The sequence below is a fragment of the Triticum dicoccoides genome, chromosome 4A, assembly GCF_002162155.2.
Source record: "Triticum dicoccoides isolate Atlit2015 ecotype Zavitan chromosome 4A, WEW_v2.0, whole genome shotgun sequence".
In the NCBI taxonomy this organism is placed as follows: Eukaryota; Viridiplantae; Streptophyta; class Magnoliopsida; order Poales; family Poaceae; genus Triticum; species Triticum dicoccoides.
The window spans coordinates 315482771-315553843 of record NC_041386.1 but is presented as its reverse complement, the minus strand read 5'-3'; the positions used below and the strand labels follow the sequence as shown (position 1 = coordinate 315553843).

Below are 71073 nucleotides of genomic sequence, written 5' to 3'. Positions count from 1 at the left end.
CCGCCGCCTCCACGCGCCACCGTCGCCGCCTCCACGCGCCGCCGCCGCCGCATCCACGCCGCCCGGAGCCGCCCCGGCTTCTCCTCCCCTCGGCGGCCACCATCTCCGGCGAACAGGTCTTCTCCGGCGAGCTCGGATCTCGCCTCGGTTCGCGCGCCCGCGAGGAACCCTAGATCTGGGTTGACTTTTCCCCCTCTCCCTTATAATTTTGTGCATACTTTGACCTGCCGTAACTTTGCATCTGTAGCTTCGATTTGGACATATAGTATATCAAAATGTTCGCCTCAACGAGTACATCATTTCATTCCATTGCATCATTTTCATTTGAGCTCATCTTGACGCCCGAAATGTTGTTAGAAGGAGGCTTTGTGAGTTAATTGTCAGATCTGCTAGTTCATCTTAGACTTTTGTCATTTTTGCCATGATTGTTGTGTGCATGCTATGCCTGTGAGTCCTTCATATGTTTTGTTAAGCATTTTGTTATCTTTCCAGAGGTGCAACCCATGCATTTTTAGGATGTGTGTGGTGACTTGTGCAAGCTTGCAAAGCGAGGCACCCGGTAAATCTGTTTTCAGGGACTTAGTAGTTTTCACTAAGTCTGGGATTATTTGGTTCATGATGCCATATGTTCAGCTTGTTTTCTAGTGATCCGTGCCTCTTTTGAGGATGATCAGTAAAGGAGTTTTGTTAATCATGTTATTCTCTATCCATCCATGTTTTTGTTTGCAATTATGGAGCACCCTAGCTTGAGTCAATCGGGCTCTACTTTTGCTTCGTGGTGAATCTGGGCAGATCGTCAACTCGTTTGCGATTTTGCCGATACTATTGTAGTTGATCCGTGCATGCTATGCCATTGTTCTTGCCATGTCTAGCTAGCATTTTGTTCCTTCTTAATGGGTGTATGCTTGCCTTGCTATGACTTGCACCGTAGTGAGTGCATCGAGCTCGTTTACATGCCTTCGTGAGTTATGTTTCAGCATGTCCCAGTTTTCACTAAGTCTGAAAACTGATTGTGTTTTAGCTATGTTCGTGTGCCCGTTAGTATATTTTGTGAACCCTTTTGGCCCCAGGTCACTTTGGGTCTTTTGTTAAGCTTGTTGAGTAGCTTCATGTCATGTTCTTACTTATCTTAATCAGGTCATGTATCATGTTGTTTTGCTGCTCCGAAGAGGGCTTCGTGATCTGAAATTTCAGACAAGTGTTAATTTCACTAAGTCTGAAATCTGTTTTGCATTTGCGTTTTTGACATGCTTGTTTGAACCTCATAATGGATGAATTGGCCTTAGCTCAGTGCTAGACTTTTGTTAAGCATCTTGTGTACATCCCTGCCATGCATTTTTTTGTCATGCTTGGGTGTTGTAGCATGTTCATCTCATTGCATTTAGATGCCTACTTGCTGTAAACGCAGACCGGTGTCATTTTTGAAACGCTTGCCATTTCCAAATCGTAACTCCGATTCCGGCGTTCTTTATATCGTTTTCAAGCGATTTCATCTCATCTTTCCAGTGGCACCCTTGGAATTCTAAGTTGAGGCCAGGTTCATGCATTTCCTGTCATATCTTGCATTTTGCATCCCGCATCGCATCCCGCATAGCATATCATCATTGCATCGTATCGCTTGATCCTTGCACGTGGTTGATTGTATCCTTGTTGCTTGTTTGTCTTGTTTGGGTAGAGCCGGGAGACGAGTTCGCTAACAAGGAGCCCGTTGAGTTTGCTCTTGAGGATCCAGTCACCTCTGACAACTGTGCAGGCAAGATGATCATACCCTCGAAATCACTACTATCTTTGCTATGCTAGTTTGCTCGCTCTTTTGCTATGACACTGCTACGATACCTACCACTTGCTTTCAAGCCTCCCAAATTTCCATGTCAAACCTCTAACCCACCATTGTCCTAGCAAACCGTTGTTTGGCTATGTTACCGCTTTGCTCAGCCCCTCTTATAGCGTTACTAGTTGCAGGTGAAGATTGAAGGTCGTTCCTTGTTGGAACATTTATTTACTTGTTGGGATATCATTATATTGCTATGTTATCTTAATGCATCTATATACTTGGTAAAGGATGGAAGGCTCGGCCTCTCGCCTAGTGTTTTGTTCCACTCTTGCTGCCCTAGTTTCTGTCATATCGGTGTTATGTTCCCGGATTTTGCGTTCCTTACGCGGTTGGGTTATAATGGGAACCCCTTGATAGTTCGCCTTGATTAAAGCTTTTCCAACAATGCCCAACCTTGGTTTTACCATTTGCCACCTAGCCTTTTCTTTCCCTTGGGTTCTGCAGACTCAAGGGTCATCTTATTTTAACCCCCCCGGGCTAGTGCTCCTCTGAGTGTTGGTCCAACCGAGCGATGTCTGGGGCTACCAGGGGCAACTCTGGGCTGGCCTACCCGACGTCTGGCTCATCTGAGTGTGCCTTGAGAACGAGATATGTGCAGCTCCTATCGGGATTTGTCGGCACATTCGGGCGGTGTTGCTGGTCTTGTTTTAACCTGTCGAAGTGTCTTGAATTACCGAGATACCGAGTCTGATCGGAACATCTTGGGAGGAGGTCTATTCCTTCGTTGACCGTGAGAGCTTGTCATGGGCTAAGTTGGGACTCCCCTGCAGGGTTAAAACTTTCGAAAGCCGTGCCCGCGGTTATGGGCAGATGGGAATTTGTTAATGTCCGGTTGTAGATAACTTGAACCTTAATTAAATTAAAATGAATCAACTGAGTGGGTTACCGTGATGGCCTCTTCTCGGCAGAGTCCGGGAAGTGGACACGGTGTTGGAGTTATGCTTGCGCAGGTTGTTCCTTTAGACTCTCGCTCGCGCTTTTCTCCTCTTCTCGCTCTCTTTTGCGTATAAGTTAGCCACCATATATGCTAGTCGCTTGCTGCAGCTCCACATATATTTGCCTTACCCTTCCTATAAGCTTAAATAGTCTTGACCGCGAGGGTGCGAGATTGCTGAGTCCCTGTGGCTCACAGATACTATAACTCCAGATGCAGGTCCAGGTGATTCCGCTCCAGGTGATGAGTACGAGCTCAAGTGGGAGTTCGACGAAGACTCTCAACGATACTACGTTTCCTTTCCCGATGATCAGTAGTGGTGCCCAGTTGGGGGTGATTGGGACCGTTGTCGCATGTTGGGTTTTCTTCTATTTTGGCGCCGTAGTCGGGCCATGAGTGTTTTGGATGATGTAATGTTATTTATGTACTTTGATGTGACGTGGCGAGTGTAAGCCAACTATGTTCTCCCCTTTATTATTTACATTACATGGGATGTTTGTGAAGATTGCCTAACTTGCGACATATGCCTTCAATGCGATTATGTCTCTAAGTCGTGCCTCGACACGTGGGAGCTATAGTCGCGTCGAGGGTGTTACATTACTATCCTTTCCACGCTTGTGCTTTAAAGTAGCACCATGTTTTTCATGTAGAGAGTCTCCTATGCTTTATTTTCATATAACTGGTGGGAATTTTTCATTATAATGACTTGGCTTGTATATTCTAATGATGGACTTCCTCAAATGTCCGAGGTCTTCATGAGCAAGCAAGTTGGATGCACACCCACTTAGTTTTATTTTTGAGCTTTCATACACTTATACCTCTTAGTGCATTCATTGCATGGCAATCCCTACTCCTTGCATTGACATCAATTAATGGGCATCTACATAGCCCATTGATTAGCCTCGTCGATGTTAGACTTTCTTCTTTAATTTGTCTTCTCCATGCAACCTCCAACATCGTACTCTATTCCACCCATAATGCTATATCCATGGCTTGCGCTCATGCATTGCGTTAGAGTTGCAAAAGTTGAAGCACGTTAAAAAGTATGAACCAATTGCTCGGCTTGTCATCGGGGTTGTGTAGGATAAATACTTTGTGTTAAGAAGATGGAGCATGACAAGACTATATGATTTTGTATGGATAACTTTCTTCAGCGTTGATATTTTGAAAGACATGATTGTTTGTTAGTATGCCTAATTATTATTATTTTTATGTCAAACTATAGTCTATTGTTTTGAATCATTTGGACCTTAATATTCATGCCACAAAGAGAAATTACATGATGAACATGATAGGTAGCATTCCACATCAAAAATCCTGTTTTTATCACTTACCTACTCGAGGACGAGCATGACTTAAGCTTGGGGATGCTTGATACGTCTCCAACATATCTATAATTTTTGATTATTTCATGCTATTATAGTATCAATCTTGGATGTTTTATATGCAATTATATATCATTTTCTGGGACTAACCTATTAACCTAGTGCCAAGTGCTAGTTGCAGTTTTTTGCTTCTTTTTGGCTTTTTAGGAGATCAATATCAAACAGAGTCCAAACGGAGAAAAAACTTTGGATTAATTTTTTTCTGGGCCAGAAGAGACCCTAGAAGGTTCGGGAGAAGACGTGACGAGCCACGAGGGAGCAACAAGCTCGGGAGGCGCGCCCAGGAGGGTGCCCCCAGGCTTGTGGGCCCCTCGTGGCACCTCTTGAACTAATTCCGCCTTTATAAATTCTCAAATATTTCCCTGACATTAGAGAGCCACATGAAATACTTTTTCCATCGGTGCAAGTTTCTGTCCCACGAGATCCCATCAGGAGGCCTTCTCCAGTACTCTACCGGAGGGGGAATCGATGACGGAGGGGCTCTAAATCAACCTTGCTGCCCTTTTGATAATGTGTGAGTAGTTCACCATAGACCTACAGGTCCATAGCTAGTAGCTAGATGGCTTCTTCTCTCTTTTTGATCTTCAATACAATGTTCTGCTCAATGTTCTTGGAGATCTATTCGATGTAATGACTTTTTGCAATGTGTTTGTTGGGATCCGCTGAATTATGAGTTTATGATCAGATTATCCATGGATATTATTTGAGTTTTCTCCGAACTCTTTTATGCATGATTATTATAGCTTCGTATTTCTCTCCAATCTATTGATTTGGTTTGGCCAACTAGATTGAGTTTTCTTGCAATGGAAGATGTGGTTTATGATGGGTTCGATCTTGCGGTGCTCAGTCCCAGTGATAGAAATGGACATGACATGTATGTGTATCGTTGTCATTAAGGATAAAAAGATGGGGTTTGCTCATGCGTGGTTTACTTTTGTCTGCATCATGTCATCTTATTTAAGGCGTTACTCCGTTCTTTATGAACTTAATACTCTAGATGCATGCTGGATGTCGGTCGATGTGTGGAGTAATAATAGTAGATGCAGGCAGGAGTCGGTCTACTTGTCTCGGACGTGATGCCTATATACCTGATCATTGCCTTGGATATCGTCATGATTATTCACTTTTCTATCAGTTGCCCAACTGTAATTTGTTTACCCCCACCATATACTATTTTCAAGAGAGAAGACTCTAGTGAAAACTATGGCCCCGGCTCTACTTTTTATCATATATTAAAATAAAAAAATATCTTGCTGCATTTTTTCTTTTTTGTGTGTTTTAATTATCTATCTATCACTACGAGATTTGATCCTTGCAATTAACCGCCGAGGGATTGACAACCCCTTGTTCGTGCTGGGTGCAAGTATTTGTCATTTTGTGTGTATGTACTGATAACGACGTGTTGCGTGGTTCTTCTACTGGATTGAGAACCTTGGTTCTTAACTGAGGAAAATACTTATCTCTACTGTACTGCATCATCCTCTCTTCTTTAAGGAAATCGCAATGCAGCTCACAAGTAGCACATCACCATAGAAGGGAGAGTAGAAGGCGACTCCTTACACTCCTAGCCCGGCATCAACCACAACATCTGGGTCGACGCCTCTACGGTAGGAGGCGCCCACGCCTGCATCCCCAGCCAGTCTCGGTGGACCTGGGGAGACACAACACCATGGCTACCGACGGCCGCCGCCGAGCATGTTCACATGACGCCAAGCCTGTGGCCTTCTTCCCCGAGCTGCCCGACGGAGGAGCGATGTCTCGACCACCACCATTGACCATCGTACCCATGAGGAGAGGGACCTCAACACACCCGGGCACCACTTGGACTTTTCCCACCATTTCCTACGCAGAGCCAGAGCTCCTACCCGAACTGGGCCCCAAGTGATCCTTGCGAGCACGAACCCCATGTCGTGGTCACCTCCACTGCATGAGCCACCTGAGCCGCTCTTACCAACTAAACTTGCGACAAAAAATGTTCGCTTTTCAGCATCGATTTACGAGGGAGTAGTGCAGTGTCGTGAGAAAAATATACTACCTCCGTCCTGGTTTATTGGTCCCCTTAGTATTTTGTGTCAAATTTTGACCATGGATTTAGTTAACAAAATGTTAATGCATGTCACAAAAACTAGTATTATTGGAAACTACGGCAAATACGAATTCAACGATATAATTTTTTATGACATGCACTAACATTTTTCTGGTTAAATTTATGGTAAAATTTTGGCACAAAATACAAAGTGGACCAATAAACCAGGACAGATGTAGTACTCCATGTGGAAACGCTGCCAGCAAGCAAAAAATTATTTATTGGAAGCCAAAATTTGTATGTTTGATCGTATTTATACAATAATACATCAAAATTGATGACATCAAATTAGTATTATTAGGTTCATGATAAAATATTTTTTTGTCATATACTTATTTGGTTTTACAAACATTGATATATTTTTGCACAACTCAGTCAAACTTTGAGATATACTTTGACCCTCCAACAAAACTGAAAGTAGTGTTAAAAAAACAAAGTTGAAAGTACACACGGGACGGAGGGAGTACATCTTTACCTAATATTAAAGGACGGATTGTTCTTCCACTTTTTTTGGTCATAGGTGTTTTTCGTACGTGGAGCACAGCTATCGACCGCTGATCAATTTTCGTACGTGGTAAAAAATACGAAAATTTGACATTGCCAGGATTCAAAGCCTGGTCGTTGAGAAATATCCCATAGCTGTTAGCCAACTCATCGTGCTATAACTCCTTGCAATATTGAAGAAACTTATGCTACTATCGTATGACAGCTCATTGCCCCTCTGTGTTGGGCCTGGAAAAAGGAGGGCTCGACGCATCGTTTTTCTATACGTCACCAATGAACAGGGAAACAAATACAATTCAATCATTTGTGCGGGGATGGTGGCTATCGTATAGTTTTTTTTGCGGGAACTGACAATCTTGAGTTCATCAATCTTTGGGTGACAAGAGGAAGGAACGGCACCACGACATTCTCCGCTGGTTGTTTCGAGGAGGTCATGTCACTTCTGATCAGATCGAGATCGAGAGGCCTCGCTACTAGATCGAGATTGAGGCTGTTGCTCAAATCGAGAAAAAGATTAGATCGAGAGTGAGAGGCCACAAGAATGTCGAAAGAGTCGCCGCTCACTGGATGTGCTCTCAATCGCTGCCACCGATGGATAGAGCCAACGTGCACTGGTTAAGACCAAACATGCCGGAGGCCGTTGACTAAATTACCGCTAATCACGAACCCGTATGGCCCCCGCTGGGTCAGTAATTTGCCGCGGCGCTAGGAGCCAACAAGGCCACACCGCACACTGAACGGGGGCGCTGGTTGGGCTTGGATGTAACGCCCCGAGACCGATGTGCCAGATGTCTTCCAGTTATTCGTTGTTGTTGCCTTGTCATTTGCTTGCGTATCATGCATCTCATATCATGTCATCATGTGCATTTCATTTGCATACATGTTCATCTCATGCATCCGAGCATTTTCACCGTTGTCCGTTTTGCAATCCGGCGCTCCTATGTCCTCCGGTGTCCGTTTCTACATCTTTTCGTGTGCGGGTGTGAAACATTTTCGGTTTGAACCGAGACTTGTCATGCGGCCTTGGTTTACTACCGGTAGACCGCATGTCAAGTTTCGTGTTATTTGAACTTCGTTTGATACTCCAACGGTTAACCGAGGGACCGAAAAGGCCTCGTGTGTTGCAGCCCAACACCCCTCCAAAGTGGCCCAAAACCCACCTAAATCTCCTCCATCATCTAGATCGTTCGATCACGATCGCGTGGCCAAAAACCGCACCTCATTTGGACTCTCTTAGCTCTCTCTACCTATAAATATGTGTGCCTCCCCGCACTTTTCGCGGTTGAAACCCTAGCCATCTTCTCCACCGCGCCGCCGGACATGTCCGTCTCGTCGGCGGACGCGTCCACCCCGCCGCAACATCGTCCGACCAATGGGAGCGCAAAACCTCAGCTTCGCCGCCACCCACAGCCACTCAGACGCCGCCACCTGTCATCCCGCCGGCCTCCTCTCTTCCCCCCACCGACGTGGCCCGCCCGGCCCGCGGGAGGCCCGCCCCGGGCCGCAATGGGCTCCGACGCCTAGCGCGCCAGGTCCGCGCTCCGCCGCCCGGCTCATTGCTTCGCCGCCGCGCGCCCCACTCGCTGGCGCCCGCGCCATCGTCCGCCGCTCGCCGCCATTCCGCCCTACCGCCCGAGTTGCTCTCCTCCTCCGCTGCTGCCGCCTTGTCTTATGGTGCCGCGAGTCTTCGCCCCTCTCGCCGGACCGCCGCCGCCGCGCCTCGATCTGGCCGGAGTTGCCAGATCCGGCGAGGGCCGGAGCTCCTCTCCACCAGTCCGGCCATCTCCGTCGTCTCTGGCGAGGTCCCGTGGATCGGGACCAGATCCACCACTCCCTTCAACCAAACGCCGCCTTCTCGATCCGGATCCATCTCGTCCCGCACGCCTCCGTCCCGGGTTGACTTTTCCCGAGAGGTTCAAATTTCACTAAGTCCCCCAGATTTCAGTATTTTTTTGAGCATATTCATCATGCCATAACTTCATCACCGTTGCTCTGATTCGTGCAGGTAGCATATCGAAATGTTCGTCTCGATGAGTACATCATTTCATCTCATTGCATCATTTTCATTTGAGCTCATCTTGATGCCCGAAATGCTGTTGGAAGAGGGCTATATGATGATAGTTTCAGATATGTTTCAGCAATTGCACTTTTGTCATTTTTGCCATGATTAATGTGTGCATGATATGATCCTGAGCTCTACATATGTTTTGAAGAATGTCATGCCATCTTTACAGAGGTGTATGTCATGTATTTTTGTGATCTTTGTGGTGACTAGCACAAGCATGCAAAGTAGCTTACTCAATGATGCTGATTTCAGGGACTTAGAATTTCACTAAGTCCTTGCCCTGTCATTATTTTTATGCCATATGTTCATCTTGTTTCCTAGTGATCCGTGCCTCTTTTGAGCATGATTAGTAAGGATGTTTTGTAAACAATGTTGTGCTCTATGCATCCATGTCTTTGTTTGCAATTATGGAGCATCCTAGCTTGAGTCAATCGATCTCTACTTTTGCTATAAAATGTTCCTGGCAGATTGTTAACATGTTTAGCAATTTTGCCGAGCTTGTTATTGTTGATCCGTGCATGCTATATTGTTGTTCTTGCCATGTCTAGCTTCTATGCCATGTCTATTTGCTGGGTGTATGCTTAGTTTGTCATGCAATGCCTCGTAGTGAGTGCATCGAGCTCATAAACATGCCTACTCGTTATCTGTTTTGCCATGCTCCAGTTTTTCACTAAGTCTGAATCTGTTTATGTTTTTGTTATGTTCACATGCTTGCAATTGTATTTTCTGATCCCTTTTGGCTCATGGTCACTAAGGGAATTTTGTTATATGCTTTGTGTAGCTTCATGCCATGCCTTTCTTTGCCATGATATGTTCCTGTAGCATGTAGTTTTCATGCTCTAAAGATTGCTTCCTGATGATAAATTCCTGACATGTTGTTAATTTTACTAAGTGTGTAATCTGTTATCTTTTGCACTTTTGCCATGCTTGTTTGAACCTGTTAATGAGTGAATTAGTCGTAGCTCAGTGTTCATCTTTTGTCAAGCTTCATGAGTGGATCCCTGCCATGTATTTTATTGTTAAGTTTGAGTGCAGTAGCTTATTTATCTTGATGCTTTTAGATGGCCTCATGCTGTTTATCGCAGACCGGTGCCATATTTGTTTTGCTTGTCATTTCCAAACCGTGCATCCGATTCCGGTTATCTTTATATCGATTTCGACCGAAATCAACTCACCTTTCCTGTGGCATTCTTGGATTTCCAAGTTGAGGCTAGGTTGAATCATTCTTTTTCAAATCATGCATACGCACCGCATACCGCATTCCGCATATCATGCCATGTTCATGTGTTGATTGTTTACTATGTTGTGTGCTTCTTTCCGGTGTTGCTTCTTCGGGTTGGTTCCGATAACATCGCGTTTGTGAGGAACTGTTCGACTACGTCCGTTTGTCTTCTTCATGGACTCGTTCTTCTTCCTTGCGGGATTTCAGGCAAGATGACCATACCCTCGAAATCACTTCTATCTTTGCTTGCTAGTTGCTCGCTCTTTTGCTATGCCTATGCTACGATACCTACCACTTGCTTATCCTGCCTCCCATATTGTTAAGCCAAGCCTCTAACCCACCTTGTCCTAGCAAACCGTTGTTTGGCGATGTTACCGCTTTGCTCAGCCCCTCTTATAGCGTTGTTAGTTGCGGGTGAAGATTGGAGTTTGTTCCTTGTTGGAACATGGATATTTTGTTGGGATATCACAATATCTTTTATTTAATTAATGCATCTATATACTTGGTGAAGGGTGGTGATAGAGGCGGGGGTGTCCCGATCTTTCGATGAGATGGTAACTATCGATTTGGTGGAGACGACTTTGACGATCCGACTACAAACGTGCACGACGTTGCGCCTTAGCAATCGCTAAACCAATCTCCAGAGGTTATTGACCACGCCGGTGCACGATCAACCTGACCACGAAGGTCTATTCCTGCAAGCAATCGAAGAACGAGCAAGAATATAATAAAAGCAATCTGAATATTGCAAATATGTATGAAGTATTGATAAAGGTGGGGATCGGAAAGCGGTCTTGGTCTGGTCGTTGGACACAAACGAAGTACACGAAGTTGCGTTGGCTAACTTTTAACTAAACAAATCCCAAGGAAAAAGCTACTAGATGGATCTACTTATATAGGAGGAAGGGGTGGCGGCCAAGGAGGTGGGAGAATGTCCCAAGGCATCCTAAAACCAACCCTAGGTCGTACAAGGCCAATGGGCCCAAGTGGAGGTGATGCAACACCTTTGGACTTGTTGTTTGACTCGGATTCTGCTGCAGCGTCTGATTGTTTCGTCGATATCTCAACGCTCCGGACGAATTTGAAGGTGAATCTAATTGGGCTGGAAAGAGCACAAAATCTGGAATCCAACAAAAAAAATCACCCAATTCGGAGTCCGTATGAAAAAGTTGTTGGCGTTTTGAGTCAGGTATGTCTGTGCAGTCCGAATCTGAATCCAGAACGTGAGAGACTTGGACTCTATCTTCTCTTGGCCCAAAAGTGACGTGAGAGAACTTTTTGAACAGCACTTAAACATCTCTTTCTCCCTTATCTTCATATGTGAATTGTACAAATATACCATACACCTGCAATTAGACAAAACACAAAAGTGTGTGAAGTATTTTTGTTCTGGATAACCTAAATAGATTATTGAATAGTTTGCACTAGAAATCACCTGACAAATATGCATGTATGCAATATTTTTGGTCGTGTCCAAGGTAGTCATGTCCTCATCAGGTGGAAGGCTCGGCCTATGCCTGGTGTTTTGTTCCACTCTTGTCGCCCTAGTTTCCGTCATATCGGTGTTATGTTCCCGGATTTTGCGTTCCTTACACGGTTGGGTTATAATGGGAACCCCTTGACAGTTCGCTTTGAATAAAACTCCTCCAGCAAGGCCCAATCTTGGTTTTACCATTTGCCTCAGCACCACCTACTTTTCCCTTGGGAGTTGCGCTCCCAAGGGTCATCATTATTTTAACCCCCCCGGGCCAGTGCTCCTCTGAGTGTTGGTCCACCTTGTCAGCCGTCGGTGGCCACCAGGGGCAACTCTAAGCTGGTCTACCGGAAGTTTGGACAATCCGGTGTGCCCTGAGAACGAGATATGTGCAGCTCCTATCGGGATTTGTCGGCACATTCGGGGTGGCTTTGCTGATTTAGTTTTACCATTATCGAGATGTCTTGTAACCGGGATGCCGAGTCTGATTGGATTGTCTTGGGAGAAGGAATATCCTTCGTTGACCGTGAGAACCTGTGATGGGCTAAGTTGGGACACCCCTGCTGGGATTTGAACTTTCGAAAGCCATGCCCGCGGTTATGGGCAGATGGGAATTTGTTAATGTCCGGTTGTAGAAAACCTGAAGTTTATCTTAACTAAAATACATCAACCGCGTGTGTAGCCGCGATGGTCTCTTCTCGACGAGGTCCGGGAAGTGAACACGGTGTTGGAGTAATGTTTGACGTAGGTTGTTCTAGGATCACTTATTGATCATAGTTCATCGATCGTGCTTTTGCCTTCTCTTCTCGCTCTCATTTGCGTATGTTAGCCACCAAATATGCTAGTCGCTTGCTCCAGTTCCACCTCATACCTTTATCTTACCTATAAGCTTAAATAGTCTTGATCGCGAGGGTGTGAGATTACTGAGTCCCCGTGACTCACAGATACTTCCAAAACCAGCTTGCGGGTGCCGTTGAACCGTGCAGGTGACGCAACCAAGCTCAAGGAGGAGCTCGATGAAGATTGTGTTCGCTATATTGTTCCGTTTCCAGTTGATCAGTAGTGGAGCCTAGTTGGGACGATCGGGGATCTGTGTAGCATTTGGGGTAGTCTTCTTTTATTTTGGTTCCGTAGTCGGACCTTGTGTGTATCTGGATGATGTAATGCTTTATTCATGTATTGTGTGAAGTGGCGATTGTAAGCCAACTATGTATCTCTTTTCCCTTATGTATTACATGGGTTGTTGTGAAGATTACCTCACTTGCGACATTGCTTTCAATGCGGTTATACCTCTAAGTCGTGCTTCGACACGTGGGAGATATAGCCGCATCGAGGGCGTTACATTGAAGCTGGCAGAGCAGTAGCATGACGGGGGAATGCATTTTGAAGAAGAGATTGCTGGTGTTGTGTGAGTACTACTACTGCTAATATTCAGTGTTGTGCAACAAATGATGATGCATAGTATGCTCTCCCTCCCCCTCCCTCTAAATTCGTTTAGCGGGAATCACTAAATATTGTGTTTGATGAAATGTCCCAGCAAACTGTCAGAAAGAATTTAAACCTGTAAGATTGGGTATCAACTTTGGATGATTGGGTATCAAGTTGTTCCTTTTTTCAAGATTCTTATTTTGATGATTATGTGCATTAACAACAAGCCAGATCATGATTTTTTGTGTCATGTAGGCACAATATACCCATGTTACCGCAAATTGAGATTTTGGATGATTGAGAGTGGGATACACGTTTTTATACAAATTTGTTCCATACCATCTATCCATATGAGTAGAAATTTTTTCTAGTATTTTCATTTAAATTACATTTTCATGTCATTGTATTACATGTTGTTATTATATGCTGAAAGCTCGACGGCATGGATGATTTTTATACTGAACAGAACATGCTTCTTGATGTTTATTGCAATTATAGCAGTTGTTTGGTTATCTCAAAATTTTGTTTACTGCTCCCTCCATCTCATAATATAAAACATTTTTATAAACTTTAAAGTTCTAATTTCATAATTGTTGCTAATAATTTAAGAGTCAAACTATAATTTCATGTTATTTGTAAACCAAACCTATCAAAATCACATTGATTTCTCGAAACATTCACGTGCACGCGGAGACCTAGCGCAGATTTGCAGCCACAACGCTAGCGTATTCGCTGTCCTGTGGATCCCAGGCAGCCAGTGTTAGTAGAATAATTACTCTGCCTTTCGCAAAAAAAAGAACAATTACACTGTCATCTTATAAAAAATAGAGTAGTGTTTCCGTTACACTCTTTCTTTCGCCCGACCCAGGTACATCATCCTCGCTTCCATTTTTTATTTTTTATTATTGCACCCTTGCAATGCACGAACATTTTTGCTACTCGATCCAATATAAGCAAGTGAACACCGAACGGATCCAACGGTGGTCGAGCCGGCCACCCAAAAAAACTGGCAGAGAGATCTAAGGTAGGGAGCGAGAGAGGAAGGGAAGAGGAGAGAGGAAAGACGGAGCACCTCGTCGCCAAAAATACCATGGGGAGGGATTCGCACCTCGTCCTTCTCGCCGTCCTCCTCTTCTCCTCCCTCGTCGCCGCCGCAAAATCTGCCGACGAGGACGTCATATTTGGCCTCGCCAAGTTGTTGTCCAACCCGCCCTCGTCCTGGGGTGCCGGCGGCGACGTCTGCGTCTTCGACGGCATCACCTGCGAGCGCGGCGGCTCGGGCCGGGTCACCTCCATCGACCTCGGGGACATGGGACTCACCGGGACCCTGCCCACCTCCCTGTCTTCCCTCACTGCGCTCAAGGAGTTGCATCTCCAGGGCAACGCACTACACGGCGACTTCCCATCGCTCGCCGGCTGCACCGACCTCACCCGCCTTGTGCTCGACGGCAATTGGTTTACCTCCCTCCCAAGTGACTTCCTCAAAGACCTGCCCTCCCTGCAATACCTCAGCCTGGAGGACCTGCCACTCAAGCCGTGGTCCGTCCCTGACGCCATTGTCGGCTCCTCCTTACTCGAAACCTTCTCCGCCTCCAATGCCTCCATTGCGGGTGCCTTCCCGGCGGTTCTCGCCAACCTGTCATCGTTGAGGTCTCTGCGGCTGTCATATAATAACCTCACTGGTGGACTCCCTGCCGGGCTGGCTGAGCTGATTGCCCTAGAGAGTCTGCAGCTGAACAACCAGATGTCGGATGGGAAGCTGTCAGGGTCTATTGATGTTGTTGCTGCAATGAAGAACCTAAGGCTGCTGTGGATCCAGTCTAACAAATTCACGGGCCCGATTCCGGATTTTAGCAACTCACAGCTAGAGGCGTTGAATGTCAGGGACAACAGGCTTACTGGTGTGGTGCCAGCCTCACTCTATGAGATCAAGACACTGCGTAATGTGTCACTGACTAATAATCTTTTTCAGGGGCCGATGCCTGATTTTCGTGGTGTAAATGTAGACCTTGCTGCTGACACTGTGAGCAGGTTCTGTCAGTCAAGGCCTGGGCCATGTGATCCGCTGGTTACAACTCTGCTTGCGGTGGCCGCAGGGTTTGGATACCCAGCTGAACTTGCGGAAACGTGGAATGGGAACACACCATGTGGTAATTGGATTGGTATTGTATGCTCAAATGGGGATGTTAGCATTTTTGATTTGCACAATCGTGGTTTGTCAGGGACGATATCGCCGGCTATTGCAAACCTGACTAGTGTTGGAAAGCTAGATCTCTCAAATAATCACCTCACTGGGGTGATACCGGATACTTTGACGACAATGTCAAACCTGAAAATTTTCATTGTCTCAAATAATAGCCTCGATAGTGAACTGCCCAAGTTTAAGCCTTCAGTCAAGGTACTGGCCGACGGAAACCAGTTTGGGAAATCAGATAGTGGTTCCCAGAGTGTTTCTGCAGGTGCACTGAAATGGAAGTCGGATGCTGGCATGATTATTGGAATTCTTGTAGCTGTGGTTCTTCTTGTTATCATTGTTGGGCTTTTTGTACATCATCGGAGGAAGAAGAATGCAGAGAAGTTCAGGCCAGTCTCATCGAAGGGGTCTGCTGATGAATCTGAGATGATGAAAATTCAGGTGGTTGAAACAAATTGGAGTGCCAATGGAAATACCGCAGTTCCAGCTGATTACAGCCAGGTGAGTGCTGGTAGCGCAAACATTACTCATCTGTTTGAGTCCCACGGAATGCAATTGCCTATTGAAGTGCTGCTAAAGGCCACAGACAACTTTAATGAGGACTGTATTTTAGGTAAAGGGGGGTTTGGGGTGGTCTTCAAGGGGAACCTCAATGAGAGGTTGGTTGCTGTGAAGAGGTGTGACAGTGGCACTATGGGGACTAAAGGGCAGCAAGAGTTCATGGCTGAGATTGATGTGCTTACGAAAGTAAGGCATCGACACTTGGTTGGACTACTTGGGTACTGTACCCATGGCTACGAGAGGCTCCTGGTCTATGAGTATATGTCTGGTGGAACATTGCGTGAGCACCTATGTGATCTTCAGCGGAGTGGTTATACTCCTCTTACATGGACACAGAGAATGACAATAGCTTTGGATGTTGCGAGGGGGATAGAATATTTGCATGGCTTGGCACAGGAGACTTTCATCCATAGGGATCTGAAGCCTTCCAATATACTGCTGGACCAGGATTTAAGAGCCAAGGTATCAGACTTTGGGTTGGTCAAGCTTGCTAATGACACAGACAAATCAATGATGACAAGGGTGGCAGGGACATTTGGATACCTTGCGCCTGAATACGCCAGTATGTGCATTTCTCATTGCTTATCTTTCATTCTCAAGTACCAATCTGTATTTGTCTTGCACAAGTTTCTTGTATCACATCCATGTTACTCTTTTTCGGGAGTGACATCACTCTTTGCTTGTTTCTTGTTTGAATAACATTCTGTTCTCTTTGCTAGTCAGCACCATGTAATTATGGAATTAGGATTGTTACTTTGCACTGGACACTAATGCTTGGCACTTCCTACAAGGCGCCTTACCACTTAGAACTGTAATATAGGTGTCTTAATAGTCAGATATGTGTTTTTTCTTTGAGTGAAATACCAAACTCAAGTTGGAAGTGGATATGTCAGAAGAATATGGCCCCTTATCTTCCAAATTAGAAGAGGTTAGGTTGTTCTGGGCATAAGTTTTCACTACTGCCAGGGAGACAGAAGAAACTCTAATTACTTCAGGCCTAAATAGATAGTAATACACCGAATGCTGATGCTTTATTGATTGTGGGAGAAGCCCAATATATATGAGGAATAGCTTGGCTTATAAGCCAACTCAAGGAAATACAATCTGGACTCTGAAACAGATTCTAATATGGACGCTGTACCTAATACAAATCTGAACCTAATAAATAACTTGTAGCAGTAAAGGAATCCTAGTCAGTTTGGGCTGGACCCAGGGGGTGGTGCAGCCAGGGCTGGGGCCCTCCAACCATATGTGGTACCCTGCATAACATCTCTCACACGAGTCTATGTGCAACAGACCCAATGACTTCTATAACTTGGAAAGGCCCATAGAAGTGAGGAGACAACTTGCCATGCTTGTGACCTTGTATGCAGCCACACCATAGCGAAGGCGAAGCCACACCCAATCTCTGACGTCAAATGATGCACTGACGGTGTTTGCCATCATAATAATGCTTTGCCCTGTGTTGCACTTGATGGACACACTCACCAACCTCACAAACGAATATCGCACAATCCTGAAGGGACGTCTCCATGGCATTGAAGCATTGGTCTCACGCCATAGGTCATCGAAGATGGTGAAGAGTGCCAGTGAGAGAGGACAAAGCGTAGGTGCCGCATCACCATCACGACAAGAGAGAGTGTTAGCGATGCAACTGCACCAAGCAATAATGAAAAAGCATACAAACTAGTAAGTTAAGAGTTAATGCCATTATTAGAATCCAGTTATTAGGTCGATATTGAGGTGGCACAGGCAGAACTCGGCTGTGAAGTCGAACCCAAGCAACTTGCTCACCCATTGTTATTGAGGGATTGCTGATAGCCGTTGATCGAGGAGAAACTTTAGACTATAGTGGTTGGTGTGTGCAATGAAGGCACGACACCAAAGGTGCCATCCCTAGTGACGTTCAACTTGAACTAGTCTGATGAGTTCCCACTCGTAGGCAGTGAGCATGGCATGGCGTGGAGCGATGGGCCATCCGAAGAAGGCAAGAGCCCACGCCTTGGTGAAGAACGATGGCAGAGCCAATCCCGGAGGATCACGCGATCTCGAAGGAAGGTCTCCATGGCTGCCATCCTGGCATCGCCGGGAACATAGTTGCGAAGACGTGGTGGTGGCCGACCATAAACAACCTCCAATGGAGTGGCACGAAGAGCGGAGTGATAGGATGTGTTGTACCAATTCTCAGCTCAGGGCAACCATTCAATCCAGCGCCCGCCGGGGGCAATCAACTTCAGTCTGCCAGGGTTGAAACGCTGAGCTCATGTGAAATTGAATGCCGAACAACTTGAATAATTCACGCCAAAAATTGTTGGGAAGATAGGATCGCAATCACTGACGATGCGATCGGTAGTCCATGGAGGCATATTGTGCCATCAAAAACCGCCTTTGCCGTACAAGCAGTCGTGTATGGGTGGGACAATGGAATGAAGTGTGTATATTTGGAGAAGTTATCAACATATTTGGAAAAGTTATCAATGATAGAGAGCATCATAGACTTTCCATGCACCTTTGGCAGGGCCTTGATGAAATCCATGGAGATATCACTTCGCACGGACGCTGGGATCAGTAAGTAACTTGGCAGGGAGGAGTGTCTCCGTCTTGCTGCGCTGGCAGACCACACAACCACATACGAAGTCCTAAACCAATTGGCGATCGCTAGGGACATGGAAATCAGCTCGGAGTCGATGAAATTCGTTTTGGACCTCCTCGTGAGCGGCATGAGCGTGCTGCAAAATCATTGTTACGGATGGGAAGGTGGGTAGCACATGCTCCTGACACCCATGGAGAATCAAGTTATTGACACAACTCTATAAGCGGTCGTGATCATCAGCACGAATACCATAAAAAATGGAGGTTAACTCGGGAGATGCATTTGATCTCGTGCCGTAGGTCATAGAAGATGGTGAAGAGTGCCTGTGAGAGAGCACAAAGCGTAGGTGTTGCATCAGCATCATGATAGGAGAGGGCGTCAGCGATGCAACTGCACCAACCAATAATTAAAAAGCACAGAAAGTAGTAAGTAAAGAGTTAATTCCATTATTAGGAATCCAATAATTAGGTCGACGTTGAGGCGGCACTTGCGAAACTCGACTGTGAAATTGAACCCAAGCAACCCCATTGTTGTTGAGTGATTGTCGATAGCCGCTGGTCGAGGAGAAACTTTATACTACGGTGGTTGGTGCGTGCAGTGAAGGCACGACACCAATGATACGATTGCTAGTGACGTACAACTTGAACTAGTTTGATGAGTTCCCTCTCGTGGGCAACAAGCTCGGCATGGCGGCAAGCGATGGGCCATCTGAAGAAGGCCAAGGGCCCACGCCTTGGTGAAGAACGGCGTCGGAGCCAGTCCTGGAGCCATCACACTCAGTAATGGATAATGGAGTGGTTGTCAAAGTTTGGCATCTGGAGCACCGAGCCTTGACCGAGGGCACGTTTGAGCGCCTGGAAGGCATCCTCGGCTTTTGTGCACCATAGAAACCCCTTGCTGAGTACGCGCATGAGAGGAGTGGCGAGCATGTCGAAGTCCTTGACGAACTTGCGATAGTAGCCGGCGAGCCCCAAGAAACCACACAAGGCTCTGACCGAACGAGTAGGCTAGTCTGGACCGATGCACACCTTATCCTTATCCATGGCCACCCATCAACGTTGATGACATGATAGAGGTAGTGACGAGGATATGACACGCCGGTCCATGAGCAAACAAGGTACTCACCTCCCACGGGAACGTGGCATGCGACCCACCACTTGGGCCGAAGTGTTAGGCTCGGGAGGCCTATATTTATAAGACGTGGCATTGGGAATGCTGCCAAGGGCTCGATTGGACTAAGGGCGTGAGCCCATCAGCAATCCAGCTCAACTCATGTGACCCTAGCTCGACCAGGTATATAAAGCGAGCTAGGGACCTTCTGGGGAGGGAGGGTGTGGACATTTTATCTAGATCATCATAGTGCTAGGATTTCCACCTACCCCCATCTTCCTCTTCGCAGTCAGGCCAAGAGCTTGTAAACCAAGAAACAGATCTCCCCGATGAGGACTCGAGCAATACAACCACCAAAGGTAGGAGTAGGGTCTTGCCTCCTCTCGGAGGGCCCGAACCTGGGTAAACTCCTTGCCTCGTGCCTTACTATCTTGATTTGCCGCTCTCACACCCTTTTGACGGCACTGCTGATTACGAAACATCGACAGTTGGCGCACTAGGTAGGGGCTGTGCGCGTGGATCCTTCGGGTGGATCGGGATGGCTTTCTTAACCAAGATCGGCTGCGTTGCTTCAGGCTAAGATCTCTTCCTCGGCCCCTTCCTCCTCGTCTCCAACACAACAAAGGTACATATCTTCCTCGTCCTCTTCCCAAAGGGCCAAGTCTTCCGCTTCTGTGCCTTGAGCTTCGAGGTCAACGGCTTCGGGTGCCTGCATCCTTGTGAGGGATACCTCTGTGGCAGCTTGACCCCGTGCATCCTGCCCTATGGAGCCCGACCGCAACGGTGTTGGGTGCACCTGACGATAGCTGGACCGAAGCTCTCGCCAAAGGCGAGAAAAGGCCAGATCTCAAGGCGACGACACCTTCCCCAACCAACTAGCAGCCTGGATGTGCCCTGCACGGTCCATGATCCCGGCACAAGGCGGTGAAGTGTCGCCTCATCCGACGACATGCCATGAGAGGCACTACGTCGTGCTGGTTCAAGGGGAGGCACCAAACACACACCCCTTTCTCTCTTGAGGACCAATGCAACGCAAATACATCGCCACGCTATAGTCGGGCTCAGGCGATGGTGGCAATCAGCGTCATGACGAGCCCAAAAGACCTTTGCGTCGGGCCCTGTATCTCGGGTCGGCGGCACCATTCCCGGTTAGCCATAACTGGGACGTGCCCCTTCACGTCTGATACAAGGCGAAGGTGTGTCACCTCATCCGTCGATACACCACAAAGGGCGCTACCGTTGTGCCAATCCCAATAGGTGCTGATCACACCACCCTCCTAGAGCCTGACCTTTGTTAAGCCAAACGGCATAACCAAGAACTCATAGTGGCTGTCATTTGTGTGGAACGCTGTCTTAGCAAGGATTCATCCGTACCTGAAGATATCCCGAGCGCATGTGAAGCTTGGTGAAGAACATGATGACGGGAATGTGAAACGTGTCCTTCATGGTATGGTTGTTTAGTATCTAGTAGTCGACGCATAAGCGCCATGAGTCATCTCGTTTCTTGACGTGGACAGGCGAAGAGAAGGCCAAATTGCTTGGGAGGATGCTGCCTTGGGCCAACCATCTCAGTGGACTGGCGCTCGAGCTTGTCCTTCTGAAGTTGCCCATAGCTGTATGGCTGAATGGCAACGGGCACGGTGTCGGGTAGAAGCCGAATGCGGGGTTCGTGAGAGCGCACTAGAGGCAACATGGTCGGAGTGGCGAAGAGGTCCACAAACTCGTCAAGCATGTCACCCATTGGGCCAGAGTCCTTGCTTCTGATCATGCGGACAGGACATCAGGCTTGAACGGAGGGTGAACAAGGGGTTGGTGATAGGGTGGTGGTGGGCCAGTTTACTGCAGGAAGAACTAGGAGGTTGGAAAGTGGGGTAGTGACAGCAGTGTGGGAAGGTGCAGATCAGATCCTGCACTCACGAGGGTGGGGGTAGTGGTGGTAGTGGCGAGTGCGGTGGAGGCATGGGCCGGCGTGGAGGCGGCAACGGAGGAGCCGTTGGCTTCCAGCTGAAACGCCACGCGGGGGTCGGTTAAGCTGAGTGCCCATGCTGAGGGTCGACCTCGGTGGGAGGTGGTGGAGCGCTGGGGCGCTGCTCTAGGGCATCGAGGTGCAGGACGAGGCCCTCCATGAAGGCTTGATCGGTGGTCCGTTGCGCCACCACCTCCTTTTGTTGGGTCGCTAGCTCCTTGAGCACGAGGTTGATGTTGCCGCCGTCAACTTTGTCATCGTCCGCCATCGTAGATGAAACAAGCTCTAATTACTCTAGGCCTAATATTGATCGTGGGAGAAGCCCAACATATAGGAAGAATAGCCTGGCTGACAAGCCGACTCAAAGGAAATACAATCTGGACTCTGCACCTAATACAAATTTGAACCTAATAAATAACTTGTAGCAGTAAAGAATCCTAGCCACTTTGGGCTGGAGCAGGAGTGGTGCGGCCAGGGCTGGAGCCCTCCGACCATATGTGCTTCCCACATAAAAGGAGAAGATTAGGTTGGTTTGCAAGCTTGTTAAGGACTTTACTCGTGTACTTTGGAGGCTACGAAAGCCTCTACAATAGCAGCGATAGCCCTACCAATGAACTAATGAGGGTTAGCACCCCTTGGCCCTCAGACCCATACCTAACTATGCTCATAACCTGAACATACAATTGGTTTTAACATAAGAGTGATAAACATAACAATCTACATTGTTTTAGTCTTCTATTTGTTGGACAGGATGCCTGTTGGAGACCATCAACACCTTTTTGTTGTTAAAAGAAAGCAAAGCTGTAAGAGTTGATATATTATCCATATAGATTGTTGATTAATTGAAATGTTTCATTTAAATAAATGTTTCGCAAGTCACTCCTAAATATGAAAATTTGTTTTGACCATATAGTACTTACACTTAATTGAGCAGCTCCCAAGGAACTAAAGAATCAAAGTCCATAGCTGAACTACCGGCTCATGACCCAAATATCCTAGCTTGTTTCAGTAGTTCGAGATTGTAACTTAGACTGTTTTAGAGTTCAGGTTAGAAACTGAACTTTCTGAAAGTTTAGGGTTGAAAAAAAAAGCTTTTCTTCATAATGCTATAGTTTTCAAACTTTTCATGAATCTCCCGCCAAATGACAAAGGGAGCCAAGATAGGTGGTTATCAGGTTGACCTAATTTCTCTCTTTTTTTACGTCAAGTTTTCGTCCATTTTGGTATTTGGTTGATCTCCAATATAGTCATCTTTCTTATCTATGAAAGGTGTTAAAAGGAGTATTAGTATCTGTCTAGGTCTCCTTACACGCATTCATATTGGTCTAGATTTCCTTACTAGTACTCCAAGTCTGTTGTAATACATTTATATTCTCCCAGTGGGCTATGCAATACAGATAAGTTGTATCCATAATATGGTATCAGGGCCTAGCTTAGGTTTTCATCGTTATCCTCCTGAATGATTCCTGACACTGCAACTTGTCTCTTTCCAATCAGATTTTTCCGGTTTCTTCCAATTGAGTCTCCCACTCGGTGTCCATCCTTTTGCTTCTCCACCAAATTCGATCTTAGAGCGATTCCTTCCTGTTCTCCTAGAAATTGCTCAGTCTGAACAATTTTGATCTGCCCACAGCCGACGCAAGTGCTATTTCCGAATCAAAGCTCTCAACCATATTGAAGCACCAGATCTCCACCACTCATTGCACCTGCTGCCCGAGGTCCGCCCTTGACCTACTGCTCTCCGCCAAGTCGACACCCTCACCAGGTCGCTGTTGCTGCCTCCTATGACGCGTCACCAACTCCAGGTCACTGCCTTACCTCCTACTGCCCTTGTTCGGTTGTGCTCCTCGGGCTCTCACCCTTTGTGTTCCGCTTGAAACAACGGGGGCATCATTGCTTCTCTGGCCACGTGTTCAGTTAAGGAACAAAGAAAAAGGCACAATGTTGTCATCGGCTCTACTGACTCTGTCTTGCACATGTGCCTTCCCTTGGTTCTTCTGTGCCTGCTCCATTGTCTCCTTCGACGACTCCCGCGGGTGGTGGCGGCCGCTCTACATCGACTTACAATGCTTGTCTTCCATCAGACCAGACCAAGCCGCTACTACTTTTCCACTGGTTGTTGTTCTCCACCGTCACTCCTCGCTCGCATCTCACCTGCAAGGACTCCTCCGCAGCCTCCTCTGCAAACAAGATGGCCCTTGCATCTGCAAGCCCACTTCTCTTGGTAGCTTGCTCCACGTGCTGGCTGTGCTTCCTTGGCCTGCTTCTTGCTTGGCTCGGTCCGCCTGCAGAGCTCTAGCTCGTGATTCCTCTGTTCCGTGTGTTGGGTTTGGAACTCCAAACCAGCTTTACTAGTTTGGCTTCTGTCTCCTCCCATGACTGTGACATCCGACTTAGGAATGATAGACTACTCATATCAACAAGGTGCACCTTTATTTTCGGGAGCCCATCCGAAAGGAATCTCAAAGTTAAGCGTGCCTGGCTTGCAGCAATTTGAGAATGGGTGGCTGATTGGGAAGTTGATCTCGGTTGCGCACGAGTGGGGACAAAGTGCGCAGGAAAGACTAGGTGTTGGTCCGTGGGGCCATTCTAGATCCTAGGTGGTAGCCAGGTGCAACGACCACGGACCGGTGGACGTACCGGTGGTTTTGGCCGGGGCGTTATAATGACTAACCCCAAGCCAAGAGTTTCTTGAGGAGAGATTCCCACATTGTCTGGTGTGTGCTGGTTGTTCTCTATATGACTGCTTTGGCCTCCTTTTTCATTGTTGTGGACCTAAACTCGTTTTCTGGCCGCAGAGCTTCTTTTGCCATCGTTTTCTTGTGCAACGATCATTGAGACATGCTTCTTATATCCCTTTTGGCGTGATTCAACATGTTTCTGAAGACTCCATGCTACGACAACACTATGAGGACGTGTATTTTGGATTTTCACTATTTTTTTTGTTTTAGGCCCCAATCTAATGTCCTCCACAACCATGAAATCCTCAACTCTCGACTTTGGCTCCCAGTTCGGGCAATGATAATTGAGACATGCTTCTTATATCCCTTTTGGCTTGATTCAACATGTTTCTGAAGACTCCATGCTACGACAACACTATGAAGACGTGTATTTTGGACTTTTACTATTTTTTGTTGTAGGCCCCAATCTAATGTCCTCCACAACCATGAAATCCTCAACTCTCAACCTTAGTGTTATACTTCAAATGCAATGCTACTGTATACGCTTTTGCATTTGAGGTGTGTGTTCCTATTGGTCTAGATTTCCTTTGCTTTGTAAGTCCGTTGCATATATTCGCTCCTTGGTCCATGCAATATATACAAGCTGAACAACAAGTTGGCGTAGGCTAGAGCTGAAACCCATAAAATCTCGAAATCAACTCAGGTCACATAGATAGCTAACTTTCACGCACCCATGTCCATGACTAGTTCTTTGGTGACATTCCAGCCCTTGAGATCTCTCTTTACGGACTTCTTCCAAGTCAAGTTTGGTCTACCCCGACCTCTCTTGACATTACCAACACGCTTTAGACGTCCACTATGCACTGGAGCTTTTGGGGTCTGCGCTGAATATGCCCAAACCATCTCAGACGATGTTAGACAAGCCTCTCTTCAATCAGTGCTACCCAAACTCTGTCACGTATATCATCATTCTGGACCTGATCCTTTCCTGTGTGGTCACACATCCACCTCAACATGCGCATCTCCGCTATCCCTAACTTATGAACAATGTTGCCTTTTAGTCGGCCAACATTCAGCGCCATACAGCATTACGGGTCGAATGGCCATCCTATAGAACCTGCCTTTTAGCTTTTGTGGCACTCTCTTGTGATAGAGAACGCCAAAAGCTTGGCACCACTTCATCCATCCGGCTTTGATTCGATGGCTCACGTCTTCATTGATATCTCTATCCTTCTGCAGCATTGATCTGAAATATCGAAAGATGTCCTTTTGAGGTACCACCTGCTCATCAAGGCTAAGCCCTTCCTTTTCTCGTGCCTAGTAGTACTAAAACCACACCTCATATACTCACTTCTAGTTCCACCAAGCCTAAAACCTTTTGATTCGAAAGTTTTGCATCCATAACAAATGGAACAGTAAATATAAAAACCTCTTTGGTCTTCACCTGGATTGCTGGAAACCAGGCGGGTTATTAATTTAAAATAAGTAAAAACATGTCATGAAATTATTTTGCTCATGGTACAGTTTATATCTAACCAATCTAAATATCTCTTATTGCTTAGTGGACAAAAGGTAATTTGACTGCACGCTTTCTGAATGTCATCTATTTTGGTACAGATGTTCTATATCTGAATGTACTTTTCCTCCTTTTTTGCACTCCCCCAGTTCTTGTCTTCCGTTTTCATGTAGTAGTGATGAGCATGCAATTTATATGTTTACAGCTACAGGGAAAGTAACTACAAAAGTTGACGTTTATGCATATGGTGTCATACTAATGGAGATGATAACTGGAAGGAAAGTACTTGATGACTCATTACCTGATGATGAAACACATCTTGTAACAATCTTCCGAAGAAATATGCTTGACAAAGAGAAGTTCAGAAAGTTTGTGGATCCTACACTAGACCTCGGTCCTGAGGCTTGGAAGAGCCTGCTGGAGGTAGCTGATCTTGCCCGGCATTGCACAGCACGAGAGCAAAACCAGAGGCCCGACATGTGCCACTGTGTGAACCGACTTTCCAGTCTGCTTGATGAGTGGAAGCCTACAGAAGTTGATGATGATGACGAGTGCGAGACAAGTGAGATGCATCTCAACCAGCAACTTGAGAAATGGAGGTGTGATGATTTTACCATATCAGATTCAGATACGTTCAGCACATTCAATATGTAAGGAAGTAAAACTGACAGTTTGCAACCTACCCTATGATGTCATGTATAAATGGGGGAACACAGACTACCGCATCAAGCGGGCTACCATTAGCTCTTGCAATCGCCGACTGCAGCGGAGGTCAGACATGTCAGATGCTGTAATTAGCCCATTGAGCAGCTACCTGAGAACCCGGTAGCTTGATTATCAGCGTGTCACTCCGCCTGCTTTGGTGAGTGCTAAAGCCAAGCATAGCTTTGAAGTTTGGTACTTTTACGAGTTGTTGATGTGTCTATAGCTTGTTCACTCTATATGGCGCGTAGTGCTAGTAACATTGAACAGCCGATCCATTTGTTCTTGGATGGTCTAGAGAAGGAAACAAGAAAGAAAGATGAAGCAAGCATCCATAAGTCTATGGCAGAGGCGTTTTTTTTTTTGAGAGATGTAGAACAGTTGTTTTGTGAACTATCAAGCACGAGGAATTCTTTTTGCGTGCAAAAATGCCAAATGGAGGCCGAGCTCCATCTAGGTCATAATATTGAAAAATTCAAACTCATACTCTACATTTCACAAACTTTAAAAAAATTAACATGCCTAGAGGCACAATGCACATGTGTATAAATTTTCAAGATGAAATACGTTAAAATGAAAGCTACACAAAGAAAAAGCCAATTCTTTGGCTTTTTAGCACATGTATTGTTAATCCTTAAAGTTCATGATTATTTTTTGTGCAGCTCGCAATTTAAAGTATTTTTTTATCATGAAATTTATACACATATATATTACATCCTTATATATATGTGTATTTTTCCCTGAGTTTTTTGAAACTGAAAAGTTTGGATTTTGAATTTTTCAAAATTAAGACCTTAATGGAGCTTGGCCTCTAAAACGTACTCTTTTGCGTGGCATTTATAATTGGGTGTATGCGGCTGAAATTTGTGTGCTTCCATCATCCTGTGCAGTTTGTTTTGCTCCCCCCGCCACCCTGCCTTAGGTTTGATGAGTCGGTGGCTATTATATTGTTTCAATGAGTCGGTGGCTATCATATTGTTTTGTTAGGCGTTGGATCGCCTAGGGTTCTTGATCTTGTCGTGCCCATAGAGTCCCCACTAATATATAGAACATGAAGATAAACTCTACTTTGAAGCAATTTAGTGTACACTAATAAAAGATAACGATGTTGCTCCTTCTCTTGTCCTATTTTTCTTCTTTCGTTTTTACAGCTGTGTGGTAAGTCTTTTAGTTGATCTTTTTCTTTGGTAGGAGCAACACCGCACATGAATGACCAACACACTTTTGAATATATCCATAACTCTTTCTCAATACATGTAAGAAGATGCAACGACAAGACGAAGCTAGAAACATTGCATAACATGTGTAGAATAAACATATAATCATGTATTGTAAAACAATGATGATGGAATTTGCATCACAATATATCTCGAAATGACTATGAAAATACCATGATAGGTAGGTATGGCGGTTGTTTTTAGGAAGATAATGTAGGTGAACATGAGAAAGCCCTCCCACAAGATTCATATGTATTAGGGAAATATTCGCTACGTCTTGAGGAGAGAGTGGGCAATGCTCGATAACGAAGAAGCCAACAATTTTAAGATGAAATGGAAGTGCACAAGGTTTTCAAACTCGCGTTAGTCATAAAGAACTCAACCATCACACTCATGCATTGCAACATTAACATAGAACTGTGCAATATAGTACTCCACGGGTGTATTTGGTTGAAGTTAACCGCCTTGCATCCCGATGTAAACTAAAACCTGGTTACTTACCACATCAAGTCCTCATTTTATTCTACTCCAATCTTTATAGAAGTGTGGGGTATGATATCAACCAAGGGGAGGTGAATGGGAGATTCGACAGTTTATTCCAAAAGCGAGTTCTTCAAAGAAAAATAGAGCAAATAATATTAAGGCAGAACTGAATAAAGGCAAATCCAAACATACACAATGACTTAGAGGAAATATACGCTAGATCGACTGAGTCAAATGTAACAACAGGCTATATAGAGGTATAACAAGGCCGAATATGAAATTAAACATATTTCATTTGGTGGAATAGAATGGTGTCACACCCTGATGAGGACATCAATACAATTGTTACACCCACAGCCCCTGCTGCTATACATACTGGACCAATTACTAGAGCTCGTGCACGCCAACTAAATTACCAGGTACTTTCGTTTCTTGGTAATGATTCTAATGTTCATGAGAATATGATGCTGCCTAAATTGGATACATTTGTTTTGCTTACAAATGAAGGGCCTAGCTTGGAGAAGGATGAACATTGGATTAAGAACAAGCATGGAGATGATGGCATGCGCAAGGGGAACAAGAACGGAGTTACAAGTGATGATTTCAGGACTTTGAAGCCACCATAATGGGTGCATGAAGCCTTGGACGAAATATACAAGATGCCACTTCATAAATTTCGTCCCGAGGCTATTATAGGTGCTGCGTCACCTTATTATTGGGCCAGGCCCATGTAATTTCGAAATACATAAGTATAGGCTATTTTTAGAGTCCGTATGTGTGGGGAAACAAGAGATAGGGTTGATTTCGGACTCCTCCACCAAGGGTCACGAAATTCCCCCCTCTTCCTCCATATATACAGCCCTTAGGGCATCGTTTAGACTTTGGGTTTTATTTAGTTAAAAGTTAGCCATCGCTGCAACTTCGTGTACTTGGTTTGTGTCCAACGACCAGACCAAGACCGCTTATGAAACCCCACTTTAATCAATACTTCATCCATATTCGCAATATTCAAATTGCTTAATCATATTCTTGCTTGTTCTTCGATTGCTTGCAGGAATAGACCTTCATGGTCAGGTTGATCGTGCTCCTGCGTGGTCAATAACCTCTCGGGGTTGGTTTAGCGATTGCTAAGGCGCAACGTCGTGCACGTTTGTAGTCGGATCGTCAAAGTCGTCTCCACCAAATCGATAGTTATCATCTCATCGAAAGATCGGGACCCTCGCCTCTATCAAGTGGTATCAAATTTCCAGGTTGCTCGGTGAGATTTTACAGTTTTTCGTAGTTTAGATCGAGTCTGTTCTTCATACCTACAGTCCACGAAAAAGCCAAAAAAAAAATTAGGGTTAGTTCATCATATCCGAACCAATCTGAGCCTTTGCATAATCTTTTTAGGGTTTTGCTTTGTTGAATTTGCGGTTGCATCGTCGTGTCTAGTTGCTGGTCTTAGCGTTAGTCTTTTAGAGTTTCGAGTTCTGGTCATAAGTTGTCACGCCGCCACCGCACCATCATCATCGCCCCTGTCACCTACCACCACCGCTCCGAATCCGTATCCATATACCACCACCAATCCGTATCCATATACCACCACCGATCCATATCCATATATTACCACCGCTGCCATATACCACCACCGCTGCCATATACCACCACCATATATCCACCACCAATCCGAGTTCCTTGCATATTAGGTGTGTTTTTGAGATCCATCTAGATTCCGATTCGTGTTTCCTTGCCGGAGTAGGTTTCGGAAAAAAGAAGAAGGGTCCGGAAACCACCCTCCGTTTAGGCCCAAAATTTTTCGAAAACGCATTTTTCGAAAAAAATTCTGGCTATCCTATTTTTAGGTGTTTCTGAGTGTTTTGAGACAGGTGCCATTATAGGAAGTTTTTTTTGACCCGTTTCCAGTTTTTGGGTCCGGGCAGTCGAAAAAACGAAAAAAGAAATTTTGGTCGAAAAAATTTCGTGCCCATCCTGTCAGTTTGACCTAGGAAGAGTTTTGAGACACTCGCCATTATAGTGATTTTTCGCAAAAAAAAAGCAGCGCAAAAAAAAAGAGCGCAAAAAAAAAGAGCGAATTTTTTTTTCCAGTGTGTGCTTTTTCCTTGTTTACGTGCAGCGCCGTGATTTTGTTAGTGTTCTAGGCTCGCGTCTCTAGCACGGTCTAGCCTAGGACCAGCACAGTACCGTCGTTGAGCGTTTATTCAACTTTGCATCTCTGAATTGATTATTGCTGACCCTTTTTGCTACCATATTATAAGCCTTCCCAGCTCCACATACATCTACGTCGTGCGTTTGACTCTCCCTGGTAATCGCTCTATCCAAGCTTTGAGAGTTTTGACTACAACGATTGCCGATCACCGCCTGCTGTTGGGTAAGAACTGGTAAGAATTTGAGATTTGCTTGACGGATTTGTGACACCCACCACCACTTCTTAGTAGTCTGTAGGATCATATTCTTGTGTGTTTCTATTTGCTGCTAACCATGGTAGGATCACAAGCCGATGAGACTGATTGGGAGAACCTGACGAACAAACAACTACATGATAAATTTCAGCAAATGATGAGTGGACAGGTGCAAGATGTGCTAAACAGATTTGAAGAGGCCATGGAGAAGATAGATGGCATGGAGAAGACGTTCGAAACAAAGCTCGATAACAAGTTTAATGAATTGCTCACGCATCTTCCACCACCACCACCCGCTGCACCTAACGCACCTCTCCAACAACAACAACAACGCATCCTTCCGAATCAGTATGGACGAGCAAAGCGTGTTCCTATTGAGGATGGCCAAACTTCTGGTGATGCTGTTCATGTTGTTGATGCTTCTTTGACTCTTGCTATTGCTGCTGCTGGTACCCAGGAGGATGATGAGTATGCGGGCGATTATGAGGATGAGGTTGATCAAAATCAGCACTGCGTGCAGCCACCTGCACCACCACCAGCAGGTCGACCTCAGGTATATATTCGTAATGGTAGGCCTGCACCTCCACCTCAGGTACGAGATGATGTCCATATTCCTAAACTGAAATTGAATATTCCACCATTTGAGGGTAGATATGTTCCTGATATATATCTTACTTGGGAGTTAGAAACTGAACAACGTTTTACATGTTTACAATATCCCGAGGAGAGACGGGTTGCTGCTGCTGTTTGTGCTTTCACTAGTTTTGCATGTGTATGGTGGTCTGAACATTGTATATTATATCCTATTCCAACTACTTGGGCTGCTTTGAAAACTGCTATGCGTACTCGTTGGGTTCCACCATATTATCAACGTGAATTGCTTCAAAAATTACAGCGCTTAAGACAAGGAAAAAATTCTGTAGAAGAATATTATCAGGAATTACAAACTGGCATGATTAGATATGGTATTGTTGAGGAGAATGAAGCTATGCTTGCACGTTTTCTAGGTGGATTAAATAGAGAGATTCAGACCATTCTAGACTATAAGGAGTATATTAATATCACTCGTTTATTCCATCTTGCTTGTAAAGCTGAACGTGAAGTGCAGGATCGACAAGCATTGGCACGAACTAACTTTTCTACAGGCCGACCTTCATCATGGACACCGCGTGCATCTTCTACTTCAACTGCACCAGCACCTCAATCAAGTGCCTCCTCTAGTCATGGTACAAGAAAACAGGCACAACCACCATTATCAGCCAAGAGCGCACCTGCTGGGCCTGCACAGCGTTCTTCTTCTTCCATGGCATCAACAGGGCACACAAGTGATATTATTTGTCGTCGTTGTAAGGGAGGAGGTCATTATGCGAGAGAATGCAAATCTCTGCGTGTGATGATTGCTACCGCGGATGGTGGATATGAGTCCGCTAGTGACTATGATGAGGAGACTTTGGCTCTTATTACACATGAAGAACATGGTGGAGATGATTCTGATCATGAGACGCAATACATGGCTCCTGAAGACGCTGACAGGTATGAATGTTTAGTTGCTCAACGTGTTTTGAGTGTGCAGGTCACACAAGCTGAGCAAAATCAGAGGCACAATTTGTTCCATACCAAGGGAGTTGTGAAAGAACGTTCTGTGCGCGTCATCATAGATGGAGGGAGCTGCAACAACTTGGCTAGCATGGAGATGGTGGAGAAGCTTTCTCTCACCACAAGACCACATCCACATCCTTACTACATCCAATGGTTCAACAACAGCGGCAAGGTTAAGGTAACACGTACTGTTCGTGTGCATTTTAGTATATCTACATATGCTGATTATGTTGATTGTGATGTGGTACCTATGCAAGCATGTTCCTTATTACTTGGTAGACCATGGCAATTTGATAAAAATTTTGTACACCATGGTAGAAACAATCAGTATACTCTTGTTCATAAGGATAAAAATATTACTTTGCTTCCTATGACTCCTGATTCTATTTTGAAAGATGATATTAATAGAGCTAATAAAGCAAAACAAGAGAAGAATAAGAGTGAAAATCAGATTGTGGCAAAAGAATTTGAGCAACAAATGAAGCCTAATAATAAACCATCTAGTGTTGCTTCTGAAATTAAATTGAAAAGTGCATGTTTATTTGCCACCAAATCTGATATTGATGAGCTAGATTTCAGCAAATTTGTTTGCTATGCTTTTGTGTGCAAAGAGGCATTATTTTCATTCGAGGACGTGCCTTCCTCTTTGCCTCCTGCTGTCACTAACATTTTGCAGGAGTTCGCTGACGTCTTTCCACAAGACGTGCCACCGGGATTACCGCCTATTCGAGGGATTGAGCATCAGATTGACTTAATTCCCGGTGCTTCACTGCCAAACCGTGCACCATACCGTACCAATCCAGAGGAGACGAAGGAGATTATGCGTCAAGTACAAGAGCTTCTCGACAAAGGTTATATACGCGAATCCCTTAGTCCTTATGCTGTTCCTATTATTCTAGTGCCGAAAAAGGATGGTACATCACGTATGTGTGTTGATTGTAGAGGCATTAATAATATTACTATTCGTTATCGTCATCCTATTCCTAGGCTCGATGATATGCTTGATGAATTGAGTGGCTCTACAATATTCTCCAAAGTTGATTTGCGTAGTGGATACCATCAAATTCGTATGAAATTGGGAGATGAATGGAAAACAGCATTTAAAACTAAGTTTGGATTATATGAGTGGTTAGTCATGCCTTTTGGGTTAACTAATGCACCTAGTACTTTCATGAGATTAATGAACGAAGTTTTACGTGCTTTCATTGGACGATTTGTGGTAGTTTACTTTGATGACATATTGATTTATAGCAGATCTTTGGAAGAACATTTGGAACATTTATGTGCTGTTTTTATTGCTCTACGTGATGCACGTTTGTTTGGTAACCTTGGGAAGTGCACCTTTTGCACCGACCGAGTATCTTTTCTTGGCTATGTTGTTACTCCACAAGGAATTGAAGTTGATAAAGCCAAGATTGAAGCTATTGAGAGTTGGCCGCAGCCCAAAACGGTCACACAAGTGAGGAGTTTTCTTGGCCTCGCTGGATTCTATAGGCGTTTTGTGAGAGATTTCAGCACCATTGCTGCACCTCTCAATGAGCTTACAAAGAAAGATGTGCCTTTTCTTTGGGGTACCGCACAGGAAGAAGCCTTCTCGATATTGAAAGATAAGTTGACACATGCTCCTTTACTCCAACTTCCTGATTTTAATAAGACTTTTGAGCTTGAATGTGATGCTAGTGGAATTGGATTAGGCGGTGTGTTATTACAAGATGGCAAACCTGTTGCATACTTTTCTGAAAAATTGAGTGGGCCTAGTCTGAATTATTCTACTTATGATAAAGAATTATATGCTCTTGTTCGGACTTTAGAAACATGGCAACATTATTTATGGCCCAAAGAATTTGTTATACATTCTGATCATGAATCTTTGAAACATATTAAAAGTCAAGCTAAACTGAATCGTAGACATGTTAAATGGGTTGAATTCATTGAGACTTTTCCTTATGTCATTAAACACAAGAAGGAAAAAGAAAATGTTATTGCTGATGCATTGTCTCGCCGCTATACTATGCTTTCACAACTTGACTTCAAAATATTTGGTTCGGAGACCATCAAAGATCAATATGTGCATGATGCTGATGTTAAAGATGTAATGCAGAATTGTAAAGAAGGAAGAATGTGGAACAAGTTCGTCGTTAACGATGGATTTGTGTTTCGTGCTAACAAGCTATGCATTCCAGCTAGCTCCGTTCGTCTTTTGTTGTTGCAGGAGGCACATGGAGGAGGATTAATGGGACACTTTGGCGTGAAGAAGACGGAGGACGTACTTGCTACACATTTCTTTTGGCCAAAGATGAGACGGGATGTTGAGCGTTTTATTGCTCGCTGCACTACATGTCAAAAAGCTAAGTCACGACTCAATCCTCATGGTTTATATATGCCTTTGCCTGTACCTAGTGTTCCTTGGGAGGATATATCTATGGACTTTGTTTTAGGTTTACCTCGAACAAAGAAGGGGAGGGATAGCATATTTGTTGTCGTGGATATATTCTCGAAAATGGCACACTTTATACCATGTCATAAAAGCGATGATGCTGTTAATGTTGCTGATTTGTTCTTTCGTGAAATTATTCGCTTGCATGGTGTGCCAAATACTATTGTTTCAGATCGTGATACTAAATTTCTTAGCCACTTTTGGAGATGTTTATGGGCTAAGTTGGGGACTAAACTGCTTTTTAGTACTACTTGTCACCCCCAAACTGATGGACAAACTGAAGTAGTCAATAGAACGTTGTCTACTATGCTTAGGGCTGTTTTGAAGAATAATAAGAAAATGTGGGAGGAATGCTTGCCTCATATTGAATTTGCTTATAATCGGTCATTGCATTCTACTACTAAGATGTGCCCTTTTGAAGTTGTGTATGGTTTCCTACCTCGTGCACCTATTGATTTGTTGCCTCTTCCATCTTCGGAGACGGTTAATTTTGATGCTAAACAATGTGCTGAATTGATTTTAAAAATGCATGAGTTAATTAAGGAAAACATTGAGCATATGAATGCTAAATATAAACTTGCTGGAGATAAGGGTAGAAAACATGTTGTGTCACCTGGAGATCTTGTTTGGTTACATTTGCGTAAGGATAGATTTCCTGATTTGCGCAAATCAAAGTTAATGCCACGTGCTGATGGTCCCTTTAAGGTGTTAGAGAAAATAAATGATAATGCATATAAACTTGAGCTGCCTGCAGATTTTGGGGTTAGTCCCACTTTTAACATTGCAGATTTGAAGCCTTATTTGGGTGAGGAAGATGAACTTCCGTCGAGGACGACTTCATTTCAAGAAGGGGAGGATGATGAGGACATCAATACAATTGTTACACCCACAACCCCTACTGCTATACATACTGGACCAATTACTAGAGCTCGTGCACGCCAACTAAATTACCAGGTACTTTCGTTTCTTGGTAATGATTCTAATGTTCATGAGAATATGATGCTGCCTAAATTGGATACATTTGTTTTGCTTACAAATGAAGGGCCTAGCTTGGAGAAGGACGAACATTGGATTAAGAACAAGCATGGAGATGATGGCATGCGCAAGGGGAACAAGAACGGAGTTACAAGTGATGATTTCAGGACTTTGAAGCCACCATAATGGGTGCATGAAGCCTTGGACGAAATATACAAGATGCCAGTTCATAAATTTCGTCCCGAGGCTATTATAGGTGCTGCGTCACCTTATTATTGGGCCAGGCCCATGTAATTTCGAAATACATAAGTATAGGCTATTTTTAGAGTCCGTATGTGTGGGGAAACAAGAGATAGGGTTGATTTCGGACTCCTCCACCAAGGGTCACGATATTCCCCCCTCTTCCTCCATATATACAGCCCTTAGGGCATCGTTTAGACTTTGGGTTTTATTTAGTTAAAAGTTAGCCATCGCTGCAACTTCGTGTACTTCGTTTGTGTCCAACGACTAGACCAAGACCGCTTATGAAACCCCACTTTAATCAATACTTCATCCATATTCGCAATATTCAAATTGCTTAATCATATTCTTGCTTGTTCTTCGATTGCTTGCAGGAATAGACCTTCGTGGTCAGGTTGATCGTGCTCCTGCGTGGTCAATAACCTCTCGGGGTTGGTTTAGCGATTGCTAAGGCGCAACGTCGTGCACGTTTGTAGTCGGATCGTCAAAGTCGTCTCCACCAAATCGATAGTTATCATCTCATCGAAAGATCGGGACCCTCGCCTCTATCACACCCTCGATGCGACTATATCTCCCACGTGTCGAGGCACGACTTAGAGGCATAATCGCATTGAAGTCATATGTCGCAAGTTAGGCAATCTTCACAACATCCCATGTAATATAATAATGAAAGGGGAGATAACATAGTTGGCTTACACTCGCCACGTCAATCAAGTACATAAATAACATTACATCATCCAAACACTCATGACCTGACTACGGCGCCAAAATAAAAGAGAACCCAACATGCGACACGGTCCCAATCACCCCCAACTGGGCACCACTACTGATCATCGGGAAAGGAAACATAGTAACGTTAAGAGTCTTCGCCGAACTCCCACTTGAGCTCATACGCGTCTCCTGGAGCGGAATCATCAAGCCCTGCATCTGGTGTAATAGTAATCTGTGAGCCACAGGGACTCAGCAATCTCGCACCCTCGCGATCAAGACTATTTAAGCTTATAGGTATGGCAAGGTAAAATATGAGTGGAGCTGCAGCAAGCGACTAGCAAATATGGTGGCTAACTTATTCGCAAAAGAGAGCGAGAAGAGGAGACAAAGCGCGAGCGAGAAACTAGAGAGCAACCTGCGCAAACATTACTCCAACACCGTGTCCACTTTCCGGACTCCGCCGAGAAGAGGCCATCACGGTAACACACTCAGTTGATTCATTTTAATTGATTAAGGTTCAAGTTATCTACAACCGGACATTAACAAATTCCCATCTGCCCATAACCGCGGGCACGGCTTTCGAAAGTTCAATCCCTGCAGGGGAGTCCCAACTTAGCCCATGACAAGCTTTCACGGTCAACGAAGGAATAGACCTCCTCCCAAGACATTCCGATCAGACTCGGTATCTCGGTAATTCAAGACACTTCGACAGGTTAAAACAAGACCAGCAACACCGCCCGAATGTGCCGACAAATCCCGATAGGAGCTGCACATATCTCGTTCTCAGGGCACACTCAGATGAGCCAGACGTCGGGTAGGCCAGCCCAGAGTTGCCCCTGGTAGCCTCGGACATCGCTCGGTTGGACCAACACTCAGTGGAGCACTGGCCCGGGGGGGTTAAAATAAGATGACCCTTGAGTCTGCAGAACCCAAGGGAAAGAAAAGGCTAGGTGGCAAATGGTAAAACCAAGGTTGGGCATTGCTGGAAAAGCTTTAATCAAGGCGAACTATTAAGGGGTTCCCATTATAACCCAACCGCGTAAGGAACGCAAAATCCGGGAACATAACACCGATATGACGGAAACTAGGGCGGCAAGAGTGGAACAAAACACTAGGCGAGAGGCCGAGCCTTCCACCCTTTACCAAGTATATAGATGCATTAAGATAACATAGCAATATAATGATATCCCAACAAGTAAATAAATGTTCTAACAAGGAACGACCTTTAATCTTCACCTGCAACTAGTAACGCTATAAGAGGGGCTGAGCAAAGCGGTAACATAGCCAAACAACGGTTTGCTAGGACAATGGTGGTTAGAGGTTTGACATGGTAATTTGGGAGGCTTGAAAGCAAGTGGTAGGTATCGTAGCATTGGCATAGCAAAATAACGAGCAAACTAGCATAGCAAAGATAGTAGTGATTTCGAGGGTATGATCATCTTGCCTGCACAGTTGTCAGAGTTGACTGGATCCTCGAAAGCAAACTCAACGGGCTCCTCGTTAGCGAACTCGTCTCCTGGCTCTACCCAAACAAGACAAACAAGCAACAAGGATACAATCAACCACGTGCAAGAACCCAAACAAGACGATGCGATGATGATATGCTATGCGGGATGCGATGCGGTATGCAAAATGCAAGATGACAGGAAATGCATGAACCTGGCCTCAACTTGGAAAACCAAGTGTGCCACTGGAAATATGAGATGAAATCGCTTGAAAACGATATAAAGAACGCCGGAATCGGTGATAGAGGCAAAGGTGTCCCGTCTTTCGATGAGATGATGGATATCGCTTTGGTGGCAGTCGACTTTGACGATCCGACTACGAACGTGCGAGGACATCGCGCCTTAGCAATCGCTAAACCAACTCCAAGAGGTTATTGACCACGCCGGAGCACGATCAACCTGACCACGAGGGTCTGTTTCCTGCGAGCAAACGAAGAACAAGCAAGAAACTGAGATTGCAATCTGGATATTGCGAATATAAGATGAAAGCTTTATTGATCAAGGTGGGGTTCTGTGACCCCTTTGTCTGGTCGTTGAACACAAACGAAGTACGCGAAGTTGCAGCTATGGCGAACTTTTAATCTAAACAAAACCCAAAGTCTAAACGATGCCCTAAGGGCTGTATATATGGAGGAAGAGGGGGGAATTTCGTGGCCCTTGGTGGAGGGGTCCGAAATCAACCCTATCTCTTGTTTCCCCACACATACGGACTCTAATAGCCTATACTTATGTATTTCGAAATTACATGGGCCTGGCCCAATAATAAGGTGACGCAGCACCTAAAATAGCCTCGGGACGAAATTTATGAAGTGGCATCTTGTATATTTCTTCCAAGGCTTCATGCACCCATTATGGTGGCTTCAAAGTCCTGAAATCATCACTTGTAACTCCGTTCTTGTTCCCCTTGCGCATGCCATCATCTCCATGCTTGTTCTTGCTCCAATGTTCATCCTTCTCCAAGCTAGGCCCTTCATTTGTAAGCAAAACAAATGTATCCAATTTAGGCAGCATCATATTCTCATGAACATTAGAATCATTACCAAGAAACGAAAGTACCTGGTAATTTAGTTGGCGTGCACGAGCTCTAGTAATTGGTCCAGTATGTATAGCAGCAGGGGCTGTGGGTGTAACAATTGTATTGATGTCCTCATCATCCTCCCCTTCTTGAAATGAAGTCGTCCTCGACGGAAGTTCATCTTCCTCACCCAAATAAGGCTTCAAATCTGCAATGTTAAAAGTGGGACTAACCCCAAAATCTGCAGGCAGCTCAAGTTTATATGCATTATCATTTATTTTCTCTAACACCTTAAAGGGACCATCAGCACGTGGCATTAACTTTGATTTGCGCAAATCAGGAAATCTATCCTTACGCAAATGTAACCAAACAAGATCTCCAGGTGCAAACAAAACATGTTTTCTACCCTTATCTCCAGCAAGTTTATATTTAGCATTCATACGCTCAATGTTTTCCTTAGTTAACTCATGCATTTTTAAAATCAATTCAGCACGTTGTTTAGCATCAAAATTAACCTTCTCCGAAGATGGAAGAGGTAACAAATCAATAGGTGCACGAGGTAGGAAACCATACACAACTTCAAAAGGGCACATCTTAGTAGTAGAATGCAATGAACGATTATAAGCAAATTCAATATGAGGCAAGCATTCCTCCCACATTTTCTTATTATTCTTCAAAACAGCCCTAAGCATAGTAGACAATGTTCTATTGACTACTTCAGTTTGTCCATCAGTTTGGGGGTGACAAGTAGTACTAAAAAGCAGTTTAGTCCCCAACTTAGCCCATAAACATCTCCAAAAGTGGCTAAGAAATTTAGTATCACGATCTGAAACAATAGTATTTGGCACACCATGCAAGCGAATAATTTCACGATAGAACAAATCAGCAACATTAACAACATCATCGCTTTTATGAGATGGTATAAAGTGTGCCATTTTCGAGAATCTATCCACGACAACAAATATGCTATCCCTCCCCTTCTTTGTTCGAGGTAAACCTAAAACAAAGTCCATAGATATATCCTCCCAAGGAACACTAGGTACAGGCAAAGGCATATATAAACCATGAGGATTGAGTCGTGACTTAGCTTTTTGACATGTAGTGCAGCGAGCAATAAAACGCTCAACATCCCGTCTCATCTTTGGCCAAAAGAAATGTGTAGCAAGTACGTCCTCCGTCTTCTTCACGCCAAAGTGTCCCATTAATCCTCCTCCATGCGCCTCCTGCAACAACAAAAGACAAACGGAGCTAGCTGGAATGCAAAGCTTGTTAGCACGAAACACAAATCCATCATTAACAACAAACTTGTTCCACATTCTTCCTTCTTTACAATTCTGCATTACATCTTTAAAATCAGCATCATGCACATATTGATCTTTGATGGTCTCCAAACCAAATTTTTTGAAGTCAAGTTGTGAAAGCATAGTATAGCGACGAGACAATGCATCAGCAATAACATTTTCTTTTCCCTTCTTGTGTTTAATGACATAAGGGAAAGTCTCAATGAATTCAACCCATTTAGCATGTCTACGATTCAGTTTAGCTTGACTTTTAATATGTTTCAAAGATTCATGATCAGAATGTATAACAAATTCTTTGGGCCATAAATAATGTTGCCATGTTTCTAAAGTCCGAACAAGAGCATATAATTCTTTATCATAAGTAGAATAATTCAGACTAGGCCCACCCAATTTTTCAGAAAAGTATGCAACAGGTTTGCCATCTTGTAATAACACACCTCCTAATCCAATTCCACTAGCATCACATTCAAGCTCAAAAGTCTTATTAAAATCAGGAAGTTGGAGTAAAGGAGCATGTGTCAACTTATCTTTCAATACCGTGAAGGCTTCTTCCTGTGCGGTACCCCAAAGAAAAGGCACATCTTTCTTTGTAAGCTCATTGAGAGGTGCAGCAATGGTGCTGAAATCTCTCACAAAACGCCTATAGAATCCAGCGAGGCCAAGAAAACTCCTCACTTGTGTGACCGTTTTGGGCTGCGGCCAACTCTCAATAGCTTCAATCTTGGCTTTATCAACTTCAATTCCCTGTGGAGTAACAACATAGCCAAGAAAAGATACTCGGTCGGTGCAAAAGGTGCACTTCCCAAGGTTACCAAACAAACGTGCATCACGTAGAGCAATAAAAACAACATGTAAATGTTCCAAATGTTCTTCCAAAGATCTGCTATAAATCAATATGTCATCAAAGTAAACTACCACAAATCGTCCAATGAAAGCACGTAAAACTTCGTTCATTAATCTCATGAAAGTACTAGGTGCATTAGTTAACCCAAAAGGCATGACTAACCACTCATATAATCCAAACTTAGTTTTAAATGCTGTTTTCCATTCATCTCCCAATTTCATACGAATTTGATGGTAGCCACTACGCAAATCAACTTTGGAGAATATTGTAGAGCCACACAATTCATCAAGCATATCATCTAGCCTAGGAATAGGATGACGATAACGAATAGTAATATTATTAATGCCTCTACAATCAACACACATACGTGATGTACCATCCTTTTTCGGCACTAGAATAATAGGAACAGCACAAGGACTAAGGGATTCGCGTATATAACCTTTGTCGAGAAGCTCTTGTACTTGGCGCATAATCTCCTTCGTCTCCTCTGGATTGGTACGGTATGGTGCACGGTTTGGCAGTGAAGCACCGGGAATTAAGTCAATCTGATGCTCAATCCCTCGAATAGGCGGTAATCCCGGTGGCACGTCTTGTGGAAAGACGTCAGCGAACTCCTGCAAAATGTTAGTGACAGCAGGAGGCAAAGAGGAAGGCACGTCCTCGAATGAAAATAATGCCTCTTTGCACACAAAAGCATAGCAAACAGATTTGCTGAAATCTAGCTCATCAATATCAGATTTGGTGATGAGGACATGACTACCTTGGATATGACCAAAAATATTGCATATATGCATATTTGTCAGGTGATTTCTAGTGCAAACTATTCAATAATCTATTTATGTTATCCAGAACAAAAATACTTCACACACTTTTGTGTTTTGTCTAATTGCAGGTGTATGGGACATTTGTACAATCCAAATATGAAGATAAGGAAGAAAGAGATGTTTATTTGCTGTCCAAAAAGTTCTCTCACGTCACTTTTGGCCCAAGAGAAGATAGAGTCGAAGTCTCTCACGTTCTGGATTCAGATTCGGACTGCACAGACACACCTAACTCAAAACGCACACAAGTTTTTCAACGGACTCCGAATTGGGTGATTCTTTTTTTGTTGGAAACTAGATTTCGTGCACTTTCCAACCCAATTGGAATCACCTTCAAATTCGTCCGGAGCGTTGAGTTGTGGATGAAACAATCTGATGCTGCAGCAGAATCCGAGTCAAACTACAAGTCCAAAGGTGTTACATCACCTCCACTTGGGCCCATTGGCCTTGTACGACCTAGATTTAGTTTTAGGCTGCCTTGGGACGTCCTCCCACCTCCTTGGCAGCCACCCCTTGCTCCTATATAAGTAGATCCATCTAGTAGCTTTTCCTTGGGATTTGTTTAGTTAAAAGTTAGCCATTGCAACTTCGTGTGCTTCGTTTGTGTCCAACGACCAGACCAAGACCGCTTTTCGGATCCCCACCATTATCAATACTTCATACATATTCGCGATATTCAGATTGCTTTTATCATATTCTTGCTTGTTCTTCGATTGCTTGCAGGAATAGACCTTCGTGGTCAGGTTGATCGTGCTCCGGCGTGGTCAATAACCTCTCGGAGTTGGTTTAGCGATTGCTAAGGCACAACGTCGTTGCACGTTTGTAGTCGGATCGTCAAAGTCGTCTTCACCAAATCGATAGTTATCATCTCATCGAAAGATCGGGACACCCCGCCTCTATCAAGTGGTATCAGTTTTCAAGTTGCTCGGTGAGAATTTCCAGTTTGCCTAGATTAGATTTTTTTTCTTACCTATTGTCCAAGAAAAAGCCACAAAAAAAAAGTTAGATCTGTTCATCCTTTATCCAAGCCAGTCTGAGCCTTTGCAATTTTCTATTCATTGCTTGCATAGTTGAATTATCGGTTGCATCGTCGTGTCAGTTGCTGGTCTTAGTGTCTAGTTCCTTTAGAGTTTCGAGTTCTGTTCACATTAGTCACGCAGCCGCTGCATCATTATCCCATCCGCTGTCCACCATCCAATCCACCAATTTCCACCACGTGCTACGCACTGTTTATTGTCATAATCATAGTTGAGGTCACTCACATCTTCGCCTGATCGAATCTGCATCTTATCTAGTTTGTCTTGGAAAGAGGGAGAAAAAGAAGATAAAGAAAAAAAAGAGAGAAAAAAGGAAAGAAAAAAAAAGAAAAAGAGGGAGAAGAAAAAGAAAAAAAAGCGTGAGAAAAAAAAGAGAGAAGAAAAAAATTGGATCTATCTAGAATCAATCTCGTACCTGAATTCGGATTGGAATCTGTTTTGTGCACTATTCAGTAAAACAGCTTGGCTATTGTTTCACATCATTATCTTTACTGCCGTTGTGATCTTCACTTATATCTTGCTGTCCAGAGCTACTTTGTATCCTTCATTGATGCTGGTTGTGCTACGATGTGACCTCATTAGTGTTCTAGGCTCGCGTCTCTAGTCCGGTCTAGCCTAGGACCAGCACAGTACCGTCGTTGAGCGTTTATTCAACATTGCATCTTTGAATTGATTATTGCTAATCTTTTGCTACCATATATAGCCAACCCAGCTCCACATATTTCTACACCGTGTATACGTACGCTCCCCTGGCAATCGCTTTACTCAATATTCGGAGTTACTTGACACCGCTGGTTGCCGATCACCGCCTGGTGCATGGTAAGAACTTGTAAGACATTGATATTTGCTTTACTGTGAGCGTTTTACCACCACATCCTAGTAGTTATAGGAGCATTATTTTTGGGTTTTGTTTCTTGTTCTACTAATCATGACAGGATCCAGAGTCAATTCATGGGCTTTGTCGATCGCGGGAGACGTGCCACCACCTTTGCAAATACCACAACCGTCACGAGAGGTGCACAAACATCCAAATGCACATGATCAGGTTAATGTATCTATACCACCATTTAATGGCCGTTTTAAACCTGCTTTATATATTGAATGGGAGTTCGACATAAAAAATATATTTGCTTCCCATAATTTCAATGAACATAAAAAGGTTAAGGTTGCGGTTGGTTCTTTCACTGGTTATGCTTTGGTTTGGTGGAGTGAATATTGTCGGTTACACCCTGATTATATACCTACTACTTGGGATGATTTGAAACTTGCCATGCGACATACTTTCGTCCCTGCTTATTCCTGCTCTGATACCACTTGATAGAGGCGGGGGTGTCCCGATCTTTCGATGAGATGATAACTATCGATTTGGTGGAGACGACTTTGACGATCCGACTACAAACGTGCACGACGTTGCGCCTTAGCAATCGCTAAACCAACTCCGAGAGGTTATTGACCACGCTGGAGCACGATCAACCTGACCACGGAGGTCTATTCCTGCAAGCAATCGAAGAACGAGCAAGAATATGATAAAGCAATCTGAATATTGCGAATATATATGAAGTATTGATAATGGTGGGGATCCGTAAGCGGTCTTGGTCTGGTCGTTGGACACAAACGAAGTACACGAAGTTGCAATGGCTAACTTTTAACTAAACAAATCCCAAGGAAAAGCTACTAGATGGATCTACTTATATAGGAGCAAGGGGTGGCGGCCAAGGAGGTGGGAGGACGTCCCAAGGCAGCCTAAAACTAAATCTAGGTCGTACAAGGCCAATGGGCCCAAGTGGAGGTGATGTAACACCTTTGGACTTGTAGTTTGACTCGGATTCTGCTGCAGCATCAGATTGTTTCGTCCACAACTCAACGCTCCAGACGAATTTGAAGGTGATTCCAATTGGGTTGGAGAGTGCACGAAATCTAGTTTCCAACAAAAAAAGAATCACCCAATTCGGAGTCCGTATGAAAAACTTGTGTGCGTTTTGAGTCAGGTGTGTTTGTGCAGTCCGAATCTGAATCCAGAACGTGAGAGACTTGGACTCTATCTTCTCTTGGGCCAAAAGTGACGTGAGAGAACTTTTTGGACAACAAATAAACATCTCTTTCTTCCTTATCTTCATATGTGGATTGTACAAATGTCCCATACACCTGCAATTAGACAAAACACAAAAGTGTGTGAAGTATTTTTGTTCTGGATAACATAAATAGATTATTGAATAGTTTGCACTAGAAATCACCTGACAAATATGCATATATGCAATATTTTTGGTCATATCCAAGGTAGTCATGTCCTCATCATCCTCCCCTTCTTGAAAATAAAGCCGTCCTCGGCGTTGCTTAATCTGAAATGTGGCTAACAAAAGAGACAAGGTGTACATGTTGTATATGTATATGTCATCCATTTTTACTTCCCTTGATTTTTGCATATATGACACATGAATAGATGAGTAACTTGCATAGTTCATAAAATCTAAGGCCAAAATATTAGCACAAGAAGTAGAAGGCATGAAAATATTGCAACTCAGTTTGCACATATAAGTGAAGCTCTTATTCATTTCAAAAGATTGACAATGTTCATCATTAAACCATCCCAACATTGGTGAATAAACCTTACTTGCATCAAATTTACATGCTACAACATGCTTAAATAAGCAAACATGCAATAAGTCATTCAACACAGAATCATCACCAAGATTAGAGGTCATATCAAAATGATTAAACATTGATTCTTTTGCATCAATAGTTAATTCAATGGGTGCACTCAAAATTGTTGGTATTTCAGTTGTTTGATCATATGGCAAAGTCAAATTATCAACGTAGTCCTCTAAAATAGGTGGTGTGATCAAAGTAGTGGGTAGCTCATCAGATGGTGCATTCAAATTGACAAGGCATTCATCATTCTCATGTAGAGATGGAAAATCAGTACCTTTGTCATTACCTCTTATGATCAACTCAGATGATGTAGCCACTCTCGGGGGCGATGTGTCACATGGTGGAGGTGATGTAGTCCTGACAACAACGGATGTGGTTGTCATAGTATGCCTAGTAGTTGAAGGAACAATCATATCAACTCTTGGAATGTGCACTGTGCGCTTGTTCTCCTCGTGGCCAACACGTCGTTTTATTTCCTGTTCAGCTTTGCAAGCAAGATGAAACAAATGGTCCATAGGATAACACTCTTCATGAATTAGTATCTCTTGAATATCACGGTTTAATCCTCCCCAAAATCTATCCATAAAATCATCTTCACTTTCTTCTAAAGAGGAATGCAACAAGGTAGTTTGTAAATCATCATAATATTTTGTTACAGTTTCACTACCTTGTTTTAAGTGTTGCAACTTCTTAATCATGTCACGAGTATAATAAGCAGGGATGAAAGTATGTCGCATGGCAAGTGTCAAATCATCCCAAGTAGTAGGTATATAATCAGGGTGTAACCGACAATATTCACTCCACCAAACCAAAGCATAACCAGTGAAAGAACCAACCGCAACCTTAACCTTTTTATGTTCATCGAAATTATGGGAAGCAAATATATTTTTTATGTCGAACTCCCATTCAATATATAAAGCAGGTTTAAAACGGCCATTAAATGGTGGTATAGATACATTAACCTGATCATGTGCATTTGGATGTTTGTGCACCTCTCGTGACGGTTGTGGTATTTGCAAAGGTGGTGGCACGTCTCCCGCGATCGACGAAGCCCATGAATTGACTCTGGATCCTGTCATGATTAGTAGAACAAGAAACAAAACCCAAAAATAATGTTCCTATAACTACTAGGATGTGGTGGTAAAACGCTCACAGTAAAGCAAATATCAATGTCTTACACGTTCTTACCATGCAGCAGGAGGTGATCGGCAACCAGCGGTGTCAAGTAACTCCGAATATTGAGTAAAGTGATTGCCAGGGGAGCGTACGTATACACGGTGTAGAAATATGTGGAGCTGGGTTGGCTATATATGGTAGCAAAAGATTAGCAATAATCAATTCAAAGATGCAATGTTGAATAAACGCTCAACGACGGTACTGTGCTGGTCCTAGGCTAGACCGAACTAGAGACGCGAGCCTAGAACACTAATGAGGTCACGTCGTAGCACAACCAGCATCAATGAAGGATACAAAGTAGCTCTGGACAGCAAGATATAAGTGAAGATCACAACGGCAGTAAAGATAATGATGTGAAACAATAGCCAAGCTGTTTACTGAACAGTGCACAAAACAGATTCCAATCCGAATTCAGGTACGAGATTGATTCTAGATAGATCCAATTTTTTTTCTTCTCTCTTTTTTTTCTCACGCTTTTTTTTTCTTTTTCTTCTCCCTCTTTTTCTTTTTTTTTCTTTCCTTTTTTCTCTCTTTTTTTTCTTTATCTTCTTTTTCTCCCTCTTTCCAAGACAAACTAGATAAGATGCAGATTCGATCAGGCGAAGATGTGAGTGACCTCAACTATGATTATGACAATAAACAGTGCGTAGCACGTGGTGGAAATTGGTGGATTGGATGGTGGACAGCGGATGGGATAATGATGCAGCGGCTGCGTGACTAATGTGAACAGAACTCGAAACTCTAAAGGAACTAGACACTAAGACCAGCAACTCGACACGACGATGCAACCGATAATTCAACTATGCAAGCAATGAAATGAAAATTGCAAAGGCTCAGACTGGCTTGGACCAAGGATGAATAGATCTAACTCTTTTTTGTGGCTTTTTCTTGGACAATAGGTAAGAAAATAAATCTAATCTAGGAAAACTGGAAATTCTCACCGAGCAACCTGAAAACTGATACCACTTGATAGAGGCGGGGTGTCCCGATCTTTCGATGAGATGATAACTATCGATTTGATGGAGACGACTTTGACGATCCGACTACAAACGTGCACGACGTTGCGCCTTAGCAATCGCTAAACCAACTCCGAGAGGTTATTGACCACGCCGGAGCACAATCAACCTGACCACGAAGGTCTATTCCTGCAAGCAATCGAAGAACAAGCAAGAATATGATAAAAGCAATCTGAATATTGCGAGTATATATGAAGTATTGATAAAGGTGGGGATCCGTAAGCGGTCTTGGTCTGGTCGTTGGACACAAACGAAGTACACGAAGTTGCAATGGCTAACTTTTAACTAAACAAATCCCAAGGAAAAGCTACTAGATGGATCTACTTATATAGGAGCAAGGGGTGGCGGCCAAGGAGGTGGGAGGATGTCCCAAGGCAGCCTAAAACTAAATCTAGGTCGTACAAGGCTGATGAGGACATCAATACAATTGTTACACCCACAGCCCCTGCTGCTATACATACTGGACCAATTACTAGAGCTCGTGCACGCCAACTAAATTACCAGGTACTTTCGTTTCTTGGTAATGATTCTAATGTTCATGAGAATATGATGCTGCCTAAATTGGATACATTTGTTTTGCTTACAAATGAAGGGCCTAGCTTGGAGAAGGATGAACATTGGAGCAAGAACAAGCATGGAGATGATGGCATGCGCAAGGGGAACAAGAACGGAGTTACAAGTGATGATTTCAGGACTTTGAAGCCACCGTAATGGGTGCATGAAGCCTTGGACGAAATATACAAGATGCCACTTCATAAATTTCGTCCCGAGGCTATTTTAGGTGCTGCGTCACCTTATTATTGGGCCAGGCCCATGTAATTTCGAAATACATAAGTATAGGCTATTTTTAGAGTCCGTATGTGTGGGGAAACAAGAGATAGGGTTGATTTCGGACCCCTCCACCAAGGGCCACGAAATTCCCCCCTCTTCCTCCATATATACAGCCCTTAGGGCATCGTTTAGACTTTGGGATTTGTTTAGTTAAAAGTTAGCCATTGCAACTTCGTGTACTTCGTTTGTGTCCAACGACCAGACCAAGACCGCTTCCGGATCCCCACCATTATCAATACCTCATATATATTTGCAATATTCAGATTGCTTTATCATATTCTTGCTCGTTCTTCGATTGCTTGCAGGAATAGACCTTTGTGGTCAGGCTGACCGTGCTTCCGGCATCGTCAGTAACCTCAGGAGATTGGTTTAGCGATTGCTAAGGCGCAACGTCGTGCACGTTTGTAGTCGGATCGTCAAAGTCGTCTCCACCAAATCGATAGTTATCATCTCATCGAAAGATCGGGACACCCCCGCCTCTATCAAGTGGTATCAGTTTTCAGGTTGCTCGGTGAGAATTTCCAGTTTTTCTTAGATTAGATTTATTTTCTTACCTATTGTCCAAGAAAAAGCCACAAAAAAAAGTTAGATCTGTTCATCCTTTATCCAAGCCAGTCTGAGCCTTTGCAATTTTCTATTCATTGCTTGCATAGTTGAATTATCGGTTGCATCGTCGTGTCAGTTGCTGGTCTTAGTGTCTAGTTCCTTTAGAGTTTCGAGTTCTGTTCACATTAGTCACGCAGCCGCTGCATCATTATCCCATCCGCTGTCCACCATCCAATCCACCAATTTCCACCACGTGCTACGCACTGTTTATTGTCATAATCATAGTTGAGGTCACTCACATCTTCGCCTGATCGAATCTGCATCTTATCTAGTTTGTCTTGGAAAGAGGGAGAAAAAGAAGATAAAGAAAAAAAAGAGAGAAAAAAGGAAAGAAAAAAAAAGAAAAAGAGGGAGAAGAAAAAGAAAAAAAGAGCGTGAGAAAAAAAAGAGAGAAGAAAAAAAATTGGATCTATCTAGAATCAATCTCGTACCTGAATTCGGATTGGAATCTGTTTTGTGCACTGTTCAGTAAACAGCTTGGCTATTGTTTCACATCATTATCTTTACTGCCGTTGTGATCTTCACTTATATCTTGCTGTCCAGAGCTACTTTGTATCCTTCATTGATGCTGGTTGTGCTACGACGTGACCTCATTAGTGTTCTAGGCTCGCGTCTCTAGTTCGGTCTAGCCTAGGACCAGCACAGTACCGTCGTTGAGCGTTTATTCAACATTGCATCTTTGAATTGATTATTGCTAATCTTTTGCTACCATATATAGCCAACCCAGCTCCACATATTTCTACACCGTGTATACGTACGCTCCCCTGGCAATCACTTTACTCAATATTCGGAGTTACTTGACACCGCTGGTTGCCGATCACCTCCTGCTGCATGGTAAGAACGTGTAAGACATTGATATTTGCTTTACTGTGAGCGTTTTACCACCACATCCTAGTAGTTATAGGAACATTATTTTTGGGTTTTGTTTCTTGTTCTACTAATCATGACAGGATCCAGAGTCAATTCATGGGCTTCGTCGATCGCGGGAGACGTGCCACCACCTTTGCAAATACCACAACCGTCACGAGAGGTGCACAAACATCCAAATGCACATGATCAGGTTAATGTATCTATACCACCATTTAATGGCCGTTTTAAACCTGCTTTATATATTGAATGGGAGTTCGACATAAAAAATATATTTGCTTCCCATAATTTCGATGAACATAAAAAGGTTAAGGTTGCGGTTGGTTCTTTCACTGGTTATGCTTTGGTTTGGTGGAGTGAATATTGTCGGTTACACCCTGATTATATACCTACTACTTGGGATGATTTGACACTTGCCATGCGACATACTTTCATCCCTGCTTATTATACTCGTGACATGATTAAGAAGTTGCAACACTTAAAACAAGGTAGTGAAACTGTAACAAAATATTATGATGATTTACAAACTACCTTGTTGCATTCCTCTTTAGAAGAAAGTGAAGATGATTTTATGGATAGATTTTGGGGAGGATTAAACCGTGATATTCAAGAGATACTAATTCATGAAGAGTGTTATCCTATGGACCATTTGTTTCATCTTGCTTGCAAAGCTGAACAGGAAATAAAACGACGTGTTGGCCACGAGGAGAACAAGCGCACAGTGCACATTCCAAGAGTTGATATGATTGTTCCTTCAACTACTAGGCATACTATGACAACCACATCCGTTGTTGTCAGGACTACATCACCTCCACCATGTGACACATCGCCCCCGAGAGTGGCTACATCATCTGAGTTGATCATAAGAGGTAATGACAAAGGTACTGATTTTCCATCTCTACATGAGAATGATGAATGCCTTGTCAATTTGAATGCACCATCTGATGAGCTACCCACTACTTTGATCACACCACCTATTTTAGAGGACTACGTTGATAATTTGACTTTGCCATATGATCAAACAACTGAAATACCAACAATTTTGAGTGCACCCATTGAATTAACTATTGATGCAAAAGAATCAATGTTTAATCATTTTGATATGACCTCTAATCTTGGTGATGATTCTGTGTTGAATGACTTATTGCATGTTTGCTTATTTAAGCATGTTGTAGCATGTAAATTTGATGCAAGTAAGGTTTATTCACCAATGTTGGGATGGTTTAATGATGAACATTGTCAATCTTTTGAAATGAATAAGAGCTTCACTTATATGTGCAAACTGAGTTGCAATATTTTCATGCCTTCTACTTCTTGTGCTAATATTTTGGCCTTAGATTTTATGAACTATGCAAGTTACTCATCTATTCATGTGTCATATATGCAAAAATCAAGGGAAGTAAAAATGGATGACATATACATATACAACATGTACACCTTGTCTCTTTTGTTAGCCACATTTCAGATTAAGCAACGCCGAGGACGGCTTTATTTTCAAGAAGGGGAGGATGATGAGGACATGACTACCTTGGATATGACCAAAAATATTGCATATATGCATATTTGTCAGGTGATTTCTAGTGCAAACTATTCAATAATCTATTTATGTTATCCAGAACAAAAATACTTCACACACTTTTGTGTTTTGTCTAATTGCAGGTGTATGGGACATTTGTACAATCCACATATGAAGATAAGGAAGAAAGAGATGTTTATTTGCTGTCCAAAAAGTTCTCTCACGTCACTTTTGGCCCAAGAGAAGATACAGTCCAAGTCTCTCACGTTCTGGATTCAGATTCGGACTGCACAGACATACCTGACTCAAAACGCACACAAGTTTTTCATACGGACTCCGAATTGGGTGATTCTTTTTTTGTTGGAAACTAGATTTCGTGCACTTTCCAACCCAATTGGAATCACCTTCAAATTCGTCCGGAGCGTTGAGTTGTGGACGAAACAATCTGATGCTGCAGCAGAATCCGAGTCAAACTACAAGTCCAAAGGTGTTACATCACCTCCACTTGGGCGCATTGGCCTTGTACGACCTAGTTTTAGTTTTAGGCTGCCTTGGGACGTCCTCCCACCTCCTTGGCCGCCACCCCTTGCTCCTATATAAGTAGATCCATCTAGTAGCTTTTTGCTTGGGATTTGTTTAGTTAAAAGTTAGCCATTGCAACTTCGTGTACTTCGTTCGTGTCCAACGACCAGACCAAGACCGCTTCCGGATCCCCACCATTATCAATACCTCATATATATTTGCAATATTCAGATTGCTTTATCATATTCTTGCTCGTTCTTCGATTGCTTGCAGGAATAGACCTTCGTGGTCAGGCTGACCGTGCTTCCGGCATCGTCAGTAACCTCAGGAGATTGGTTTAGCGATTGCTAAGGCGCAACGTCGTGCATGTTTGTAGTCGGATCGTCAAAGTCGTCTCCACCAAATCGATAGTTATCATCTCATCGAAAGATCGGGACCCTCGCCTCTATCAGGATTGGTACGGTATGGTGCACGGTTTGGCAGTGAAGCACCGGGAATTAAGTCAATCTGATGCTCAATCCCTCGAATAGGCGGTAATCCCGGTGGCACGTCTTGTGGAAAAACGTCAGCGAACTCCTGCAAAATGTTAGTGACAGCAGGAGGCAAAGAGGAAGGCACGTCCTCGAATGAAAATAATGCCTCTTTGCACACAAAAGCATAGCAAACAGATTTGCTGAAATCTAGCTCATCAATATCAGATTTGGTGGCAAATAAACATGCACTTTTCAATTTAATTTCAGAAGCAACACTAGATGGTTTATTATTAGGCTTCATTTGTTGCTCAAATTCTTTTGCCACAATCTGATTTTCACTCTTATTCTTCTCCTGTTGTGCTTTATTAGCTCTATTAATATCATCTTTCAAAATGGAATCAGGAGTCATAGGAAGCAAAGTAATATTTTTATCCTTATGAACAAGAGTATAGTGATTGTTTCTACCATGGTGTACAGAATGTTTATCAAATTGCCATGGTCTACCAAGTAATAAGGAACATGCTTGCATAGGTACCACATCACAATCAACATAATCAGCATATGTAGAGATACTAAAATGCACACGAACAGTACGTGTTACCTTAACCTTGCCGCTGTTGTTGAACCATTGGATGTAGTAAGGATGTGGATGTGGTCTTGTGGTGAGAGAAAGCTTCTCCACCATCTCCATGCTAGCCAAGTTGTTGCAGCTCCCTCCGTCTATTATGACGCGCACAGAACGTTCCTTCACAACTCCCTTGGTATGGAACAAATTGTGCCTCTGATTTTGCTCAGCTTGTGTGACCTGCACACTCAAAACACATTGAGCAACTAAACATTCATACCTGTCAGCGTCTTCAGGAGCCATGTATTGCGTCTCATGATCAGAATCATCTCCACCATGTTCTTCACGTGTAATAAGAGCCAATGTCTCCTCATCATAGTCACTAGCGGACTCATATCTACCATCCGCGGTAGCAATCATCACATGCGGAGATTTGCATTCTCTCGCATAATGACCTCCTCCCTTACAACGACGACAAATAATATCACTTGTGTGCCCTGTTGATGCCCTGGAAGAAGAAGAACTCTGTGCAGGCCCGGCAGGTGCGCTCTTGGTAGATAATGGTGGTTGTTCCTGTTTTCTTGTATCATGGCTGTAGGAGGCACCTGATTGAGGTGCTGGTGCAGTTGAAGTAGAAGATGCACGCGACGTCCATGAGGAAGGTCGGCCTGCAGAAAAGTTAGTTCGCGCCAATGCTTGTCGATCCTGCACTTCACGTTCAGCTTTACAAGCAAGATGGAATAAACGAGTGATATTAGTATACTCCTTATAGTCTAGAATGGTCTGAATCTCTCTATTTAAACCACCCAGAAAACGTGCAAGCATAGCTTCATTCTCCTCAACAATACCACATCAAATCATGCCAGTTTGTAATTCCTGATAATATTCTTCTACAGAATTTTTTCCTTGTCTTAAACGCTGCAATTTTTGAAGCAATTCACGTTGATAATATGGTGGAACCCAACGCGTACGCATAGCGGTTTGCAAAGCAGCCCAAGTAGTTGGAATAGGATATAATCTACAATGTTCTGACCACCAGACACATGCAAAACTAGTGAAAGCACAAACAGCAGCAGCAACCCGTCTCTCCTCGGGATATTGTAAACATCTAAAACGTTGTTCAGTTTCTAACTCCCAAGTAAGATATATATCAGGAACATATCTACCCTCAAATGGTGGAATATTCAATTTCAGTTTAGGAATATGGACATCATCTCGTACCTGAGGTGGTGGTGCAGGCCTACCATTACGAATATATACCTGAGGTCGACCTGGTGGTGGTGGTGCTGGTGGCTGCACGTAGTTCGGATTTTGATCAACCTCATCCTCATAATCTCCCACATAATCATCATCCTCCTGGGTACCAGCAGCAGCAGTAGCAGGAGCCAAAGAAGCACCAACAGCAGTAGCACCGGCACCAGAATTTTGTCCTGGCTCAATAGGAACACGCTGTGCTCGTCCATACTGATTCGGAAGGGGGCATAGTTGTTGTTGTTGCAGAGGTGCGACAGGTGCAGCCGGTGGTGGAAGACGCGCAAGCAGTTCATTAAATCTGTTATCGAGCTTTGTTTTGAACGTCTTCTCAAGGCCAGTAATCTTCTCCATGGCCTCTTCAAAATTGTTCAGCACATCTTGCACCTGTTCAGTCATCATTTGCTGAAACTTATCATGAAGCTCCTTGTTCGATAAGTTCTCCCAGTCAATCTCGTCGGCTTGTTGATAGAGGCGGAGGTGTCCCGTCTTTCGATGAGATGGTGGATTTCGCTTTGGTGGAAGTCGACTTTGACGATCCGACTACGAACGTGCGAGGACGTCGCGCCTTAGCAATCGCTAAACCAACTCCGAGAGGTTATTGACCACGCCGGAGCACGATCAACCTGACCACGAGGGTCTGTTTCCTGCGAGCAAACGAAGAACAAGCAAGAAACTAAGATTGCAATCTGGATATTGCGAATATAAGATGAAAGCTTTATTGATCAAGGTTGGGTTCTGTGACGCCTTTGTCTGGTCGTTGAACACAAACGAAGTACGCGAAGTTGCAGCTATGGCGAACTTTTAATCTAAACAAAACCCAAAGTCTAAACGATGCCCTAAGGGCTGTATATATGGAGGAAGAGGGGGGAATTTCGTGGCCCTTGGTGGAGGGGTCCGAAATCAACCCTATCTCTTGTTTCCCCACACATACGGACTCTAAAAATAGCCTATACTTATGTATTTCGAAATTACATGGGCCTGGCCCAATAATAAGGTGACTCAGCACCTAAAATAGCCTCGGGACGAAATTTATGAAGTGGCATCTTGTATATTTCGTCCAAGGCTTCATGCACCCATTATGGTGGCTTCAAAGTCCTGAAATCATCACTTGTAACTCCGTTCTTGTTCCCCTTGCGCATGCCATCATCTCCATGCTTGTTCTTGCTCCAATGTTCATCCTTCTCCAAGCTAGGCCCTTCATTTGTAAGCAAAACAAATGTATCCAATTTAGGCAGCATCATATTCTCATGAACATTAGAATCATTACCAAGAAACGAAAGTACCTGGTAATTTAGTTGGCGTGCAGGAGCTCTAGTAATTGGTCCAGTATGTATAGCAGCAGGGGCTGTGGGTGTAACAATTGTATTGATGTCCTCATCAACGTTTGTTTGGTAACCTTGGGAAGTGCACCTTTTGCACCGACCGAGTATCTTTTCTTGGCTATGTTGTTACTCCACAGGGAATTGAAGTTGATAAAGCCAAGATTGAAGCTATTGAGAGTTGGCCGCAGCCCAAAACGGTCACACAAGTGAGGAGTTTTCTTGGCCTCGCTGGATTCTATAGGCGTTTTGTGAGAGATTTCAGCACCATTGCTGCACCTCTCAATGAGCTTACAAAGAAAGATGTGCCTTTTCTTTGGGGTACCGCACAGGAAGAAGCCTTCACGGTATTGAAAGATAAGTTGACACATGCTCCTTTACTCCAACTTCCTGATTTTAATAAGACTTTTGAGCTTGAATGTGATGCTAGTGGAATTGGATTAGGAGGTGTGTTATTACAAGATGGCAAACCTGTTGCATACTTTTCTGAAAAATTGAGTGGGACTAGTCTGAATTATTCTACTTATGATAAAGAATTATATGCTCTTGTTCGGACTTTAGAAACATGGCAACATTATTTATGGCCCAAAGAATTTGTTATACATTCTGATCATGAATCTTTGAAACATATTAAAAGTCAAGCTAAACTGAATCGTAGACATGCTAAATGGGTTGAATTCATTGAGACTTTCCCTTATGTCATTAAACACAAGAAGGGAAAAGAAAATGTTATTGCTGATGCATTGTCTCGTCGCTATACTATGCTTTCACAACTTGACTTCAAAATATTTGGTTTGGAGACCATCAAAGATCAATATGTGCATGATGCTGATTTTAAAGATGTAATGCAGAATTGTAAAGAAGGAAGAATGTGGAAGAAGTTTGTCGTTAACGATGGATTTGTGTTTCGTGCTAACAAGCTATGCATTCCAGCTAGCTCCGTTCGTCTTTTGTTGTTGCAGGAAGCGCATGGAGGAGGATTAATGGGACATTTTGGCGTGAAGAAGACGGAGGACGTACTTGCTACACATTTCTTTTGGCCAAAGATGAGACGGGATGTTGAGCGTTTTATTGCTCGATGTACTACATGTCAAAAAGCTAAGTCACGACTCAATCCTCATGGTTTATATATGCCTTTGCCTGTACCTAGTGTTCCTTGGGAGGATATATCTATGGACTTTGTTTTAGGTTTACCTCGAACAAAGAAGGGGAGGGATAGCATATTTGTTGTCGTGGATAGATTCTCGAAAATGGCACACTTTATACCATGTCATAAAAGCGATGATGCTGTTAATGTTGCTGATTTGTTCTTTCGTGAAATTATTCGCTTGCATGGTGTGATAAAGGCGGGGTGTCCCGATCTTTCGATGAGATGATAACTATCGATTTGGTGGAGACGACTTTGACGATCCGACTACAAACGTGCACGACGTTGCGCCTTAGCAATCGCTAAACCAACTCCGAGAGGTTATTGACCACGCCGGAGCACAATCAACCTGACCACGAAGGTCTATTCCTGCAAGCAATCGAAGAACAAGCAAGAATATGATAAAAGCAATCTGAATATCGCGAATATGTATGAAGTATTGATAATGGTGGGGATCCGTAAGCGGTCTTGGTCTGGTCGTTGGACACAAACGAAGTACACGAAGTTGCAATGGCTAACTTTTAACTAAACAAATCCCAAGGAAAAGCTACTAGATGGATCTACTTATATAGGAGCAAGGGGTGGCGGCCAAGGAGGTGGGAGGACGTCCCAAGGCAGCCTAAAACTAAATCTAGGTCGTACAAGGCCAATGGGCCCAAGTGGAGGTGATGTAACACCTTTGGACTTGTAGTTTGACTCGGATTCTGCTGCAGCATCAGATTGTTTCGTCCACAACTCAACGCTCCGGACGAATTTGAAGGTGGTTCCAATTGGGTTGGAAAGTGCACGAAATCTAGTTTCCAACAAAAAAAGAATCACCCAATTCGGAGTCCGTATGAAAAACTTGTGTGCGTTTTGAGTCAGGTGTGTCTGTGCAGTCCGAATCTGAATCCAGAACGTGAGAGACTTGGACTCTATCTTCTCTTGGGCCAAAAGTGACGTGACAGAACTTTTTGGACAGCAAATAAACATCTCTTTATTCCTTATCTTCATATGTGGATTGTACAAATGTCCCATACACCTGCAATTAGACAAAACACAAAAGTGTGTGAAGTATTTTTGTTCTGGATAACATAAATAGATTATTGAATAGTTTGCACTAGAAATCACCTGACAAATATGCATATATGCAATATTTTTGGTCATATCCAAGGTAGTCATGTCCTCATCAATAAAGTGTGCCATTTTCGAGAATCTATCCACGACAACAAATATGCTATCCCTCCCCTTCTTTGTTCGAGGTAAACCTAAAACAAAGTCCATAGATATATCCTCCCAAGGAACACTAGGTACAGGCAAAGGCATATATAAACCATGAGGATTGAGTCGTGACTTAGCTTTTTGACATGTAGTGCATCGAGCAATAAAACGCTCAACATCCCGTCTCATCTTTGGCCAAAAGAAATGTGTAGCAAGTACGTCCTCCGTCTTCTTCACGCCAAAGTGTCCCATTAATCCTCCTCCATGCGCCTCCTGCAACAACAAAAGACGAACGGAGCTAGCTGGAATGCATAGCTTGTTAGCACGAAACACAAATCCATCGTTAACGACAAACTTGTTCCACATTCTTCCTTCTTTATAATTCTGCATTACATCTTTAAAATCAGCATCATGCACATATTGATCTTTGATGGTCTCCAAACCAAATATTTTGAAGTCAAGTTGTGAAAGCATAGTATAGCGACGAGACAATGCATCAGCAATAACATTTTCTTTTCCCTTCTTGTGTTTAATGACATAAGGGAAAGTCTCAATGAATTCAACCCATTTAGCATGTCTACGATTCAGTTTAGCTTGACTTTTAATATGTTTCAAAGATTCATGATCAGAATGTATAACAAATTCTTTGGGCCATAAATAATGTTGCCATGTTTCTAAAGTCCGAACAAGAGCATATAATTCTTTATCATAAGTAGAATAATTCAGACTAGTCCCACTCAATTTTTCAGAAAAGTATGCAACAGGTTTGCCATCTTGTAATAACACACCTCCTAATCCAATTCCACTAGCATCACATTCAAGCTCAAAAGTCTTATTAAAATCAGGAAGTTGGAGTAAAGGAGCATGTGTCAACTTATCTTTCAATACCGTGAAGGCTTCTTCCTGTGCGGTACCCCAAACAAAAGGCACATCCTTCTTTGTAAGCTCGTTGAGAGGTGCAGCAATGGTGCTGAAATCTCTCACAAAACGCCTATAGAATCCAGCGAGGCCAAGAAAACTCCTCACTTGTGTGACCGTTTTGGGCTGCGGCCAACTCTCAATAGCTTCAATCTTGGCTTTGTCAACTTCAATTCCCTGTGGAGTAACAACATAGCCAAGAAAAGATACTCGGTCGGTGCAAAAGGTGCACTTCCCAAGGTTACCAAACAAACGTGCATCACGTAGAGCAATAAAAACAGCACGTAAATGTTCCAAATGTTCTTCCAAAGATCTGCTATAAATCAGTATATCATCAAAATAGACTACCACAAATCGTCCAATGAAAGCACGTAAAACTTCGTTCATTAGTCTCATGAAAGTACTAGGCGCATTAGTTAACCCAAAAGGCATAACTAACCACTCATATAATCCAAACTTAGTTTTAAATGCTGTTTTCCATTCATCTCCCAATTTCATACGAATTTGATGGTATCCACTACGCAAATCAACTTTGGAGAATATTGTAGAGCCACTCAATTCATCAAGCATATCATCTAGCCTAGGAATAGGATGACGATAGCGAATAGTAATATTATTAATGCCTCTACAATCAACACACATACGTGATGTACCATCCTTTTTCGGCACTAGAATAATAGGAACAGCACAAGGACTAAGGGATTCGCGTATATAACCTTTGTCGAGAAGCTCTTGTACTTGACGCATAATCTCCTTCGTCTCCTCTGGATTGGTACAGTATGGTGCACGGTTTGGCAGTGAAGCACCGGGAATTAAGTCAATTTGATGCTCAATCCCTCGAATAGGCGGTAATCCCGGTGGCACGTCTCGTGGAAAGACGTCAGCGAACTCCTGCAAAATGTTAGTGACAGCAGGAGGCAAAGAGGAAGGCACGTCCTTGAATGAAAATAATGCCTCTTTGCACACAAAAGCATAGCAAACAGATTTGCTGAAATCTAGCTCATCAATATCAGATTTGGTGGCAAATAAACATGCACTTTTCAATTTAATTTCAGAAGCAACACTAGATGGTTTATTATTAGGCTTCATTTGTTGCTCAAATTCTTTTGCCACAATCTAATTTTCACTCTTATTCGTCTCCTGTTTTGCTTTATTAGCTCTATTAATATCATCTTTCAAAATGGAATCAGGAGTCATAGGAAGCAAAGTAATATTTTTATCCTTATGAACAAGAGTATAGTGATTGTTTCTACCATGGTGTACAGAATTTTTATCAAATTGCCATGGTCTACCAAGTAATAAGGAACAAGCTTGCATAGGTACCACATCACAATCAACATAATCAGCATATGTAGAGATACTAAAATGCACACGAACAGTACGTGTTACCTTAACCTTGCCACTGTTGTTGAACCATTGGATGTAGTAAGGATGTGGATGTGGTCTTGTGGTGAGAGAAAGCTTCTCCACCATCTCCATGCTAGCCAAGTTGTTACAGCTCCCTCCGTCTATGATGACGCGCACAGAACGTTCCTTCACAACTCCCTTGGTATGGAACAAATTGTGCCTCTGATTTTGCTCAGCTTGTGTGACCTGCACACTCAAAACACGTTGAGCAACTAAACATTCATACCTGTCAGCGTCTTCAGGAGCCATGTATTGCGTCTCATGATCAGAATCATCTCCACCATGTTCCTCACGTCTAATAAGAGCCAAAGTCTCCTCATCATAGTCACTAGCGGACTCATATCCACCATCCGCGGTAGCAATCATCACACGCGGAGATTTGCATTCTCTCGCATAATGACCTCCTCCCTTACAACGACGACAAATAATATCACTTGTGTGCCCTGTTGATGCCATGGAAGAAGAAGAACGCTGTGCAGGCCCCGCAGGTGCGCTCTTGGCAGATAATGGTGGTTGTGCCTGTTTTCTTGTATCACGGCTGGAGGTGGCACCGGATGGAGGTGCTGGTGCAGTGGAAGTAGAAGATGCACGTGGTGTCCATGATGAAGGTCGGCCTGCAGAAAAGTTAGTTCGCCCCAATGCTTGTCGATCCTGCACTTCACGTTCAGCTTTACAAGCAAGATGGAATAAACGAGTGATATTAGTATACTCCTTATAGTCTAGAATGGTCTGAATCTCTCTATTTAATCCACCCAGAAAACGTGCAAGCATAGCTTCATTCTCCTCAACAATACCACATCTAATCATGCCAGTTTGTAATTCCTGATAATATTCTTCTACAGAATTTTTCCCTTGTCTTAAACGCTGCAATTTTTGAAGCAATTCACGTTGATAATATGGTGGAACCCAACGCATACGCATAGCAGTTTTCAAAGCAGCCCAAGTAGTTGGAATAGGATATAATCTACAATGTTCAGACCACCATACACATGCAAAACTAGTGAAAGCACAAACGGCAGCAGCAACTCGTCTCTCCTCAGGATATTGTAAACATGTAAATCGTTGTTCAGTTTCTAACTCCCAAGTAAGATATATATCAGGAACATATCTACCCTCAAATGGTGGAATATTCAATTTTAGTTTAGGAATATGGACATCATCTCGTACCTGAGGTGGTGGTGCAGGCCTACCATTACGAATATATACCTGAGGTCGACCTGCTGGTGGTGGTACAGGTGGCTGCACGTAGTGTTGATTTTGATCAACCTCATCCTCATAATCTCCCACATAATCATCCTCCTCCGCATCAGCAGCAGGAGCCACAGAAGTATCAACAGCAGCACCAACAGTTTGGCCAAACGCAAGAGGAACACGGCTTGCTCGGCGGCGGTCTGCTTCGCGACGTGGAGGTAGTCGTTGTTGTTGTTGTTGGAGAGGTGCGTTAGGTGCAGCGGGTGGTGGTGGTGGAAGACGTGCGAGCAATTCATTAAACTTGTTATCGAGCTTTGTTTCGAACGTCTTCTCAAGGCCAGTGATCTTCTCCATGGCCTCTTCAAAATTGTTCAGCACATCTTGCACCTGTTCAGTCATCATTTGCTGAAACTTATCATGAAGCTCCTTGTTCGATAAATTCTCCCAGTCAATCTCGTCGGCTTGTGATCCTGGCATGGTTAGCAGCAATAGAAACACACAAGAATATGATCCTACAGACTACGAACAAGTGGTGGTGGTGGGTGTCACAAATCCGTCAAGCAAATCTCAAATTCTTACCAGTTCTTACCCAGCAGCAGGCGGTGATCGGCAACCGTTGTAGTCAAAAACTCTCAAAGCTTGGATAGAGCGATTACCAGGGAGAGTCAAACGCACGACGTAGATGTATGTGGAGCTGGGAAGGCTTATAATATGGTAGCAAAAAGGGTCAGCAATAATCAATTCAGAGATGCAAAGTTGAATAAACGCTCAACGACGGTACTGTGCTGGTCCTAGGCTAAACTGTGCTAGAGACGCGAGCCTAGAACACCAACAAAATCACGGCGCGACACGTAAACAAGGGAAAAGCACACTCTGGAATTTTTTTTCGCTCTTTTTTTTTGCGCAGCTTTTTTTTTCCGACTGCTGATGAGGACATCAATACAATTGTTACACCCACAGCCCCTGCTGCTATACATACTGGACCAATTACTAGAGCTCGTGCACGCCAACTAAATTACCAGGTACTTTCGTTTCTTGGTAATGATTCTAATGTTCGTGAGAATATGATGCTGCCTAAATTGGATACATTTGTTTTGCTTACAAATGAAGGGCCTAGCTTGGAGAAGGATGAACATTGGAGCAAGAACAAGCATGGAGATGATGGCATGCGCAAGGGGAACAAGAACGGAGTTACAAGTGATGATTTCAGGACTTTGAAGCCACCATAATGGGTGCATGAAGCCTTGGACGAAATATACAAGATGCCACTTCATAAATTTCGTCCCGAGGCTATTTTAGGTGCTGCGTCACCTTATTATTGGGCCAGGCCCATGTAATTTCGAAATACATAAGTATAGGCTATTTTTAGAGTCCGTATGTGTGGGGAAACAAGAGATAGGGTTGATTTCGGACCCCTCCCCCAAGGGCCACGAAATTCCCCCCTCTTCCTCCATATATACAGCCCTTAGGGCATCGTTTAGACTTTGGGTTTTGTTTAGATTAAAAGTTCGCCATAGCTGCAACTTCGCGTACTTCGTTTGTGTTCAACGACCAGACAAAGACGTCACAGAACCCCACCTTGATCAATAAAGCTTTCATCTTATATTCGCAATATCCAGATTGCAATCTCAGTTTCTTGCTTGTTCTTCGTTTGCTCGCAGGAAACAGACCCTCGTGGTCAGGTTGATCGTGCTCCGGCGTGGTCAATAACCTCTCGGAGTTGGTTTAGCGATTGCTAAGGCGCGACGTCCTAGCACGTTCGTAGTCGGATCGTCAAAGTCGACTTCCACCAAAGCGAAATCCATCATCTCATCGAAAGACGGGACACCTCCGCCTCTATCAATTTGGAACATTTACGTGCTGTTTTTATTGCTCTACGTGATGCACGTTTGTTTGGTAACCTTGGGAAGTGCACCTTTTGCACCGACCGAGTATCTTTTCTTGGCTATGTTGTTACTCCACAGGGAATTGAAGTTGACAAAGCCAAGATTGAAGCTATTGAGAGTTGGCCGCAGCCCAAAACGGTCACACAAGTGAGGAGTTTTCTTGGCCTCGCTGGATTCTATAGGCGTTTTGTGAGAGATTTCAGCACCATTGCTGCACCTCTCAACGAGCTTACAAAGAAGGATGTGCCTTTTGTTTGGGGTACCGCACAGGAAGAAGCCTTCACGGTATTGAAAGATAAGTTGACACATGCTCCTTTACTCCAACTTCCTGATTTTAATAAGACTTTTGAGCTTGAATGTGATGCTAGTGGAATTGGATTAGGAGGTGTGTTATTACAAGATGGCAAACCTGTTGCATACTTTTCTGAAAAATTGAGTGGGACTAGTCTGAATTATTCTACTTATGATAAAGAATTATATGCTCTTGTTCGGACTTTAGAAACATGGCAACATTATTTATGGCCCAAAGAATTTGTTATACATTCTGATCATGAATCTTTGAAACATATTAAAAGTCAAGCTAAACTGAATCGTAGACATGCTAAATGGGTTGAATTCATTGAGACTTTCCCTTATGTCATTAAACACAAGAAGGGAAAAGAAAATGTTATTGCTGATGCATTGTCTCGTCGCTATACTATGCTTTCACAACTTGACTTCAAAATATTTGGTTTGGAGACCATCAAAGATCAATATGTGCATGATGCTGATTTTAAAGATGTAATGCAGAATTGTAAAGAAGGAAGAATGTGGAACAAGTTTGTTGTTAACAATGGATTTGTGTTTCGTGCTAACAAGCTATGCATTCCAGCTAGCTCCGTTCGTCTTTTGTTGTTGCAGGAGGCGCATGGAGGAGGATTAATGGGACACTTTGGCGTGAAGAAGACGGAGGACGTACTTGCTACACATTTCCTTTGGCCAAAGATGAGACGGGATGTTGAGCGTTTTATTGCTCGCTGCACTACATGTCAAAAAGCTAAGTCACGACTCAATCCTCATGGTTTATATATGCCTTTGCCTGTACCTAGTGTTCCTTGGGAGGATATATCTATGGACTTTGTTTTAGGTTTACCTTGAACAAAGAAGGGGAGGGATAGCATATTTGTTGTCGTGGATAGATTCTCGAAAATGGCACACTTTATACCATCTCATAAAAGCGATGATGTTGTTAATGTTGCTGATTTGTTCTTTCGTGAAATTATTCGCTTGCATGGTGTGCCAAATACTATTGTTTCAGATCGTGATACTAAATTTCTTACCCACTTTTGGAGATGTTTATGGGCTAAGTTGGGGACTAAACTGCTTTTTAGTACTACTTGTCACCCCCAAACTGATGGACAAACTGAAGTAGTCAATAGAACATTGTCTACTATGCTTAGGGCTGTTTTGAAGAATAATAAGAAAATGTGGGAGGAATGCTTGCCTCATATTGAATTTGCTTATAATCGTTCATTGCACTCTTGATAGAGGCTAAGGTGTCCCGTCTTTCGATGAGATGATGGATATCGCTTTGGTGGAAGTCGACTTTGACGATCCGACTACGAACGTGCGAGGACGTCGCGCCTTAGCAATCGCTAAACCAACTCCGAGAGGTTATTGACCACGCCGGAGCACGATCAACCTGACCACGAGGGTCTGTTTCCTGCGAGCAAACGAAGAACAAGCAAGAAACTGAGATTGCAATCTGGATATTGCGAATATAAGATAAAAGCTTTATTGATCAAGGTGGGGTTCTGTGACGCCTTTGTCTGGTCGTTGAACACAAACGAAGTACGCGAAGTTGCAGCTATGGCGAACTTTTAATCTAAACAAAACCCAAAGTCTAAACGATGCCCTAAGGGCTGTATATATGGAGGAAGAGGGGGGGATTTCGTGGCCCTTGGTGGAGGGGTCCGAAATCAACCCTATCTCTTGTTTCCCCACACATACGGACTCTAAAAATAGCCTATACTTATGTATTTCGAAATTACATGGGCCTGGCCCAATAATAAGGTGACGCAGCACCTAAAATAGCCTCGGGACGAAATTTATGAAGTGGCATCTTGTATATTTCGTCCAAGGCTTCATGCACCCATTATGGTGGCTTCAAAGTCCTGAAATCATCACTTGTAACTCCGTTCTTGTTCCCCTTGCGCATGCCATCATCTCCATGCTTGTTCTTGCTCCAATGTTCATCCTTCTCCAAGCTAGGCCCTTCATTTGTAAGCAAAACAAATGTATCCAATTTAGGCAGCATCATATTCTCATGAACATTAGAATCATTACCAAGAAACGAAAGTACCTGGTAATTTAGTTGGCGTGCACGAGCTCTAGTAATTGGTCCAGTATGTATAGCAGCAGGGGCTGTGGGTGTAACAATTGTATTGATGTCGCGTGGCTACCCGACTCTTTTTTTTTTCCGAAACCTACTCCGGCAAGGAAACACGAATCGGAATCTAGATGGATCCCGAAAACAAACCTAATAAGCAAGGAACTCGGATTGGTGGTGGATATATGGTGGTGGTATATGGCAGCGGTGGTGGTAGCGGTGGTAGTATATGGATATGGATCGGTGGTGGTATATGGGCACGGATTGGTGGTGGTATATGGATACGAATTCGGAGCGGTGGTGGTAGATGGCAGGGGCGATGATGATGGTGCGGCGGCGGCGTGACAACTTATGACCAGAACTCGAAACTCTAAAAGACTAGACTCTAAGACCAGCAACTAGACACGACGATGCAACCGCAAATTCAACAAAGCAAAACCCTAAAAAGATTATGCAAGGCTCAGATTGGTTCGGATATGATGAACTAACCCTAATTTTTTTTTGTGGCTTTTTCGTGGACTATAGGTATGAAGAACAGACTCGATCTAAACTACTAAAAAAACTGTAAAATCTCACCGAGCAACCTGGAAATCTGATACCACTTGATAGAGGCGGAGGTGTCCCGTCTTTCGATGAGATGGTGGATTTCGCTTTGGTGGAAGTCGACTTTGACGATCCGACTACGAACGTGCGAGGACGTCGCGCCTTAGCAATCGCTAAACCAACTCCGAGAGGTTATTGACCACGCCGGAGCACGATCAACCTGACCACGAGGGTCTGTTTCCTGCGAGCAAACGAAGAACAAGCAAGAAACTAAGATTGCAATCTGGATATTGCGAATATAAGATGAAAGCTTTATTGATCAAGGTGGGGTTCTGTGACGCCTTTGTCTGGTCGTTGAACACAAACGAAGTACGCGAAGTTGCAGCTATGGCGAACTTTTAATCTAAACAAAACCCGAAGTCTAAACGATGCCCTAAGGGCTGTATATATGGAGGAAGAGGGGGGAATTTCGTGGCCCTTGGTGGCGGAGTCCGAAATCAACCCTATCTCTTGTTTCCCCACACATACGGACTCTAAAAATAGCCTATACTTATGTATTTCGAAATTACATGGGCCTGGCCCAATAATAAGGTGATGCAGCACCTAAAATAGCCTCGGGACGAAATTTATGAAGTGACATCTTGTATATTTCGTCCAAGGCTTCATGCACCCATTATGGTGGCTTCAAAGTCCTGAAATCATCACTTGTAACTCCGTTCTTGTTCCCCTTGCGCATGCCATCATCTCCATGCTTGTTCTTGCTCCAATGTTCATCCTTCTCCAAGCTAGGCCCTTCATTTGTAAGCAAAACAAATGTATCCAATTTAGGCAGCATCATATTCTCATGAACATTAGAATCATTACCAAGAAACGAAAGTACCTGGTAATTTAGTTGGCGTGCACGAGCTCTAGTAATTGGTCCAGTATGTATAGCAGCAGGGGCTGTGGGTGTAACAATTGTATTGATGTCCTCATCACTTGTGATCCTGGCATGGTTAGCAGCAATAGAAACACACAAGAATATGATCCTACAGACTACTAAGAAGTTGTGGTGGTGTATCACAAACCCGTCAAGCAAACCTCAAATTCTTACCAGTTCTTACCCAGTAGCAGGTGGTGATCGGCAATCGTTGTAGTCAAAACTTCTCAAAGCTTGGATAGAGCGATTACCAGGGAAAGTCAAACGCACGACGTAGATGTATGTGGAGCTGGGAAGGCTTATAATATGGTAGCAAAAAGGGTCAGCAATAATCAATTCAGAGATGCAAAGTTGAATAAACGCTCAACGACAGTATTGTGCTAGTCCTAGGCTAGACCGTGCTAGAGACGCGAGCCTAGAACACTAACAAAATCACGGCGCTGCACGTAAACAAGGGAAAAGCACACTCTCAATTTTTTTTCCGCTCTCTTTTTTTTTGCGCTGCTTTTTTTTGCGCTGCTCTCTTTTTTTTTTGCGAAAAATCACTATAATGGCGAGTGTCTCAAAACTCTTCCCAGGTCAAACTGACAGGATGGGCACGAAATTTTTGTGACCAAATTTTTTTTTGACTGCCCGGACCCAAAAACTGGAAACGGGTCAAAAAAAACTTTCTATAACGGCGACTGTCTCAATACGCTTAGAAACACCTAAAAATAGGATAGCCAGAATTTTTTTTGTCAAGTGCGTTTTCCGAAAATTTTGGGCCTAAACGGAGGGTGGTTTCCGGACTCTTTTTTTTTTGGAAACCAACCTCTTCTACGGACGGCAAAAGATTGCTGGAATCCGAAACCTACTCAGACAAGGAAACACGAATCGGAAATTAGATGGATCCCGAAAACAAACCTAATATGCAAGGAACTCGGATTGGTGGTGGATATATGGTGGTGGTATATGGCAGCGCTGGTGGTAGCGGTGGTAGTATGTGGATATGGATCGGTGGTGGTATATGGACACGGATTGGTGGTGGTATATGGATACGGATCCGGAGCGGTGGCGGATAAGCGGTGGTGGTAGATGGCAGGGGCGATGATGATGGTGCGGCGGCGGCGTGACAACTTATGACCAGAACTCGAAACTCTAAAAGACTAGACTCTAAGACCAGCAACTAGACACGACGATGCAACCGCAAATTCAACAAAGCAAAACCCTAAAAAGATTATGCAAAGGCTCAGATTGGTACGGATATGATGAACTAACCCTAATTTTTTTTGTGGCTTTTTCGTGGACTGTAGGTATGAAGAACAGACTCGATCTAAACTACGAAAAACTGTAAAATCTCACCGAGCAACCTGGAAATCTGATACCACTTGATAGAGGCAAAGGTGTCCCGTCTTTCGATGAGATGATGGATATCGCTTTGGTGGCAGTCGACTTTGACGATCCGACTACGAACGTGCGAGGACGTCGCGCCTTAGCAATCGCTAAACCAACTCCAAGAGGTTATTGACCACGCCGGAGCACGATCAACCTGACCACGAGGGTCTGTTTCCTGCGAGCAAACGAAGAACAAGCAAGAAACTGAGATTGCAATCTGGATATTGCGAATATAAGATGAAAGCTTTATTGATCAAGGTGGGGTTCTGTGACCCCTTTGTCTGGTAGTTGAACACAAACGAAGTACGCGAAGTTGCAGCTATGGCGAACTTTTAATCTAAACAAAACCCAAAGTCTAAACGATGCCCTAAGGGCTGTATATATGGAGGAAGAGGGGGGAATTTCGTGGCCCTTGGTGGAGGGGTCCGAAATCAACCCTATCTCTTGTTTCCCCACACATACGGACTCTAAAAATAGCCTATACTTATGTATTTCGAAATTACATGGGCCTGGCCCAATAATAAGGTGACGCAGCACCTAAAATAGCCTCGGGACGAAATTTATGAAGTGGCATCTTGTATATTTCGTCCAAGGCTTCATGCACCCATTATGGTGGCTTCAAAGTCCTGAAATCATCACTTGTAACTCCGTTCTTGTTCCCCTTGCGCATGCCATCATCTCCATGCTTGTTCTTGCTCCAATGTTCATCCTTCTCCAAGCTAGGCCCTTCATTTGTAAGCAAAACAAATGTATCCAATTTAGGCAGCATCATATTCTCATGAACATTAGAATCATTACCAAGAAACGAAAGTACCTGGTAATTTAGTTGGCGTGCACGAGCTCTAGTAATTGGTCCAGTATGTATAGCAGCAGGGGCTGTGGGTGTAACAATTGTATTGATGTCCTTATCAATCGGAGTTACGGTTTGGAAATGGCAAGCGATTCAAATATGACACCGATCTACGATTTACAGCAAGTAGCCATCTAAATGCAATGAGATGAACATGCTACAGTACCCAAACATGACAACAAAATACATGGCAGGGATGCACACAAGATGCTTAACAAAAGTCTAGCACTGACCTACGGCCAATTCATCCATTAACAGGTTCAAACAAGCATGGAAAAAATGCATATGGCAAACAGATCTCAGACTTGGTGAAATTAACACTTGTCTGGAATTGCAGATCAGGTAGCCCTCTTCGGAGCAACAAAACTATATGCTACAGGATCTGAACATGGCAAAGTAAAACATGGCATGGAGCTACTCAAAGAACTTAACAAAAGTCCCTTAGTGGCCTTGAGCCAAAAGGGATCAGAAAATACAATTGCAAGTATGTGAACATAGCAAAAACATAATCAGTTTTCATACTTAGTGAAAACTGGAGCAAGCTGAAATATAACTCAAGTAGGCATGTTTACGAGCTCGATGCACTCATTACGGTGCAATTCATGGCAAGACAAGCATACATCCATTAAGAAGGCACAAAATGAAATCTAGACATGGTAAGAACAATAGCATAGCATGCATGGATCAACTATTACATCACCGGCAAAATTGCAAACAAGTTGACAATCTGCCCAGATTGACAAAGTAGCAAAAGTAGAGCTCGATTGACTCACGCTAGGGTGCTCCATAATTGCAAACAAAGACATGGATGGATAGAGCACTACAATATTAACAAAACTCCCTTACTGATCATCCTCAAAAGAGGCACGGATCACTAGGAAACAACAAGAACATATGGCATCATGAGATAAACAGCTCCAGGACTTAGTGAAATTACTAAGTCCCTGAAAACAGAATTAGCAAGTGCACCACTTTGCAAGCTTGCACAAGTCAACACACACATTCTAAAAATACATGGGTTGCACCTCTGGAAAGATGACAAAACCCTTAACAAAACACATGTAGAGCATCAAGGCATAGCATGCACACATTAATCATGGCAAAAATGACAAAAACCTAAACGAATTAGCAGATCTGACAATTATCTCAAGTATCCCTCTTCTAACAGCATTTCGGGCATCAATATAAACTCAAATGAAAATGATGCAATGGAATGAAATGATGTACTCTCTGAGATGAACATTTTGATATGCTATATGCATGAATCGGAGCTATGGATGCAAAGTTACGGAGCTACGAACATGGCAACTTGGATCTGAGAAAACTGGGACTTAGAGAAAAAAATCAACCTCTAGGGTTACTGTTCACGCCAGATCTAGATCGGGGCACGGAAATTGAGGAACGACGGCCGGAGTTACTGTTCACGCCGGAGCTCGATAGAGAGGGAGAAGAAGGCCGGGGCGGCGAGGGTGGCCGCGGGGGTGGCGCTCGACGTGGAGGGAGTCGGCGGCCGCGGCGGCCTGAGACGGCGCCGGCGAGGGGATGCCGGAGCGGGGCGGCTCCGGTGGCGAGGAAGAGGCGGCGGGGTCAGCAGGGTCCGGCCGGCGTCGCGGTGGCGCGCGGCGGCTCCGGTC

At 43.7% G+C, this 71073-nt stretch overlaps 1 protein-coding gene across 1 annotated transcript; it reads left to right on the top strand.

Moving 5' to 3' along the window:
- The first annotated feature begins 13926 nt into the window (after positions 1-13926).
- LOC119285840 (receptor protein kinase TMK1-like) lies at positions 13927-26598 on the top strand. The gene is made up of 2 exons (XM_037565171.1): positions 13927-16249; positions 25759-26598. Exons 1-2 carry the CDS (start codon positions 14023-14025, stop codon positions 26205-26207), a joined length of 2676 nt encoding a protein of 891 aa, XP_037421068.1. The 5' UTR covers positions 13927-14022; the 3' UTR covers positions 26208-26598.
- Positions 26599-71073: the final 44475 nt, after the last annotated feature.

Bases quoted from the DNA above. Each gene is read 5' to 3' on its own strand.
- LOC119285840 (XM_037565171.1), top strand. From the start codon at position 14,023: ATGGGGAGGGATTCGCACCTCGTCCTTCTCGCCGTCCTCCTCTTCTCC. The intron at 16,250-25,758 runs GTATGTGCATTT...ATATGTTTACAG, and splicing joins CCTTGCGCCTGAATACGCCA to CTACAGGGAAAGTAACTACA.